This window comes from Pristiophorus japonicus, chromosome 1 (assembly GCF_044704955.1).
Source record: "Pristiophorus japonicus isolate sPriJap1 chromosome 1, sPriJap1.hap1, whole genome shotgun sequence".
Taxonomy (NCBI): Eukaryota; Metazoa; Chordata; class Chondrichthyes; family Pristiophoridae; genus Pristiophorus; species Pristiophorus japonicus.
In genome coordinates, this window is record NC_091977.1 from 68,665,915 (window position 1) to 68,738,003 (window position 72,089).

Consider the following 72,089-nt stretch of genomic DNA (forward strand, 5'->3'; position numbering starts at 1 on the left):
ATTACTAAAGGTGCCTGCATACACTACAACTGGCGACGAGAATACGAGGTCACGAACCACACACTCAGCATGTCGAATCTCAGCAACTTTCAGCAATTTTCCGATGGGGAAGATTGGGACGCACATGTAGAAAGATTGGAACACTTAAGGAGACTGGCTGCACCGTGCGACTTTGGAGACCACCTAAATGAAGCACTAAGGGACTCTAAACCGACGAGAGCACTGTACCGCATAGATACTTCTAAGGGCAGAAACGCTGCCCCGAGTCCCGCAACCCTGAGTCCGCCACATGGGGCAAACTGAATGGCCCCGTGCTGGCGCTGTGGAGGAAACAACAGGACCCACCAATGCCGCTACAAAGACTATGCATGTAAAGAGAAAGGGCACCTTCAAACAATGTGCAGAAAAAGCTGTACTCACCGCGTCTTTGATGAGTTGGCTTATCACCGGGGCTCAGACACAGATGAAGGTGAAGTTGCTCAACCCCTGGAAGAAGAGTATGGAACTCATACCTGCTCCACCGAAAGTTCTCTGTGGGCAATGAAAGTAGACGTCGATGGGGTCCCAGTTTCTATGGAGAGCGACACAGGGGCGAGCCAGTCTGCAATGAGTCAAGAGACCTTTGAAGAAATTTGGATGAATCCCACCAATCGACCACAACGGCATCCTGTCTAAGCGAAGCTGCTCCCAGGCCTCCAGGCGCCGGCAGTTGACTTCGAACATGGATCCATCCCTGCACCCGGAGGTTCCACTGAACAGCTCGACTGCGTGGTGACGACTCCACAGCACCCCAGCGAAATCTCCAGGACTGAGGATCAAAACTCCACTTTCTGGGCTGAGGCAGCACTCCAAAAGAGGAACATCGATGAAAGAAATGGATTCCCGACGTCCAGGGTCAAACCTGTGGAAGAAAAGAGCACCACAGCCTACCTGCAGCAGAGCCAGAAGATGACTGCCACACCACGAAGAGCAGAACCTAAAATCAAAATGGCCGCAGCCATACCATGAAGGAGGAGCGTCACGTGGCACCGAGCAGGCAATCAGATGGGAAAGCTCCCTTAAAGGAGACCGGTAACCAAAGAAATTTAAAGGAACAGTTTCAACTATTTGAGTACAAGGACTTTAAAGCTAAAGATGCAATTAAAGGGTGTAAGTATGACAATGTATGCAATGTAACCATGAATTGTGATGCTGGTTTAACTAATGTGACTAATGAGATGAATGCAGGACTCAGTAAAGTTAAGAACAAGTTTATTATGCTTAACAATAATGATAGAGAATGTGAAATGCCTAATGTAACCATGTCTGTTGAGACCAGGACACCCAAAAGCGATGCAAATGCTGTCATGTATAATGTAGGTTTCAACTATGTGTGATCAGAGCCAAAGTGTCATGTATACTGTTAGGACACTGCCAAAGGACATTGGGTCCTACAGGCACCATGCTGATGCCAATGGAAGCCCCTGTGGGAGACACCCAGGTCTAGCAGGCTACCTGATCATGTAGCCTGGACCTTTGGAACAAATGTGATGCCCCTTGCAGGACACACACACACCCAGTGGGAGCAGACCCACTACAGGGACAAAGGTCAATGGGCAGCCCATCCACCACCAATGGCAACCTGCACCAGACCAGTCCTACAACCCCTGGTCACCAGGGCCAACACCAGGAGCGTGAGGCCAATACCCTCCAGCTTCCCTGGCAAACTCTGGGATGACCTGACCCTCATCCCAATTGGTGGACAAGGAGCCCACCCAGTCCTGTGGCCCTGCCCACCACCCCATAACTACCCACATCACAGTGTATACACACCACCCATTGCTGCCGTGGCTACCCCCCTGAGGGATCCCACAACAGTGACACCCACTTGGTCTGTGTGTGAGGAAGGGGAAACGTATGAGGCCAGCCTCAAGCACAGGGATCAACCCGGCAACCACACAACCCTCACCACAACCTCCCATAGCCTACCACTGATCACCTCCCCAGGTCATGACAATAAGGATATAAAAAATGCTTAGGTGGGGGAGGGAGGGGGGCAGTATTGTTGTATATGCATGCCTGTTACTATGTGATGTTTATAACACTGTTATGCAACACTGAATGTACCCTTACACTGTACACACCTTACCTGTACACCAGAGGGTGCTGCTGGTGGAGACCTAAGGGTTACCTGCACACTGCAGGTAACCCAGTATATAAAGGAGCTCACAGCTTGGTGTCCTCACTCGAGGAGCTGCAAATAAAGGACTACAGGTCTACACACTTTAAGTATCATACCCTGCCTCATGGAGTCATTACTAAAGGTGCCTACATACACTACACTTTTGATGTACTCTTGATTTACGAATTATGTCATGGCAGCCCTGGTGAACCCTTGTGCATATGGGATATTGAAAAGTATTATGTTATGGGTTATTGAAAAATATTGATATATATTGATATGTATGTTTACTATTAATGATCACCGTTAATGTCCTAATAAGTTGTTTAGAAATGTCATTCGCCTTTTTAAGGTCAACCTGAAAAGGTAGTGTCTTTGGAGTCAGTGGAGTCATCCACTCCTCCTGCACCATCAAATACCTCAGAGGAGGAACAAGTGGCGACAGATATTGTGGAGCAAGAGCAGGAGGAGAAGGAGGAGGAAGAGGGCAAAATTATTTTTGTTGGGGGTGGAGGGGGGAAACAACCTGCGGCCATCTCTATTGAGATGGATGAGGCACCGGGACCAAGTGGTGTGCAGGTGGCGACGCCAAGGCGCGAAATTTTGCAAAAGCCGACCACAAGGAGGTTGGGGTGAGCAATCGCCTATCTCGGAGGGGCAGACGGAGTGCTTGATATCCCTGTGCAGGGAGACGGTCGCAATCGGTGGTGACCTTATCCAGGGGTTCGCGGGTTTCTCCACAAACTGGAGCCAGTGCTCCATGAACTGGAACCAGTTTCCAACAACCTGGAGACAGTTCAGCACGAACTTCTCCAACTGGTCTTCCGTGCAAACCCAGGTAGGAAGGGAGACGTTGGAGGCCATATGTGAACAGACCGCCGCAACCAATGCCCTTCAGCATGCATTGCTGGCTGCACACAGCACTGCATCCCAAGGTGTCGTGTCAGCTTGCAGCGAGACCCCGAGCATGCAAGCGAGTACGTTCCTCCTGACTCGGAAGTGGAGTCTCAGGCTTCTACTTCCACTCCTTCACCTCCACCATGGCAGGAAGTCTTGCCGTCCCACACTGCACAACGCGTTCGTGTAGGTCTGCGTAGACCAAAACGGGCGGGTGGGGTAAGAACACAGGGTGGGACAGGACCTGGAGGGAAACGTGGTTGCAGGTAGGGAGGGGTGTGTGTTTTCATTGTTAAATTGTGTTTTGTTGTTTGAAAATTGTTAACATTTTGTTCATGGTTGTTTGGGGTTTGAGGGAAGGGTGGGTTGGGGGGGGGGGGGCATTGCGGTGAGGAGGGAGGGTGATGTTAAATAATTTTTAAAAGGCCGATAAATCCCTGGGACCTGATAATCTGCATCCCAGAGTACTTAAGGAAGTGGCCCTAGAAATAGTGGATGCATTGGTGATCATTTTCCAACAGTCTATCGACTCTGGATCAGTTCCTATGGACTGGAGGGTAGCTAATGTAACAGCACTTTTTTAAAAAGGGGGGGGAGAGAAAATGGGTAATTATACACCGGTTAGCCTGACCTCAGTAGTGGGGAAAATGTTGGAACCAATCATTAAGGATGAAATAGCAGCGTATTTGGGAAGCAGTGACAGGATTGGACCGAGTCAGCATGGATTTATGAAAGGGAAATCATGCTTGACGAATCTTCTGGAATTTTCTGAGGATGTAACTAGCAGAATGGACAAGGGAGAACCAGTGGATGTAGAAACATAGAAACATAGAAAATAGGTGCAGGAGTAGGCCATTCGGCCCTTCTAGCCTGCACCGCCATTCAATGAGTTCATGGCTGAACATTCAACTTCAGTACCCCATTCCTGCTTTCTCGCCATACCCCTTGATCCCCCTAGCAGTAAGGACCTCATCTAACTCCTTTTTGAATATATTTAGTGAATTGGCCTCAACAACTTTCTGTGGTAGAGAATTCCACAGGTTCACCACTCTCTGGGTGAAGAAGTTCCTCCGCATCTCGGTCCTAAATGGCTTACCCCTTATCCTTAGACTGTGAGCCCTGGTTCTGGACTTCCCCAACATTGGGAACATTCTTCCTGCATCTAACCTGTCTAACCCCGTCAGAATTTTATATGTTTCTATGAGGTCCCCTCTCATTCTTCTGAACTCCAGTGAATACAAGCCCAGTTGATCCAGTCTTTCTTGATAGGTCAGTCCCGCCATCCCGGGAATCAGTCTGGTGAACCTTCGCTGCACTCCCTCAATAGCAAGAATGTCCTTCCTCAGGTTAGGAGACCAAAACTGTACACAATACTCCAGGTGTGGCCTCACCAATGCCCTGTACAACTGTAGCAACACCTCCCTGCCCCTGTACTCAAATCCCCTTGCTATGAAGGCCAACATGCCATTTGCTTTCTTAACCGCCTGCTGCACCTGCATGCCAACCTTCAATGACTGATGTACCATGACACCCAGGTCTCTTTGCACCTCCCCTTTTCCTAATCTGTCACCATTCAGATAATAGTCTGTCTCTCTGTTTTTACCACCAAAGTGGATAACCTCACATTTATCCACATTATACTTCATCTGCCATGCATTTGCCCACTCACCTAACCTATCCAAGTCGCTCTGCAGCCTCACAGCATCCTCCTCGCAGCTCACACTGCCACCCAACTTAGTGTCATCCGCAAATTTGGAGATACTACATTTAATCCCCTCATCTAAATCATTAATGTACAGTGTAAACAGCTGGGGCCCCAGCACAGAACCTTGCGGTACCCCACTAGTCACTGCCTGCCATTCTGAAAAGTACCCATTTACTCCTACTCTTTGCTTCCTGTCTGACAACCAGTTCTCAATCCATGTCAGTACACTACCCCCAATCCCATGTGCTCTAACTTTGCACATCAATCTCTTGTGTGGGACCTTGTCGAACGCCTTCTGAAAGTCCAAATATACCACATCAACTGGTTCTCCCTTATCCACTCTACTGGAAACATCCTCAAAAAATTCCAGAAGATTTGTCAAGCATGATTTCCCTTTCACAAATCCATGCTGACTTGGACCTATCATGTCACCTCTTTCCAAATGCACTGCTATGACATCCTTAATAATTGATTCCATCATTTTACCCACTACCGATGTCAGGCTGACCGGTCTATAATTCCCTGTTTTCTCTCTCCCTCCTTTTTTAAAAAGTGGGGTTACATTGGCTACCCTCCACTCCATAGGAACTGATCCAGAGTCAATGGAATGTTGGAAAATGACTGTCAACGCATCCACTATTTCCAAGGCCACCTCCTTAAGTACTCTGGGATGCAGTCCATCAGGCCCTGGGGATTTATCGGCCTTCAATCCCATCAATTTCCCCAACACAATTTCCCGACTAATAAGGATTTCCCTCAGTTCCTCCTCCTTACTAGACCCCCCGACCCCTTTTATAACCGGAAGGTTGTTCGTGTCCTCCTTCGTGAATACCGAACCAAAGTACTTGTTCAATTGGTCCGCCATTTCTTTGTTCCCCGTTATGACTTCCCCTGATTCTGACTGCAGGGGACCTACATTTGTCTTTACTAACCTTTTTCTCTTTACATATCTATAGAAACTTTTGCAATCCGTCTTAATGTTCCCTGCAAGCTTCTTCTCATACTCCATTTTCCCTGCCCTAATCAAACCCTTTGTCCTCCTCTGCTGAGTTCTAAATTTCTCCCAGTCCCCAGGTTCGCTGCTATTTCTGGCCAATTTGTATGCCACTTCCTTGGCTTTAATACTATCCCTGATTTCCCTTGATAGCCACGGTTGAGCCACCTTCCCTTTTTTATTTCTATGCCAGACAGGAATGTACAATTGTTGTAGTTCATCCATGCGGTCTCTAAATGTCTGCCATTGCCCATCCACAGTCAACCCCTTAAGTATCATTCGCCAATCCATCTCAGCCAATTCACGCCTCATACCTTCAAAGTTAGCCTTCTTTAAGTTCTGGACCATGGTCTCTGAATTAACTGTTTCATTCTCCATCCTAATGCAGAATTCCACCATATTATGGTCACTCTTCCCCAAGGGGCCTCGCACAACGAGATTGCTAATTAATCCTTTCTCATTACATAACACCCAGTCTAAGATGGCCTCCCCCCTAGTTGGTTCCTCGACATATTGGTCTAAAAAACCATCCCTTATGCACTCCAGAAAATCCTCCTCCACCGTATTGCTTCCAGTTTGGTTAGCCCAATCTATGTGCATATTAAAGTCACCCATTATAACTGCTGCACCTTTATTGCACGCACCCCTAATTTCCTGTTTGATGCCCTCCCCAACATCACTACTACTGTTTGGAGGTCTGTACACAACTCCCACTAACGTTTTTTGCCCTTTGGTGTTCTGCAGCTCTACCCATATAGATTCCACATCATCCAAGCTAATGTCCTTCCTAACTATTGCCTTAATCTCCTCCTTAACCAGCAATGCTACCCCACCTCCTTTTCCTTTTATTCTATCCTTCCTGAATGTTAAATACCCCTGGATGTTGAGTTCCCAGCCCTGCTCATCCTGGAGCCACGTCTCCGTAATCCCAATCACATCATATTTGTTAACATCTATTTGCACAGTTAATTCATCCACCTTATTGCGGATACTCCTTGCATTAAGACACAAAGCCTTTAGGCTTGTTTTTTTAACACCCTCTGTCCTTTTAGAATTTTGCTGTACAGTGGCCCTTTTTGTTCTTTGCCTTGGGTTTCTCTGCCCTCCACTTTTCCTCATCTCCTTTCTGTCTTTTGTTTTTGCCTCCTTTTTGTTTCCCTCTATCTCCCTGCATTGGTTCCCATCCCCCTGCCATATTAGTTTAACTCCTCCCCAACAGCACTAGCAAACACTCCCCCGAGGACATTGGTTCCGATTCTGCCCAGGTGCAGACCGTCCGGATTGTACTGGTCCCACCTCCCCCAGAACCGGTTCCAATGCCCCAGGAATTTGAATCCCTCCCTGCTGCACCATTGCTCAAGCCACGTATTCATCTGAGCTATCCTGCGATTCCTACTCTGACTAGCACGTGGCACTGGTAGCAATCCCGAGATTACTACTTTTGAGGTCCTACTTTTTAATTTAGCTCCTAGCTCCTTAAATTCATTTCGTAGGAACTCATCCCTTTTTTTACCTATGTCATTGGTACCAACGTGCACCACGACAACTGGCTGTTCTCCCTCCCTTTTTAGAATGTCCTCCACCCGCTCCGAGACATCCTTGACCCTTGCACCAGGGAGGCAACATACCATCCTGGAGTCTCGGTTGCGGCCGCAGAAACACCTATCTATTCCCCTTACAATTGAATCCCCTATCACTATCGCTCTTCCACTCTTTTTCCTGCCCTCCTGTGCAGCAGAGCCAGCCACGGTGCCATGAACTTGGCTGCTGCTGCCCTCCCCTGATGAGTCATCCCCCTCAACAGTACTCAAAGCGGTGTATCTGTTTTGCAGGGGGATGACCACAGGGGACCCCTGCACTACCTTCCTTGCACTACTCTTCCTGCTGGTCTTCCATTCCCTCGCTGGCTGTGGACCCTTCTCCTGCAGTAAGACCAACTCGCTACACATGATACTCACGTCATTCTCAGCATCGTGGATGCTCCAGAGTGAATCCACCTTCAGCTCCAACTCCGCAACGCGGACCATCAGTAGCCGGAGGTGGACACACTTCCCGCACATGTAGTCGTCAGGGACACTGGTGTTGTCCCTGTGTTCCCACATGGTACAGGAGGAGCATATCACGTGACCGAGCTGTCCTGCCATGACTTAACCCTTAGATACACTTAAATTGCCGACAACAATGTTAAAAGTTACTGACTAATAAAGAAAAAGAAAAACTACTCACCAATCAGCAGCCAATCACTTACCACGTTGGCTGTGACGTCACCTTTTGATTTCTTTCTACTTCTTTTTTGCCTTCTCTCCCAGCTGGAGCTGCACCGGTACGCCTCTCTCGACGCTCCCCGGACTGCTGAACCTTTTATAGGCCGCTGCCTCTCTCGACTCCTGCCTCTCTCGACGCTCCCCGGACTGCTGAGCCTTTTATAGGCCGCTGCCTCTCTCGACTCCCGCCTCTCTCGACGCTCCCCGGACTGCTGAGCCTTTTATAGGCCGCTGCCTCTCTCGACTCCCGCCTCTCTCGACGCTCCCCGGACTGCTGAGCCTTTTATAAGCCGCTGCCTCTCTCGGCCGCTGCCTCTCTCGACTCCCGCCTCCCGACTTTCAAAAGGCTTTTGACAAGGTTCCACACAAGAGATTGGTGTGCAAAATCAAAGCGCATGGTATTGGGGGTAATGTACTGACGTGGATAGAGAACTGGTTGGCAGACAGGAAGCAGAGAGTCGGGATAAACGGGTCCTTTTCAGAATGGCAGGCAGTGATTAGTGGAGTGCCGCAGGGCTTAGTGCTAGGACCTCAGCTCTTTATAATACATTAACGATTTAGATGAAGTAATATCTCTAAGTTTGCGGATGACACTTAAAGTGGGTGGCGGTGTGTGCTGTGAGGAGGACGCTAAGAGGCTGCAGGATGACTTGGACAGGTTAGCTGAGTGGGAAAATGCATGGCAGATGCAGTATAATGTGGATAAATGTGACGTTATCCATTTTGGGGGCAAAAACACGAAGGCAGAAATTAACTGATGGCAGCAGTTTAGGAAAAGGGGAGGTGCAACGAGACCTGGGTGTCATGGTTCATCAGTCATTGAAAGTTGGCATACAGGTACAGCAGGTGGTGAAGAAGGCAAATGGTATGTTGGCCTTCATAGCTAGGGGATTTGAGTATAGGAGCAGCGAGGTCTTACTGCAGTTGTACAGGGCCTTAGTGAGGCCTCACCTGGAATATTGTGTTCAGTTTTGGTCTCCTAATCTGAGGAAGGACGTTCTTGCTATTGAGGGAGTGCAGCGAAGGTTCACCAGACTGATTCCAGGGATGGCTGGGCTGTCATATGAGGAGAGACTGGATCAACTGGGCCTTTATTCACTGGAGCTTAGAAGGATGAGAGGGGATCTCATAGAAACGTATAAGATTCTGACGGGACTGGATAGATTAGATGCGGAAAGTATGTTCCCAATGTTAGGGAAGTCCAGAACCAGGGGACATATTCTTAGGATAAGGGGTAGGCCATTTAGGACTGAGATGAGGAGAAACTTCTTCACTCAGAGAGTTATTCACCTATGGAATTCCCTGCCGCAGAGAGTTGTTGATGCCAGTTCATTGGATATATTCAAGAGGGAGTTGGATATGGCCCTTACGGCTAATGGGATCATGGGGTATGGAGAGAAAGCAGGAAAGACGTACTGAGGGAATGATCAGCCATGATCTTATTGAATGGCGGTGCAGGCTCAAAGGGCCGAATGGCCTACTCCTGCACCTATTTTCTATGTTTCTATGCTACATAAGGGTGATGACTGGGTTTGGGGCAAATCTCAAGACTCAGCCTTTGAGAAGGTCAGGAACCTGCTATGTTCAAATAAGTTACTTGTACACTATGACCCATGTAAACATTTAGTGCTAGCTGGTGACGCCTCATCGTACGGGGTCGGCGTGTGTTACAGCAAGCCAATGTATCGGGCAACCTCCAACCAGTTGCATACGTGTCTAGAAGTGTCTAAGGCTGAGAGAGCGTATAGTATGGTTGAGAAAGAGGCGTTGGCATGTGTATATGGGGTTCAGAAAATGCACCAATACCTATTTGGATTTCGGTTTGAGCTTGAAACTGACCACAAGCCGCTCATTTTCCTGTTTTCAGAGAGCAAAGGTATAAACACCAATGCTTCATCCCGCATCCAAAGATGGGCACTAACATTATCCACCTACGATTCTGTTATCCGCCACAGACCAGGCACTGAAAACTGTGCTGATGCTCTCAGCCGGCTACCATTACCCACCACTCGGATTGAAATGGCGCAGCCCGCAGACTTGCCACTGGTCATGGATGTTTTTGAGAGCGAGGGGTCACCCGTCACAGCTCGCCAGATGAGGGCCTGGACCAGCAAGGATCCTGTGCAATCATTAGTAAAGAGTTGCATCCTAAATGGGAACTGGTCGGCAGTTCCCAGGAAAATGCAAGATAAAATTAAGCCATTTCACCAAGCACAGATGAAATGTCCATCCACTCAGATTGTCTCTTATGGGGAAATCACGTGGTTTTGACAAAAAAAGGCAGGGAAATGTTTATACGCAACCTACATAGTACCTACCCAGGCATTGTCATGATGAAGGCAATTGCCAGATCGCATGTTTGGTGGCCCGGCATTGACTCGGACTTGGTGTCATACATGCATCAGTGCAACACTTGCTCGCAACTGAGCAATGCACCAAGGGAGGCTCCACTGAGTCTGTGGTCATGGCCCTCCAAACCGTGGTCCAGGATCCACGTAGATTTTTCTGGCCCCTTTCTAGGAAAGATGTTTTTAGTAGTAGTGGAAGCTTACTCCAAATGGATTGAATGCGTAATCATGTCATCCAGCACAGCCACCATTGAAAGCCTCTGGGCCATGTTTGCCACCCATGGCTTGCCTGACGTCCTTGTCAGCGACAATGGACCGTGTTTCACCAGCTCAGAATTCAACGAGTTCATGACGCGCAATGGCATCAAGCATATTAGGTCTGCTCCGCTTAAGCCCGCATCAAACAGTCAAGCGGAGCGGGCAGTCCAAACAATCAATCAGAGCATGAAACGCGTGACCGACAGATCCCTACAGACTTGCTTGTCTCGCATTCTGCTCAGTTACCGGACGCGACCCCACTCGCTTACCGGGGTTTCCCCGGCAGAATTGTTAATGAAGAGAGCCCTCAAAATTAGGTTCTCCCTAGTCCACCCAGATCTTAATGATCACGTGGAAACCCAGCGACACCGGCAGAACATGTACTATAATCGCGTAGCTGTTTCACATGACATTGATGTTAACGACCCTGTGTTTGTCCTGAATTACGGTCATGGTCCCAAGTGGGTTGCTGGCACTGTTTTGGCCAAGGAAGGGAATAGGGTGTTTATAATCAAACTGTTAAGTGGCCAAACGTGCAGAAAACATTTAGATCAGACCAAATTGCGATTTACTGACAACCAGGGACAACTTGAAGAGGACATTACCATCGACGATCCACCAACACACACCCAACCAGCAATCGACCTCGCTGTCAATCACGAGGATGAACCCATTGTTCCTGACAGTCCGGTTAGACCAGCCGCGGTGCAGTGCAGCAATGCTCCGACAAACTCACACACGCCAGGGTTTGAACTTAGACAATGAACCAGGGAGTGAAGGGCTCCGGATCGCCTCAACTTGTAAATAACGTGTACCAAAGACTTTGAGGGGGAGTGATGTTATGTATGTAACTATGTAACACTTGCCACCAGAGGGTGCGACTGTTGGAGTCCAATGGTCACCTGTACAGACGTGCAGGGCCAGTATAAAAGGTTGGCTGCCATGTTGTTTAGGCACTCTGGAGTTGTAATAAAGAAGACTAAGGTCACATTAAGTTTAGCTCAAAGTACTCAGCCTCGTGGAGTTCTTGTATACTTAACAGTCTGAGCTCAATTGTACCAAACCGCTACAAAGTGGTATTATGGACTGCAGCGGTTCAAGCGGCTCAAGGGCAATTAGCGATGGTCAATAAATGCGCGCAGAGGTCTAGGGGGATTATAGGACTGGAGGAGATTACAGAGATAAGGAGAGGGTGAGCGATTTGAAAACAAGGATCAGAATTTTAAAACTGGAGGGAAATTAGAAAAGGAGGAAGGTTAGCACTATTGACGAGGGACAACTTCTGACAAAGGGTCAAGGACCAGAAACGTTAACTCTGTTTCTCTCCACAGATGCTGCCTGACCCGCTGAGATTTCCAGCATTTTGTTTTTATTTCAGATTCCAGCACCTGCAGTATTTTGCTTGCGTTTTGTGTTGTACTGAAATCGAGGCATTTGCTTAACCTGCTATAATAGGTCCCTTGTCAATATTGCTAACCCTCCTCCTTATACTGTACCTTGTCAATAGTGCTAACCTTCCGCCAGTTTTAAAATTCTCATGCTTGTTTTCAAATCCCTCGCCCCCTTCTTATCTCTGTAATCTCCTTCAACCCTATAATCCCGCTAGACCTCTGCGCTCATTTATTGCTCATTCCTCCTTACCATTGAGCCACTTGAACTGCTGCAATCCATGATATCACTTTGTAGTGGTTTGGTACAATTGAGTGGCTTGCTAAGCCATTTCAGAGCCAAACATATTGTGGGTCTGGAATCACATATCGGCCAGAGCGGGAAAGGAGTAAGAACGGCAGATTTCCTTCCCTAAAGGATAGGTTTTTACGACAATCTGATAGATCATTGGTCGTCATTACTGATACTAGCTTTTTATTTTAGATTTATTAAATTATCTGAATTTAAATTCCACAGCTGCTGTGGGATTTGAACTCACGTCTCTGAATCATTAGTCCAGGCCTACTGGATTTCTAGTCCAGTAGCATAAGAACATAAGAATTAGGAGCAGGAGTAGGCCATTCAGCCCCTCAAGTCTGCTCTGCCATTCAATAAGATCATGGCTGATCTTCTACCTCAACAAAAAAGGGGTGATCACACCACTGGGAGTGAAATATAGACCCCAAAACAGTCAGAGGGAGATAGAAGAACAAAGATGAGGGCAAATTGCTGTGAAGTGCAAAAACTATAGAGCTGTAATAGTGGGGGATTTCAACTACCCTAATATTAACAGGGAAGAAAGGAATGTGTAAATGGTACAGAGGGTGCGGAATTTCAAAATGCATTGAGGAGAATTCTTTAGTCAGTATGTAACAAAGCCCAACAAGGGAGGGGGTGATTCTGGACTTGGTTTTGGGAAATGAAGAGGGGCAGGTGCAAGGGGTATCAGTGGGCGAGCATTTTGGTGCTAGTAATTATAATTCAGTAAGATTTAGGGTAGTTATGGAAAAGGACATAGGTGGACGAGGAAATAAAGTTCTCAATTGGGGTAAAGCCAATTTTGCTGAACTGAGATGGGATTTGCCAAGGTGGTCTGGAAACGGTTACTTGATAAATCAGTGTCAGAGCAGTGGGAGGCATCAAAGGAGGAGATCCTGAGGGTAATGTTCCCTTAAAAAAAGGGGTGGGGCTAACAAATCTAGTCAAGGGACATACAGGGTAACAGAAAGGAAAAAAGGGAAGCTTATGACAGATTCCGAGAACACAACACTGCAGAGACTCTAGAGGAGTATAAGAAGTGCAGGGGTGCAATTAAAAAAGATTTCAGGAAAGCAAAGAGAGAGCATGAAAAAATGTTGGCAAGTAAAATCAGGGAAAACTCAAAGATGTTTTATAAATACATTAAGAGCAAGAGGATAACTAGAGAAAGAGTGGTGTCTATTAAAGATGACAAAGAAAATCTGTGTGTGGAGGCAGAAGATGCGGGTATCATTCTTAATGAATATTAATATGTCCTTACTATACAGTATAAATGCACACGAGGCCCATACTTGAGAGAAGATCACTCTGTGACCAGTAACCTTTATTAGCCAGCACTGAAGTGATGAAGGTGGGTGGAGCTTCCCCTTTTATACCTGAAAGTCCAGGTTAGGAGTGTCTCCCACAAGTTCACCACCTTGTGGTCAATGTTCTCACGGTGTACAACTTAGGTCAGTTTATACATGGATTACAATGACAGTTAAATACATGACATCACCTCCCCCCCCAAAGTCTTATTGGGATCACAGGTTAAGTCTCTCTGGTGGATTACGCTCCCTTGTACAGCGCCTGAGTTGGGGCTCCGGTTGTTGGGCGCTGGCCTGAGTGTCTGCTGTTTGCGGTGCCTCAGGCCTGTCTCGACTGCCCAAAGTGACTGGGCTCTCCTCCGTTTGGTCCCGGTGTTTGGTCACCTGTGGAGGAGTGAACTCAACATCGTGTTCTTCCTCTGCTTCTTCTGTGGGGTTGCTGAACCTCCTTTTTGTTTGATCCACATGTTTGCGGCAGATTTGTCCATTGGTAAGTTTGACTACCAGAATCCTATTCCTCTCTTTGGCAATCACAGTGCCTGCGAGCCATTTAGGCCCTGCAGTGTAGTTGAGGACAAAGACAGGGTCATTGACATCAAGACATTGTGCCCTCGCATTCCCGTCATGGTAGTCACATTGTGACTGGCGCCTGCTCTCAACAATTTCTTTAATGATGGGGTAACCTGGTTTTGAACGTCCTTTTCATTAGCAGCTCTGCAGGTGGGACCCCTGTGAGCGAGTGTGGTCGGGATCTATTGGCCAACAGGAGGCATGATAAGTGGCTTTGTAGGGAACCCCATTGGATTCTGAGCATCCCCTGTTTGATTATTTGCACTACTCGTTCCGCCTGGCCGTTTGAGGCCGGCTTGAACAGTGCCGTTCTGACATGGTTGATACCATTTCCTGCCATGAAGTTCTGGAATTCAATGCTTGTAAAGCACGGGCCATTGTCGCTGACCAAGACGTCCGGTAGACCATGGGCGGTGAACATTGCCCGTAGACTTTCTACCGTGGCAGAGGATGTGCTTGAATTGAGGATGTCACACTCGATCCATTTGGAGTAGGCGTCTACTACAACCAAAAACATTTCTCCCATGAAAGGACCGGCATAGTCCACATGGATGCGTGACCATGGCTTGGCGGGCCAGGGCCAGGGGCTAAGGGGGGCTTCCCTGGGTGCATTGCCCAGCTGGGCACACGTGTTGCACCTGCGAACACAAAGTTCCAGGTCTGCATCTATCCCTGGCCACCAAACGTTTGACCTGGCAATTGCTTTCATCATGACAATGCCCGGGTGCTCATTGTGGAGTTCTCTGATGAACATCTCTCTGCTCATCTGGGGCATGACTACTCGGTTTCCCCATAGTAGGCAATCGGCCTGAATCGAGAGTTCATCCTTGCACCTGTGAAATGGTTTGAATTCCTCAGGGTATGCCCCGTACGTGGCTGGCCAGTCCCCATTCGGGATACATTCTTGACTAAAGACAGTAGCGGGTCTCTATTTGTCCAGACTTTAATCTGACAGGCTGTCAATGGTGAGCCTTCGCTTTCGAAAGCTTCAACAGCCATGACCATGTCAGTAGCATGCTCGGTTGCTCCCTCGGTGGTGACTAGTGAGAGTCTGCTGAGTGCATCGGTGCAGTTTTCAGTGTCTGGTCTGCGCCGAATTGTATAGTCATAGGCGGCTAACGTGAGTGCCCACCTCTGTATGCGGGCCAATGCATTTGCATTTATGGCCTTGTTGTCGGCCAAAAGGGACGTTAGGGGTTTGTGATCTGTCTCCAGCTCAAATTTCCTGCCAAACAGGTACTGCATATACACATGCAAGTGCTTCCTTTTCTACCATCCTGTAGCCCCTTTCTGCCTGGGACAGACCTCTGGAGGCATAAGCTACCGGCTGTAACTGACCGTTGGCATTAACATGCTGCAACACACACCCGACTCCATAGGACGACGCGTCGCACGTTAAAACGAGTTTCTTACATGGGTCATATAGCGTTAACGGATTGTTGGAGCATAACAAATTTCGTGCTCTATCAAAAGCCCTTTCCTGGCTGTCCCCCCAGACCCATTCACGACCTTTGCGTAGGAGCACGTGCTGCGGCTCTAACAGCGTGCTCAATTTGGGAAGAAAATTGCCAAAATAGTTCAGGAGCCCCAGGAACGAATGCAGCTCCGTCGTGTTACCGGGTTGGGTGCTCCCTGGATCGCTTCTGTTTTGGACGCAGTAGGTCTGATCCCGTCTGCTGCTACCCTCATCCCCAAGAATTCTACCTCTGGAGCTAAGAAGACGCACTTCGCCTTTTTCAGTCGCAGCCCTACCCGGTCCAGTCTGCGTAGCACCTCCTCCAGGTTGTGGAGGTGTTCTTCAGTATCACGACCCGTGATGAGGATGTCGTTTTGAAAAACCACTGTCCTTGGAATCGACTTGAGGAGGCTTTCCATATTTCGTTGAAAGATCGCGGCGGCCGAGCGAATCCCAAACGGACATCTGTTGTACTCAAACAACCCCTTGTGTGTCGTGATGGTGGTTAGCTTCTTCGACTCACTCGCCAGCCCCTGGGTCATGTAAGCTGAGGTCAGGTCCAATTTTGAAAAAAGTTTGCCACCGGATAGCGTCGCAAAGAGGTCCTCCGCTCTCGGTAGCGGGTACTGGTCTTGGAGTGACACCCGATTGATGGTGGCCTTGTAATCATCACATATCCTGACCAACCCAGCCGCCTTGAGCACCGGCACAATCGGGCTCGCCCAGTCACTAAATTCGACTAGCGAGATGATGCCTTCCCTCAGCAGGTGGTCCAATTCGCCTTCTATCTTTTCCCGCATCACGTACGGCACCGCTCTGGCCTTGTGGTGTACTGGCCTGGCGTCCGGGTTTATGTGAATCACTATCTTGGTCCCCATGAAAGTGCCAGTGCCGGGTTGAAATAGTGAGTCAAATTTGTCCAGGATCTGTGAGCATGATATTCGCTCTACAGAAAAAATTGCATTGACATCGCCCCATTTCCAGTTCATGACAGCCAGCCAACTCCTCCCCAGCAGTGCGGGACCATCCCCCGGGACAATCCAGAGAGGCAACCTGTTCTCCGAATCTTTGTGGGTCACGAATACCGTGGTGCTGCCTAGAATCGGAATGATCTCCTTTGTATATGTCCGTTGCTGTGCGACAATTGGCAATAATTTTGGCCTCCTGGACGCCCACAACTTGTCGAACTGTTTGATACTCATCAGGGACTGGCGAGCCCCCGTGTCTAGCTCCATTGATACTGGGATGCCATTGAGGAGCACTTTCATCATTATCGGTGGCGGCCTGGTGTATGAACTGTATATGTGCTCCACATGAACTCGCTGAACTTCAGCTTCCAGCGATTTTCCCCAGTGTCCATTTGGCCTCGTAGGGCTTACATCGTCCCCGTCCTCCTCGTACATCAACCTGGCTGCAGGCTTCCTGCACATACACGCCAAGTGACCGCTGACATTGCAGTTTCTGCAGGTATATTGCTGATACCTGCAAGCTCTGGCTGTGTGTTTGCCTCCACACCTCCAACATGAGCCATTGTTGGAAACAAAAGGTCCATTACCAGTCGATCGTCTCTGACTGTCTCAGTAACTGTCCTTAAGCGCACCATTGACAGGTGTTGATGGCCCCATTACTGGCCGCATTTTCCCTTGCGATGGCATGAATCGCCGTTCTGCTGGCCATTGTCTCTGTTGAATTCCCCCTTTGGGTTCGACGACATGGTCGGGCATGTCCGATTGCCCCTGTCTGCCTGGAGAACTGTGTGTCGTGTTAACAATGTTGACTCCTTGTCCATTTGCTGCATTTAAACCAAGATTTTTGTCAAACATCATTCTGGTCTCTTCCTCCCCTGAGATAAATGTCTGGGCCATCAAAGCCACCGTTTCCAGGGTCAAGTCTTTGGTCTCAATCAGTTTCCTGAAAACCCCAGCGTGCCCGATGCCCTCAATAAAAAAGTCTCACAGCATCTCTGCTCTGTATGCATCTGGGAACTTACATAGGCTCACCAGTTGCCGGAGGTCTGCCACAAAGTCTGCATGTAAAACCGTTGTCTCGCCATGTGCATGCTGCTCGCCAATTTAAAGAGTTCCCCGATCAACGTATTGAGCTCTTCAAAAGTCTTGTCCTCCGGCTTCTCTGGCGCTAGAAGGTCCTTCATCAGGGAGTACGTCCTGGATCCACAAACTGTCAGGAGATGAGCCCTGCGTTTGTCGGCCGAATCCTGTCCCAGCCATTCCTTAGTGACAAAACTTTGCTGTAGTCTCTCAATAAAATTGTCCCAATCATCGCCAACACAGTACCTCTCGTCTGTGCTGCTAGTGGCCATGCTCGCGTGGTTTAAATCCCAGTTTCTCGTCGCCAATAATATGTCCTTACTATACAGTATAAATGCACACGAGGCCCATACTTGAGAGAAGGTCACTCTGTGACCAGTAACCTTTATTAGCCAGCACTGAAGTGATGAAGGTAGGTGGAGCTTCCCCTTTTATACCTGAAAGTCCAGGTTAGGAGTGTCTCCCTTGTACAAGTTCACCACCTAGTAGTCAATGTTCTCACGGTGTACAACTTAGGTCAGTTTATACATGGGTTACAATGACAGTTAAATACATGACAAATACTTTGCATCTGTTTTCACAAAAGAGAGGGGCGATGCAGACTGTGCAATGAGGGAGGAGGAGTGTGAAATATTAGATGAGATAAACATAGTGAAGGAGGAAGTATTAAGGGGTTTAGCAGCTTTGAAAGTGGATAAATCCCCAAGCCTGGATGAAATGTATCCCAGGCTGTTAAGAGAAGCATAAGAAGAAATAGCAGAGGCTCTGACCATCATTTTCCAGTCCTCTCTGGCTACAGGTGTGGTGCCAGAGGACTGGAGGTCTGCTAATGTTGTACCTTTGTTTAAAAAGGGAGAAAGGAATAGAACGAGTAATTACAGGCCAGTCAGCCTAACCTCAGTGATGGGAAAATTATGGAAAAAATCCTGAGGGACAGGATAAAATCTTCATTTGGAAAGACATGGATTAATCAAGGACAATCAGCATGGATTTGTTAAGCGAAGGTTGTGTCTGACTAACAATTGAATTTTCGAAGAGGTAACCAGGAGGGTTGATGAGGGCAGTGCCCATGATGTAGTGTATATGGATTTTAGCAAAACTTTTGATAAGGTCTCACATGACAAAAATAAAAGCGCATGGGATCCAGGGCAAAGTGGCAAGTTGGATCCAAAATTGGCTCAGAGGCAGGAAGCAAAGGATAACGGTTGATGGGTGGTTGTATCCAGTGGGGTTCCGCAGGGCTCAGTGCTGGGTCCCTTGCTTTTTCTGGTATATATCAATGACTTGGACTTGAATGTTGGGGGTATGATTAAGAAGTTTGCAGATGACATTAAAATAGGTTGTGTGGTTGATAATGAAGAAGAAAGCTGCGGATTGCAGGAAGATATCAATATACTGGTCAGGTGGGTGGAAGAGTGGAAAATTGATTCAATCCGGATCAGTGTGAGATAATGCATTTGGGGAGGTCTATCTAACAAGGCAAGAGAATACACATAAAATGGAAAAGTGTAGAGAAACAAAGAGACCTTGGAGTGCAGGTCCACAGATCCCTAAAGGTAGCAGGCCAGGTAGTTAAGAAGCCATATGGAATACTTGCCTTTATTAGTCGAGGCATGGAATAAAAGAGCAAGGTTAAGCTTGAACTGTATAAAACACTGGTTAGGCCGCAGCTGGAGTACTGTGTGCAGTTCTGGTCACCACATTACAGGAAAGATGTGATTGCACTGGAAAGAGTGCAGAGGAGATTTACAGGAATGTTGTCTGGACTGGAGAATTTTGGCTATGAGGAAAGATTGGAGATGCTGGGTCTGTTTTCTTTGGAACAGAGGAAGCCGAGGGGAGACCTGATTGAGGTGTATAAAATTATGAGGGGCCTGGATAGAGTGGATAGGAAGGACCTGTTTTCCTTGGCAAAGGGGTCAACAACCAGGCGACATAGATTTAAAGTGATTGGGGGGAGGTTTAGAGGAGATATGAGGGGAAATTTCTTCACCCAGAGGATAGTGGGGGTCTGGAACTCACTGCCTGAAAGGGTGGTGGAGGCAGAAACCCTCACCACATTTATAAAAATACTTGTATGTGCAGTTAAAGTGCCGTAACCTACAGGGCTATGGACCAAGAGCTGAAAAGTGGGATTAGGCTGGTTAGCTCTTGGTCGGCCAGCGTGGACACAATGGGCCGAAATGGCTTCCTTCCGTGCTGTAAATTTCTGTTGCAGTCGGATTCAGGTGAATTCATAATGGGGAACAAAGAAATGGCAGACCAATTGAACAAATACTTCGGTTCTGTCTTCACGAAAGAAGACACAAATAATCTTCCGAATGTATTAGGGGACAGTGGATCTAGTGAGAAGTTGGAACTGAAGGATATCCTTATTAGGCGGGAAATTGTGTTAGGGAAATTGATGGGATTGAAGGCCGATAAATCCCTGGGACCTGATAGTCTGCATCCCAGAGTACTTACCAAAGTGGCCCTAGAAATAGTGGATGCATTGGTGATCATTTTCCAACAGTCTATTGACTCTAGATCAGTTCCTATGGACTGGAGGGTAGCTAAAGTAACACCACTTTTTTAAAAAGAAGGGAGAGAGAAAACGGGTAATTATACACTGGTTAGCCTGACCTCAGTAGTGGGGAAACTGTTCAAATCAATCATTAAGGATGAAATAGCATCGCATTTGGAAAGCAGTGACAAGATCGGTCCAAGTCAGCATGGATTTATGAAAGGGAAATCATGCTTGACGAATCTTCTGGAATTTTTTGAGGATGTAACTAGCAGAGTGGACAAGGGAGAATGAATGGATGTGGTGTATTTGGACTTTTGAAAGGCTTTTGACAAGGTCCCGCACAAGAGATTGGTGTGCAAAATCAAAGCGCATGGTATTGGGGGTAATGTACTGACGTGGATAGAGAACTGGTTGGCAGACAGGAAGCAGAGAGTCAGGATAAACGGGTCCTTTTCAGAATGGCAGGCAGTGACTAGTGGAGTGCCGCAGGGCTCAGTGCTGGGACCCCAGCTCTTTACAATATACAATAACGATTTGGATGAAGGAATTGAGTGCAATATCTCCAAGTTAGCAGATGACACTAAACTGGGTGGTGGTGTGAGCTGTGAGGAGGATGCTAAGAGGCTGCAGGGTAACTTGGACAGATTAGGTGAGTGGGCAAATGCATGGCAGATGCAGTATAATGTGGATAAATGTGAGGTTATCCATTTTGGGGGCAAAAACACGAAGGCAGAATATTAGCTGAATGGCAGCAGATTAGGAAAAGGGGAGGTGCAATGAGACCTGAGTGTCATGGTTCATCAGTCATTGAAGGTTGGCATGTAGATACAGCAGGCGGTGAAGAAGGCAAATGGTATGTTGGCCTTCATAGCTAGGGGATTTGAGTAAAGGAGCAGGGAGGTCTTACTGCAGTTGTACAGGGCCTTAGTGAGACCTCACCTGGAATATTGTGTTCAGTTTTGGTCTCCTAATCTGAGGAAGGTCGTTCTTGCCATTGAGGGAGTGCAGCGAAGGTTTACCAGACTAATTCCAGGGATGGCTGGACTGTCATATGAGGAGAGACTGGATCAACTGGGCCTTTATTCACTGAAGTTTAGAAGGATGCGAGGGGATCTCATAGAAATGTATAAGATTCTGATGGGACAGGACAGGTTAGATGCGGGATGAATGTTCCCGATGTTGGGGAAGTCCAGAATCAGGGGACATAGTCTTAGGATAAGGGGTTGGCCATTTAGGACTGAGATGAGGAGAAACTTCTTCACTCAGAGAGTTGTTAATCTGTGGAATTCCCTGCCGCAGAGAGTTGTTGATGCCAGTTCATTGGATATATTCAAGAGGGAGTTAGATATGGCCCTTACGGTTAAGGGGATCAAGGGGTATGGAGAGAAAACAGGAAAGGGGTACTGAAGGAATGATCAGCCATTTGTGCAGGCTCGAGGTGCCGAATGGCCTACTCCTGCACCTATTTTCTATGTTTCTATGTTTCTATGATTCTAACTCCACTTTCCTGCACTGTCCCCGTATCCCTTGATTCCCTTAATATTCAAAAATCTATCAATTTCCATCTTGAATATACTCAAAGACTGAGCCTCCATAGCCCTCTGGGATAGAGAATTCCAAAGTTTCACCACTCTCCAAGTGAAGAAGTTCCTCCTCATCTCAGTCCTAAATGGCCAATCTCTTATTCTGAGACTGTGACCCCTGGTTTTAGACTCCCTAGTCAGAGAAAACCTCCTCCCTGTATCTACCCTGCCAAGCCCTGTGAGAATGTTGTATGTTTCAATGAGATCATCTCTCATTCTTCTAAACTGTAGAGAAAATAGGCCTAGTCTACTCAACCTCTCCTCATAGGACAATCCCCCCATCCCAGGAATCAGTCTGGTGAACTTTTGTTGCACTTCCTCTATGGCAAGTATATCCTTCCTCAGGTAAGGAGACTAAAACTGTACACAATACTCCTGTGTAGTCTCACCAGGGCCCTATATAATTGCAGTAAGATGTCTTTACTCTTATACTCAATTAATTAAATTATGAATTAATTTATGCATCCTAACGCTAAGATGAATCTTATATTATGAAATATTGTTCATATGCAATGCAAATTTCTAATCGAACATTTAAATCTGTCATTCTTAAATATTTATTACCAAATCCATTAGCTTATGCCATGCCATGTTATCTTATCATTTACAGAAGAAGATAGCTATCAATCGGGCAGAGCAGAGGAGGACGGGCGGCGGCTCTGATATAGACGCTCTCAGAATATGAGGAGCTTGCGGTCGCCTTAGTGGGGCCTGATAGCCGTTCGGTCACGACCCGTGGTGTGGCCGAACCCACCCTCGAGTTTCGTGAATAATGGGAACTGTGCAATGTGCCAAACATTATTAAAGACATCTTAAAAATATATCTTCGTTACGCATGTACTGTCCTGCAATTATAATGCAATATGATATATATTTGTTGTATATGCATGCCTATTTACTGTGTTGTTAGGGGGTCAGCTTCCCTTCTGACCAACTTGAGCGGTTCGAATCGCTCCCACCCCCTTGGGTTCTCGACTCTGGATTTATTTGGGGGGTGTGACAAAGTGCAAAGGACGCTGGTTTAATGCAAAAGAACTTTGATTTTATTACAGTCAAGATATTACAAACTTATAATTACTCTAATAATGTCAAAATATATTCAAACTTATTAAAGAACAATACATTACACACTTAGTGGGGGTTACAATAGCTTATTAAGACTCTAATAGAGAACAACACATTACATTCAAAGGGGGTTACAGTAGGATTACACCTCCCACCTCCCAATACCTAATCCTACCTAGGTTGGACTGCAGGGCAGGCAGGGACTATGCTTACTATTGTGTTCCTAACAGAAATGAGACTGCACACAGGGAGGTTAAAGTAACAGTGACCTCAGTCTTTATTAAGACACTCCAGAGTGAGGTACAGGCCTTAGGGGCCGGCTTATATATAGTGCTCCCAAGGGATGCTGGGATCCCCTGGGACTTCAGGGGATGCACTCCTTGGTGTCGGAATATGTGAGTGCATGTTTTATAGATATACAACATCACTCCCCCCCCAAAGTCAAAGTGAAAACTATTTACAAGGTGAGGCGGTCGCGAGCCTTTCTTTCCCTGATGGAATGCCGCGGTACAAATGTCTGTTCTGGTGTGTTGGCTGTGCCCTCGTTGGGGTGGCGTGTTGTTGGCCCTGCAGGGCTGCTGGGTAAGCCTGGCCCTGCTGGGCTGTTGGACGTGATAGGTTCGATTTCCTAGTCTGGGTGATGTCGTTGATCCTTTGGGTGTGTGTTGTGGGCTCGAACAAGGTGGTGTCTGCTGTGGGTTGTTCAGGGCAGTCTGTGAACCGCAGCCTCGTTTGGTCCAGGTGCTTTCTGTCCATTGTCTAGTTTGACGACAAACACCCTACTCCCTTCTTTAGCTATCACTGTGCCCGCAATCCACTTGGGACCATGTCCATAGTTTAGCACATACACAGGGTCATTCAGAGCAGTTTCCCGTGACACAATGGCGCGACCATCGTTTACATTTTGTTGCTGCCGCCTACTCTCTACCTGATCATGCAGGTTGGGGTGAACCAGCGAGAGTCTGGTTTTAAGTGTCCTTTTCATGAGTAGCTCAGCCGGGGGCACTCCTGTGAGTGAGTGGGGTCTCGTGCGGTAGCTGAGCAGTACTCGGGACAGGCGGGTTTGGAGTGAGCCTTCTGTGACTCGGTTAAGGCACTGTTTGATTGTTTGTACTGCCCGCTCTGCCTGCCCATTGGAGGCTGGTTTAAACGGGGCCGAGGTGACATGTTTGATCCCATTACAGGTCATGAATTCTTTAAATTCGGCACTGGTGAAACATGGCCCGTTGTCACTGACCAGTATGTCAGGCAGGCCGTGCATGGCAAAAATGGCACTCAGGTTTTCAATGGTGGTGGTGGCGGTGCTTCCCTTCATTATTTCCCATTCAATCCATTTTGAAGAAGCATCCACCACCACCAGGAACATTTTACCGAGAAACGGGCCCGCATAGTCGACATGTATCCTTGACCATGGTCTGGAGGGCCAGGACCACAAACTTAGTGGTGCCTCTCTGGGCGCGTTGCTCAACTGAGCACACATGCTGCTTTGCCGTACAGGACTCTAAGTCAGAGTCAATACCGAGCCACCACACGTGGGATCTGGCTATTGCTTTCATCATTACTATACCTGGGTGTGTGCTGTGGAGATCCGAGATGAACGTCTCCCTGCCCTTTTTGGTTAGCACTATGCGGTTACCCCACAACAGGCAGTCTGCCTGAATGGACAGCTTGTCCTTTCGCCGCTGGAACGGCTTGATTAGCTCTTGCATTTCAACGGAGATACTGGCCCAGCTCCCATGCAGTACACAGTTTTTTACTAGGGACTGCAGAGGATCTTGGCTGGTCCAAGTCCTAATCTGGCGGGCCGTGACAGGTGATTTATCATTTTCAAATGCTTTCATGACCATCAACAAGTCTGCGGGCTACGCCACCATCAACAAGTTTGCAGGCTGCGCCATTTCCACCCCCGTGGTGGGCAATGGTAGCCGTCTGAGAGCATCCACACAGTTCTCGGTGCCTGGCCTGTGGCGGATGGTATAGTTATACGCTGATAGCGTGAGTGCCCACCTTTGTATGCAGGCTGAAGCATTAGTATTTATTCCCTTGTTTTCAGCGAACAGGGATATGAGGACTTGTGATCGGTTTCCAGCTTAAATTTGAGGCCAACCAGGTACTGATGCATTTTCTTTACCCCGAACACACACGCTAATGCCTCTCTCTCAATCATGCTGTAGGCTCTCTTGGCCTTAGACAAGCTCCTGGAAGCATAGGCGACAGGTTGCAACTTCCCCGCAATGTTAGCTTGTTGTAATACACACCTGACTCCATACGATGACGCATCACATGCTAACACGAGTCTTTTACACGGGTTATACAATACAAGCAGCTTGTTGGAGCATAAAATGTTTCTGGCTTTCTCAAAAGCAATTACTTGTTTTTTTCCCCATACCCAGTTCTCACCTTTGCGCAATAACACATGGCGGGGCTCTGAGAGGGTGCTTAACCCCGGTAGGAAGTTACCAAAATAGTTGAGGAGTCCCAGGAACAACCGGAGCTCTGTGATGTTCTGTGGCCTGGGCGCGTTCCTGATAGCCTCTGTCTTGGTCTGTGGGCCGAATGCCATCCGCCCCAATCTTTCGCCCCAAAAACTCCACTTCTGTTGCCATGAAGACGCATTTCGACCTCTTCAGCCGCAGCCCTACGTGATCCAGTCGCTGAAGGACCTCCTCCAGGTTTTGTAGGGGTAGAACTGATACCTCGCCATCAGCACCTCTCCCTCGGGTTAAGATGCTCCCGAATCAGTGTACACAGCTCCTCATATGACTTACCTGTGGGTTTTACCGGAGCCAGAAGACCTTCATGAGGCTGTAGGTCGGTGCACCGCAGACCGTGAGGAGGACCGCTCTCTTTTTTGCAGCGCTTCCTTCTCCGTCCAGCTCGTTGGCTACAAAGTACTGGTCTAGCCCTTCGATATAGGCTTCCCAGTCCTCACCCTCTGAGAACTTCTCCAGGATGCCCAGTTTGCTGCATTTTTGAGTTGGATTCGTATACTCTTCGCCAGTTATTGTGTTCCTAACACAGATGAGACTGCACACAAGGAGATTAAAGTAACAGTGACCTCAGTCTTTATTAAGACACTCCAGAGTGAGGAATAGGCATTAGGGGCCGGCTTATATACAGTGCTCCCAAGGGATGCTGGGATCCCTTGGGACTTCAGGGGATGCACTCCCTGGTGGCGAAACATGGGAGTGCATACTTTACAGATACACAACACTTACCAATCCTTTTTGACAGTTAGTGGTAGATCATGGTTTCAGCGAACCCCGAACTTCGGAGAAGACTTTTTGCTGCGCAATCTTCAGTTGGGTTGAGTCCGCTGATGCGGTAAGACGCGTTTTGGATCTGTGGGGTAAGTACCCATTTTCTTTGGTTAGAAATAGGTTTCTACAGTCTTTTAGGTAATGTTTTACCCGTTGGTAGGTGAGGATTAGATTATAGAGTGGAAACTTTTAGATTCTTCAGTTTTTTCCCGTTGGAGTTTTGTTTCGAGTTTGGTCGATCGCGGTGGTTTTCCGTTGGTACCACATTGGTTGTGGTCGGTTGCTGCCGTGATGGGGATGTTTTTCCTTCCTTCGGGACTTCAGGATTTCGAGGCTGGAGAAGTTAGTTTACAACTGTCGTGTTGGTTTCTCTCCTTGTCTTGATGGCATCAGATTGCTCTCGGTTGCATGGCAAAGTGTGTCATCTGAGGTAGTAGCAGCCTTGTAGCTACCTAGCAACCTAACCTCTGTTGAAAACAGGGGCCAGTTATACGGTTTGAGTGATTCTAATCTTGGCGCCAAATGAGTTCAGAATTCTTTGTTTAAAGTTGGCGGGCTTGACTCTTCTTTGTAATATTTTGGTGGGCTTGTTAAAAGTTAATATGTTTTGAGTGGGTTGATGTTCGAAACCTATTTACTGATGGAAATATTAGCTTGGTAATCGCAATGTCCTTTTGTGCTTAGTTTTTCGCATACAGGCTGGATTGGGCCTCTTTGTGATGTATATGCTGAAATGGTTTTCCAGATTCAGGTTGATGGTTAGCTATCTCTGGGTTATTTGTTGTAATGTTAATGTTTCTTGTGGAGAAGGATTCTCGAATACCCATTTCTCCAGACAAGTTAATTTAGTCCCAACACCCAGACAATTCCAATAATCAAGTTGTCTCCTGTTAGTTCTTTAGGCCACCCACAACCTTGGATTTGTCTTTTAAAAGTCCACAATTCGATTAAAGTTTGTAGTTTCTTCCATAAGCATTTTAGGATTTCAAACTTTCTGGTAGATAGTCCCAAATTAAATTTCCTTTTGAATGAGCCCAAACACTGGGGGGGGGGGGTTCTTGTGAACTTTGCACCCTTCAGTGTGATGTTTGTAACATTGTTATGTAACACTGAATATACCCTTACACTGTACACAGCTTACCTGTACACCAGAGGGTGCTGCTGCTGTAAACCTAAGGGTTACCTGCACACTGCAGGTAACCCAGTATATAAAGGAGCTCACAGCTTGGTGTCCTCACTCGAGGAGTTGCAAATAAAGGACTACAGGTCTACACAGTTTAAGTATCATACCCTGCCTTATGGAGCCATTACTAAAGGTGCCTGCATACACTACAACTGGCGACGAGAATACGAGGTCACGAACCACACACTCAGCATGTCGAATCTCAGCAACTTTCAGCAATTTTCCGATGGGGAAGATTGGGACGCACATGTAGAAAGATTGGAACACTTAAGGAGACTGGCTGCACCGTGCGACTTTGGAGACCACCTAAATGAAGCACTAAGGGACTCTAAACCGACGAGAGCACTGTACCGCATAGATACTTCTAAGGGCAGAAACGCTGCCCCGAGTCCCGCAACCCTGAGTCCGCCACATGGGGCAAACTGAATGGCCCCGTGCTGGCGCTGTGGAGGAAACAACAGGACCCACCAATGCCGCTACAAAGACTATGCATGTAAAGAGAAAGGGCACCTTCAAACAATGTGCAGAAAAAGCTGTACTCACCGCGTCTTTGATGAGTTGGCTTATCACCGGGGCTCAGACACAGATGAAGGTGAAGTTGCTCAACCCCTGGAAGAAGAGTATGGAACTCATACCTGCTCCACCGAAAGTTCTCTGTGGGCAATGAAAGTAGACGTCGATGGGGTCCCAGTTTCTATGGAGAGCGACACAGGGGCGAGCCAGTCTGCAATGAGTCAAGAGACCTTTGAAGAAATTTGGATGAATCCCACCAATCGACCACAACGGCATCCTGTCTAAGCGAAGCTGCTCCCAGGCCTCCAGGCGCCGGCAGTTGACTTCGAACATGGATCCATCCCTGCACCCGGAGGTTCCACTGAACAGCTCGACTGCGTGGTGACGACTCCACAGCACCCCAGCGAAATCTCCAGGACTGAGGATCAAAACTCCACTTTCTGGGCTGAGGCAGCACTCCAAAAGAGGAACATCGATGAAAGAAATGGATTCCCGACGTCCAGGGTCAAACCTGTGGAAGAAAAGAGCACCACAGCCTACCTGCAGCAGAGCCAGAAGATGACTGCCACACCACGAAGAGCAGAACCTAAAATCAAAATGGCCGCAGCCATACCATGAAGGAGGAGCGTCACGTGGCACCGAGCAGGCAATCAGATGGGAAAGCTCCCTTAAAGGAGACCGGTAACCAAAGAAATTTAAAGGAACAGTTTCAACTATTTGAGTACAAGGACTTTAAAGCTAAAGATGCAATTAAAGGGTGTAAGTATGACAATGTATGCAATGTAACCATGAATTGTGATGCTGGTTTAACTAATGTGACTAATGAGATGAATGCAGGACTCAGTAAAGTTAAGAACAAGTTTATTATGCTTAACAATAATGATAGAGAATGTGAAATGCCTAATGTAACCATGTCTGTTGAGACCAGGACACCCAAAAGCGATGCAAATGCTGTCATGTATAATGTAGGTTTCAACTATGTGTGATCAGAGCCAAAGTGTCATGTATACTGTTAGGACACTGCCAAAGGACATTGGGTCCTACAGGCACCATGCTGATGCCAATGGAAGCCCCTGTGGGAGACACCCAGGTCTAGCAGGCTACCTGATCATGTAGCCTGGACCTTTGGAACAAATGTGATGCCCCTTGCAGGACACACACACACCCAGTGGGAGCAGACCCACTACAGGGACAAAGGTCAATGGGCAGCCCATCCACCACCAATGGCAACCTGCACCAGACCAGTCCTACAACCCCTGGTCACCAGGGCCAACACCAGGAGCGTGAGGCCAATACCCTCCAGCTTCCCTGGCAAACTCTGGGATGACCTGACCCTCATCCCAATTGGTGGACAAGGAGCCCACCCAGTCCTGTGGCCCTGCCCACCACCCCATAACTACCCACATCACAGTGTATACACACCACCCATTGCTGCCGTGGCTACCCCCCTGAGGGATCCCACAACAGTGACACCCACTTGGTCTGTGTGTGAGGAAGGGGAAACGTATGAGGCCAGCCTCAAGCACAGGGATCAACCCGGCAACCACACAACCCTCACCACAACCTCCCATAGCCTACCACTGATCACCTCCCCAGGTCATGACAATAAGGATATAAAAAATGCTTAGGTGGGGGAGGGAGGGGGGCAGTATTGTTGTATATGCATGCCTGTTACTATGTGATGTTTATAACACTGTTATGCAACACTGAATGTACCCTTACACTGTACACACCTTACCTGTACACCAGAGGGTGCTGCTGGTGGAGACCTAAGGGTTACCTGCACACTGCAGGTAACCCAGTATATAAAGGAGCTCACAGCTTGGTGTCCTCACTCGAGGAGCTGCAAATAAAGGACTACAGGTCTACACACTTTAAGTATCATACCCTGCCTCATGGAGTCATTACTAAAGGTGCCTACATACACTACACTTTTGATGTACTCTTGATTTACGAATTATGTCATGGCAGCCCTGGTGAACCCTTGTGCATATGGGATATTGAAAAGTATTATGTTATGGGTTATTGAAAAATATTGATATATATTGATATGTATGTTTACTATTAATGATCACCGTTAATGTCCTAATAAGTTGTTTAGAAATGTCATTCGCCTTTTTAAGGTCAACCTGAAAAGGTAGTGTCTTTGGAGTCAGTGGAGTCATCCACTCCTCCTGCACCATCAAATACCTCAGAGGAGGAACAAGTGGCGACAGATATTGTGGAGCAAGAGCAGGAGGAGAAGGAGGAGGAAGAGGGCAAAATTATTTTTGTTGGGGGTGGAGGGGGGAAACAACCTGCGGCCATCTCTATTGAGATGGATGAGGCACCGGGACCAAGTGGTGTGCAGGTGGCGACGCCAAGGCGCGAAATTTTGCAAAAGCCGACCACAAGGAGGTTGGGGTGAGCAATCGCCTATCTCGGAGGGGCAGACGGAGTGCTTGATATCCCTGTGCAGGGAGACGGTCGCAATCGGTGGTGACCTTATCCAGGGGTTCGCGGGTTTCTCCACAAACTGGAGCCAGTGCTCCATGAACTGGAACCAGTTTCCAACAACCTGGAGACAGTTCAGCACGAACTTCTCCAACTGGTCTTCCGTGCAAACCCAGGTAGGAAGGGAGACGTTGGAGGCCATATGTGAACAGACCGCCGCAACCAATGCCCTTCAGCATGCATTGCTGGCTGCACACAGCACTGCATCCCAAGGTGTCGTGTCAGCTTGCAGCGAGACCCCGAGCATGCAAGCGAGTACGTTCCTCCTGACTCGGAAGTGGAGTCTCAGGCTTCTACTTCCACTCCTTCACCTCCACCATGGCAGGAAGTCTTGCCGTCCCACACTGCACAACGCGTTCGTGTAGGTCTGCGTAGACCAAAACGGGTGGGTGGGGTAAGAACACAGGGTGGGACAGGACCTGGAGGGAAACGTGGTTGCAGGTAGGGAGGGGTGTGTGTTTTCATTGTTAAATTGTGTTTTGTTGTTTGAAAATTGTTAACATTTTGTTCATGGTTGTTTGGGGTTTGAGGGAAGGGTGGGTTGGGGGGGGGGGCATTGCGGTGAGGAGGGAGGGTGATGTTAAATAATTTTAAAAATTAATTCGTTCGTTGTGTTAATAAAAAAAATTCTTTAATTCAACAAATTTTCTACCTTCTCTCTTAGTTACATTAGTTACATTAAGGATAACATTTTCATATAACATATTTACAGTTGTTCATACTTATTTGTTCAGTCTTTTATTATAGCCGTACTTTATTTAAACTTTACTTAAAGTAAGCATTAATGCCGATGACAGGTCGGTGCAGGCAAGACAACAATGAAACCCCACGCAAATGAAACTTTTGATTAACCCTAACTGTAAATGAAAATTTGAATATCAACAATGATAGTTCATGCAAAGCGTTCATTAATGAGCTGCTGACGTAACAGCTTAGCAGCCGTGTAACTGCCACTGGATACTGGTCTTCGGGAGGCGGATGGTGGTACCGGTGCTAGATCACCAGGCTGATTGCGCTCCCTTAGGTCCTCGCCTGCGTCCTCTTCTGCCTCTTCCTCCTCGCCGACTGGCTCTTCTGTCTCCCCTCCTCCTGGAGGTGGACCTGCAGCCCGATCTGGCATTACTTGTCCTCTCCTTATAGCTAGGTTATGCAGCATGCAACACACCACAATAAACTCAGCGACCTGGTCAAATTGGTACTGTAGGCTGCCTCCAGAACAAACCAGGCATCAGAAGCGCTGCTTTAGGACTCCAATTGTCTTTTCAACGCTATGTGACTTTCATTATAACGCTTCTCTGCTTCAGTGACGGGATTACGCAGAGGGGTCATGAGCCAACTGGCAAGGCCATATCCTTTATCCCCCAGTATCCAACCGTGACCTTCTGGCTGATTGACAAACAGGTCAGGGATAGCACTTTCAAGTAGGATGTGTGCATCATGGATGCTGCCAGGAAATGTAGCATTTACTGTCATGATTGTTTGATTGTGGTCGACAACAAGCTGCACATTTAGGGAGTGGAAAGTCTTTCTGTTACGAAACACCTCCGTGTTCTTAAAGGGTGTTTTCAGGGCAATGTGCGTGCAGTCTATTGCTCCCTGTACCTTGGGGTAATGTGATATCCTGTAGAAACCCAAAGCTCTCGCGGTCTGTGCCTCCCTGGTCATTGGGAAGCTTATGAAGTCCATCCTGCGAGTGTAAAGGGCTTCAGTCACTTGTCGAATGCAGTAGTGTGTAGCGTGCTGAGAGATATGGCAGACGTCGCCAGCTGAAGCCTGAAAAGATCCCGATGCGTAGAAGGCTAGGGCAGCAGTAACCTTCACGTCAATGGACAGTGCAGTTCTGATGGTGCTGGAAGGCTGCAGATCACCCTTGACGAGCTGGCATATCTCATCGATGATCTCCTTCCGGAATCGCAGCCTCCTAAGACAAGTGTTTTCAGACAAGTTCAGGTAAGATTGCTTTTACAAGTACCTTCGTTGGCTGTACGGTCGCCTCCTCTGTCTTCGTCTCCATCTGCACATTACTGTGCCACCTCTTCGATTGATCCTTTCAGTGACCAGTGTGTGAGCAGTTACAAGTAATGGCAGGAAAGCATGGGCCCCATATCACTATCAATAACTACTTTCACTAAATTAAACTAATCTCTCTACTCTCTAATCACTGTACTCTCTACGCTGTATATCAGTCAGTCTAATAGACCCCAACAATATCAGTAAATAATTTCACTATATAAAAGCACTTTTCAAAATAACTATACAATACCTAATATATTATATATACCCTGATCTAATATTCTGAGTAGAATTATCTTTAAATAACTCTCTAAATAACTCACAACTATTTAGCTCCTTCTTTTCTGTTGCCTCCACCCTTCCTCCGATCTTCAAAATGGCGTCCATAGTGCCCATTTCCTTCTGTTAAACCCAGTAAAAGCAGCTATTTCTCAGTGATCTTTTGGGCCTGGCATCAGCCCAGCGAAGTGCATGCTGGGTTCCGAAACTTCGGATCGGCCTTGTGTGGGCGATCATTTCGGCGATGTGAGCCAAAACTTGGGCACCTGTTTTTTCAGCGATGTTTGTTTCCACTTTTTCCTCAAAATGGGCGATAGAGGTCCGTTTTGGGTGATAGATGGGCCTTAGATGGGCAATGTGAAGTGGAAAGTCTAGCCCAAATCCTCTTGTAATAAAGGCCAACATACCATCTGCTTTCTTAATTGCTTGCTGTACCTGCTTGTTAACTTTCAGTGATTTGTGTACAAGGATACCCAGGTCACTCTGAACACCAACATTTCCCAATCTCTCACCATTAAAAAATACACAGCTTTTCCTATTTTCCCTACCAAAGTGTATAACTTCACATTTCTCCACAGTACATTCCATTTGCCATGTCCTTGCCCATTCACTTAGTCTGTCTATATCCCCTTGAAGCCTCTTTGCATCCTCCTCATAACTTGCATTTCCACCTAGCATTGTATCATCAGCAAACCTGGATATATTACATTTGGTCCCCTCTTCCAAATCATTAATATAAATTGTGAAAGCTGGGGCCCAAGCACTGATCCTTGCGGGAACCCCATTAGTTATATCCTGCCAACCGGAAAATGACCCGTTTATTCCTACTCTGTTTTCTGTCCGTTAACCAATCCTCAATCCATTCTAGTATATTATCACCAATCCCATGAGCCCCAATTTTGTTTAATAACCTCGTGTGGCACCTTATCAAATACCTTCTGATAATCCAAATACACCAAATTGACTGTTTTCCCCTTATCTATTCTACTAGTTACAACCTCAAGAAACTCTAACAGATTTATCAAACATGATTTCCCTTTCATAAATCCGTGTTACATAGAAACATAGAAAATAGGTGCAGCAGTAGGTCATTCAGGCCTTCGAGCCTGCACCACTATTCAATATGATCATGGCTGATCATGCAACTTCAGTACCCCATTCCTGCTTTCTCTCCACACCCTTGATCCCTTTAGCAGTAAGGGCCACATCTAACTCCCTTTTGAATATATCTACCGAATTGGCCTCAACAACTTTCTGTAGTAGAGAATTCCCCCTCGGACATTGGTTCCGGTCCAGCCCAGGTGCAGGCCGTCCGGTTTGTACGGGTCCCACCTCCCCCAGAACCGGTTCCAATGTCCCAGGAATTTGAATCCCTCCCTCTTGCATCATGCCTCAAGCCATGTATTCATCTTAACTATCCTGCTATTTTTACTCTGACTAGCACGTCTTGAGATTACTACCTTTGAGGCCCTACTTTTTAATTTAACTCCTAGCTCCCTAAATTCAGCTTGTAGGACCTAATCCCATTTTTTAATCTATATTTTTGGTACCTATATGCACCACGACAACTGGCTGTTCACCCTCCCCCTCCAGAATGCCCTGCAGCGACTCCGAGACATCCTTGACTCAACATATCATCCTGGAGTCTCGATTGCGGCCGCAGAAACACCTATCTATTCCCCTTACAATAGAATCCCCTATCACTATAGCTCTCCCACTCTTTTTCCTGCCCTCCTATGCAGCAGAGCCACCAATGGTGCCCTGAATTTGGCTGTTGCTGCCTTCCCCTGATGAGCCATCTCCCCCAAAAGTATCCAAAGTGTTGACTCTGCCCAATCCTTTTATTATTTTCTAAGTGCCCTGTTACCACGTCCTTAATAATAGATTCTAGCATTTTCCCGACTACTGATATCAGACTAACTGGTCTGTAGTTCCCCATTTTCTCTCTCCCTCCTTTCTTAAAAAGCGGGGTTGCATTAGCTACCTTCCAATCTACGGGAACCATTCTGGAATCAATGGAATTTTGGAAGATTCCATATAGCCACCTCTTTCAAAATCCTAGGATGTAGACCATCAGGTCCAGGGGATTTATCGACTTTCAGTCCCATTAATTTCTCCATTACTATTTTTTTACGAATACTAATTTCTTTCAGTTCCTCATTCTCGGTAGACCCTTGATTCTCCACTATTTCCGGGAGGTTTTTTGTGTCTTCTTCCGTGAAGACAGACACAAAGTATTTGTTTAATTTCTCTGCCATTTCCTTATTCCCCATTATAATTTCTCCTGTCTCAGCCTGTAAGGGATCCACATTTATTTTCGCTAATCTTTTCCTTTTTTACATACCTATAGAAGCTTTTATCATCTGTTTTTATGTTTCTTGCTAGTTTACTCTCGTATTCTATTTTCCCTTTATCAATTTCTTGGTTCTCCTTTGTTGAATTCTAAAATCCTCCCAATCCTCAGGCTTACTGATCTTTTTGGTAACATTATAAGCCTCTTCCTTTGATCGAGTACTATCTTTAACTTCTCTTGTTAGCCACGGTTGGACCACTTTTCCTGTGGGGTTTTTGTGCCTTAAAAGAATGTATATTTGTTGTAAATTATGTATTAATTCTTTAAATGCTAGCCATTGTTTGCCTACCATCATACCTTTTAATGTAATTTCCCAAACTACCTTAGCAAACTCACCCCTCATACCTACATAGTTTACTTTGTTTAGATTTACGACCCTAGTTTCCGATTTAACTAAATCACTTTCAAGCTCAATATAAAATTCTCTTATATTACGGTCACTCTTTCCTAAAGGCCCCTTTACTACAAGGTTATTAATTAACCCTTTCCCATTGCATAATACTAGATCTAAACTAGCCTGTTCCCTAGTTGGTTCCTCAACATACTGATCTAGAAAATCATCTTACATAGAAAATAGGTGCAGGAGTAGGCCATTCGGCCCTTCGAGTCTGCACCACCATTCAATAAGATCATGGCTGATCATTCACCTCAGTACCCCTTTCCTGCTTTCTCTCCATACCTCTTGATTCCTGGATCACGAGCCCAGCGGGGGGCAGAGGTCAAGCCCAGCGAGTGGTGGCGCAGCATTTTAACAGCGGCAGGGCTGTGGCCCAGCATTTAAAGTATAACCACTATGCTACCGTATCCCTGGGATTTATTTATCCCATCCCTTCATAATTTTAATCACCTCAATAAAATCACCTCCCTTGCTAGTTTGCCACAAAAAGTATTACCCCTTTAAGAGAGTATGAGGGGGCAGAGGTGGGAGAGGCATCGCGCCCGTTGCGTCATAGGGGGCGGGGCGGGGCGGGGCGCGCGAGTGAGTGCGCCGTGTGACTGCGGAGAGTTCTAGAAATGTGGGAAGAGTCGAAAGCAGGGCCTGAGGTAGGTTGGCGGCGACCGGGTCTAACGCCGTGGCTGAGGTGAGTCGTCGGCGCCGAATGCTGTGCCAGATGCGGGTTGGCGGCGAGACCGATGCGGTTTCCATGAGGGAGTCGGGAGACATACTCCGTGGCTTGGAGCTCCGGAAACAGGTGGACTGCAGCCGTGAAACCCCACAATCCGATTCGGCAACTGTCGCTTGTCAGGGCCTGTATGAATGATTGAAAGGGCTTTGAACCAATCAAGTACAGATGCTCATAATAGGACGGCAGTGTCCCCCGCCCCCAAAATCGCCACTGTCTCTCAGTCTTTAGGAGCATCACAACACTCCCCCTCCTCAGACCACCTTCATAACACCCCATCCACTGACCCCGCCCCCCTCATCATTATCATCATAGGCAGTCCGTTGAAGCAAGGAGGACTTGCTTCCCCGCCAAAAAGGGATGAGTTCACAGGTGTTTCAATGAAGGACCTAATATTCCAGATCCCGAACTACATCCTGAAAGGTGGAAGATGCCTGAGCTTGGATTTTTTTAACGTGTGGTGGCCGTTGCACACCAGCCACCCCACGGACTTGACACAGCTAGGTCTTGGTCCAGTGGCAAGGATTACCCAAGACTAACTGGAGACCAGCTCTGCTGCACAGACCGAGCATGCACACATTTTGCAGTGTGGGCTGGTCCATGCTGCCCCTGGAACCTTGCCTCTTCTGGGCCCCAGACTCACGCCCCTCCTGGGCCCTCTACGGACTTATCGCTCCTTCGCCCCCTCCTGCTGTGTCTGCCCACACTGCAGTCAGCAACCTGGCTTTGTAGCTGTTGCCCTCCTGCAGCAGCACACACTGCTCCCTGCAATGGGAGCTGCAAACAGAACTGAAACAGTTGAAAAATTTACTCACCAATGCCCAGTCTGAAAATGACCATCTAGCTTCAATCACACTGCAGCTAAAAGAAGTAACAAAAAAGAACTGAGCTGTTGAGAAATCAATTTTTTATTTGCTCGATTGAATAATTTTCTGTGCAATTTTATTTGTCCTATTTTCATTTTGAGCATGCTGCTCCCTCCAATGGCCGCGGACTGCTGATGGTCTTGCAGACTGGGACCGCGCCAATTTCTGGGCCGGGCCACCGCACGCTGCTCCCTCCAATGGCCCTGGCCTGCTGACAATCCCCATCATACCCACTCCATCTCTATACCTCCATCCCCACCACAGAGCTCCACAACATCCCCATCCTCAGACTCCCCCATCCTTAGAGTCCCATCACAACATCTCCATCCACACCACCCCCTACCACAACACCACCCCCCTCCACCACAACACCACACCCCCCCACCACACCACAACACCACACCCCCCCACCACACCACAACACAACACCACCACAACACCACAACACCACACCCCCCCCCACAACACCACACCCCCCCCCACAACACCACACCCCCCCCCACAACACCACACCCCCCCACCACAACACCACACCCCCCCACCACAACACCACACCCCCCCCACAACACCACCCCCCCCCCCACAACACCACCCCCCCCCCACCACAACACCACCCCCCCCCACCACAACACCACACCCCCCCCACCACAACACCACACCCCCCCCACCACAACACCACACCCCCCCCACCACAACACCACACCCCCCCCCCACACCACAACACCACACCCCCCCCACCACAACACCACACCCCCCCCACCACAACACCACACCCCCCCCACCACAACATCCCCCCACCATAACACCACACCCCCCCCCACCACAACATCCCCCCACCATAACACCCCCCCCCCCACCACAACACACACCCCCACCACCACAACACCCCCCCACCCCACCACAACAGTCCCCCACCACAACAGCCCCACCCCACCACAACAGTCCCCCACCACAACAGCGCCTCCCCACGACAACACCCCCCCCCAACAACCAACGCAACACCCCCCCCCCCACCACAACACCCACCACAACACCCCCCCCCCGACCCACCACAACACCCCCCCCACCACAACAACGCCCCCCACCACCACAACACCCCCCCACCCCACCACAACAGTCCCCTACCACAACAGCCCCACCCCACCACAACAGCGCCTCCCCACGACAACACCCCCCCCCCAACAACCAACGCAACACCCCCCCCACCACAACACCCCCCCCACACCCCCCCCCCAACCACCACATCCCCCCCCACCACCACCACAACACCCCCCACAACACCCCCCACACCACCCCCACCATAACACCATCCCCCACCATAACACCATCCCCCACCACAACACCATCCCCCACAACACCCCCCACCATCACAACACCCCCGACCACAATACCACCCGCCCACCACACCCCCCCCCACCACAACACCACCCCCCCCCCACCACAACACCACCCCCCCCCACCACAACACCACCCCCCCCCACCACAACACCACCCCCCCCCACCACAACACCACCCCCCCCCACCACAACACCACCCCCCCCCACCACAACACCACCCCCCCCCACCACAACACCACCACCACAACAACCCCCCGCCCCACCACCACCACCACAACAACCCCCCGCCACCACCACCACCACAACAACCCCCCGCCACCACCACCACAACACCACCACAACAACCCCCCGCCACCACCACCACAATAACCCCCCGCCACCACCACCACAACACCCCCCCCACCACCACCACAACACCCCCACCACAACACCCCCCCCACCACCACCACAACACCCCCCCCCACCACCACCACAACAACCCCCCCCCCACCACAACACCCCCCTCCACCAACACCCCAACACCCACCCACCACAACACCACAACACCTCCCCTCCCCAACAACCCCCCCTCCACCACAACACCCCCCCCACCACAAACCCCCCCCCACAACAAACCCCCCCCACCACAACAGCCCACCCCCACAACAGCCCACCCCCACCACAACCGCCCACCCCCACCACAACCGCCCACCCCCACCACAACCCCCCCCCCAACACAACCCCCCCCCAACACAACCCCCCCCCACCACAACCCCCCCCCAACACAACCCCCCCCCAACACAACCCCCCCCCAACACAACCCTCCCCCAACACAACCCCCCCCCCAACACAACACCCCCCCCCCCCACAACCCCCCCCCACCACAACCCCCCCCCCCACCACAACACCCCCCCCCAACACAACAGCCCCCCCCCAACACAACACCCCCCCACCACAACACCCCCCCCACCCCCACCACAAACCCCCCCCCCCCACCCGCAGAGCCTCCTCACAACATCCCCATCACAGAGCCCCCTCACAACATCCCCATCTACAAAGCTCCATCACAAGCCCCCATGCACAGAACCGCATCACAACCTCACCCGATCCTTAGAGCCGCCCACACCGACCACAGAGTCCCACACCGACCACAGTGTCCTCCATCCCGCCCCCATCCTGCACTACACTTCCAGTTCACCTGCCTATTCCCTTGTATGCTCATATATGCTCCCCATGAGTGCTCATACACCCCAGCCCCCACCAAGTGTAGTAGAGTCCAGGCCGAGCTCTCAGATGTCTGTGCTCCCAGACATCCCCTCATGCTTCTGTACCCTACTGTGGTGTCTCCAAATCCAATATTCCGTTTCCCCTCCCCACTCAGTAGTGATCCTAGACCCCAGTCATTCCCCGCACAGTTTCAAATCCATATGATTTGGCAACTGATAAATGGAACTCATACTGTACTTGGCACCAGCAGTGAGACACAATCTCAGACCAGTATTCAGGATAAATGGTGCATCACTGTGCAGCAGTACTGTGACTCTTGGTGTGCACAGTTTATCAGTGAGTTTCAAACTGTTATTCTGAACGTCTGTTTTTCTCCTTTTGCAGAGAAGTTGATGCCTTTTTTATAACTACGCTGTGTCCCATTTCTTTGTAAGATGGCTTCCTCAAATTCTTTCAACACAACTGTCCTATTCAAACAGGAGAAAGGTTTTGGGTATCGAATTCCTGCACTGCTCCATATCCCAAACACAGATACACTTTTGGCATTTGCTGAGAAGAGATTAGGCTCCAGGGATGAAGATGCTGATGTGTTCATGCTGCGCAGGGGCACGTATAAAAAGGATTTGAGGAATTTTGAGGTAAACTTGAAGTAACATATACAAGAAGCAGAACCCTAAACATTTAGGTCTAGAAATTCGTCTCGTGCGATGGCACAAAACGGGCGTAATCGGATCGTCTGCCAGTGCAACTGAATATCAGGCGCTGCGTACAACGGCCGGCCGCCCCAGACAAATTTCTAGGCTACAACATTTATGTAGTTAGTAAGAAATTAGTTAACACTTGCACTTTTTTGATTGAGCTTTATTAAAACTATAATAGGCATTCCAACAGCTTCTATCCTGGATTCCTCATCCGATGACTGGGGTGCAATCCCAGTTTTCAATTGGGATTTGCCTTTAGGTTTTAACTAGAGATTACGTTTTACAGTTGTAAGAGAAAAATTTGGCATTAGGGGTACCAGCGGGACAAGGGTTAAAGTGCTGGTTCCTGCACTGACCCATAAGGAGGTAAAAGGCCTCTCTTTGGCCTTGTACATTCCAGTACCAAGGCTCCAGAAGTTATTAATTCAATAATATTCCAACAGGATATGATGTGAGAACCTAAACAGACATTGATAAGACCTTACGAAGAGGCTCGAGGCAGACTCACGGGCATCAAGGAGAATCAACAAATTCTGACCTAATGAAGTCATTCTAGTCACGGCCTAAGGTGGTCTCGAGGGTCTTGGCCTGTCAATCCAAAGTAGCACTAATAAGGTAGTCCAATTAGAGAAGTAGCACTGATAAGGCAGTCCAATTAGAGATCTAGGGAGGTCTTACCCGGGAATGGAGGGGTTTTTGAAATGTATAAAAGTTGTATGATTGTGCTGTTCGGGGAGCATCTCCACTCACGGGCGGCTGTGATGAGAGGTGTTCCCGGACGTTCGTAATTAAAGATCGTTGTACCTTGCCACCCATCTCTGTCTGCTAACTTCGAGAACTGCTACGCGGGTTGGGATGAGCTCAGGGAGCCTGCTCGTGGGAGGAGAAGCCTTCCCATTCGGGCTGTATTGGGACTATCCTTGCTACTCGCTGCTGCTTCTCTAATTGGACTTCTCTAATTTCCCTTACACAGTCACAGGTTAGTTGGGGAAGAAGGGAAGGGAGATTTCCTTTCTGCATTGCAGACTGGGTCAAAACATGAAAGAAACCCATTAACACGGAGTGAAAATGCCATTTGTACACAATCCTGATCTATATAGGATGTGATTTTAATGAATGAATGATATTATGTCTCAGCTATTTGTTGTCATCTTACACTGTCAACTTAACTTTCCTTTCAGTAAAAACCTCCTTGATTTTTATGGCTTGGGTATCTCCTATTATAGGACCAGCTTTCTGTGGGTATCTCATTCAGGACCCTGCATGATAAAATATTCATCTCTTCAGTGTAACACATATGAATGCTCTTCCTTGGTTGCTATACTATATCAAATACTCCTGTGTTGCTGTTAAAATGTCCAGGTCTATGATTTAGAGCATGTAGAACTATACACATTCTCTCTAGCAATGTAGCGAGCCATCACCGACACTGTCAATACATGAGTATTGGAAGTTGAGGAAGAGTGCTTGAGTGTTAATATATTAATCAGGTGCAATTATTGTATTTATGCTATTTTTCTTGTAAACAATTCCATCATCTTTAGCCTGACATCCCTGCTGGTGGGGACAGATGGTTGCCCTAATATCCCAAACTGCTGAGAATGCCCCTTTTAGTATTTGCTATTTTAATAATTATGAAGAATCAATCTCAGTCAAGAAAGAAAATGCATATTATACAGCAATATTCTGACTGATGTGTGAGCATACTCAGGCATATGACAGTGTGACGGGGCTCAGCTATTCTCATGCTGAACATCCTCAGGTGGATAACATCATGTGACTGATATTGGTAAACTAGACAGTTCTTTGTATTGTAAAAACTTACTGGAGTTCAGGAACTTCTCAACACTTGGTTTGTACCATTGATTTAATGCACTAGAAATAGAGAAAAAAAGTGGGTAAATAGCAAAAGGGATACTTAATGCAGAGGTCAGTATTTTTTTTATTCATTCACGGGACGTGAGCGTTGCTGGCAAGGCCAGCATTTATCCCTGATTGCCCTTGAGAAGGTGTAAGCCGCCACCTCGAACCGCTGCAGCCCATGTCGTGAAGGTACTCCCACAGTGGTTAGATAGGGAGTTCCAGGATTTTGACCCGGCGACAATGAAGGAACGGGGATATATTTCCAAATCAGGATGGTGTGTGAATTGGAGGGGAACGTGGTGGTGTTCCCAAGTGCTTGCTGCACTTATCCTAGGTGGTAGAGGTCACGAGTTTGGGAGATGCTGTCGAAGAACAGCTTAGAAGAGGTTGAAGGAGATCTGGCAGTGATGAACCATGTGCCGTCTTGTGGACCAGCAATCAGCAAAACACACAGAATTCTGTGCTATGTTGTAAGATCAGTAGAGTATAAGGGTATTTGGACGTACTTTGAGACATTTTCAGTTCTTTTCACTGAGGCACTAAGGAAACACCAAAATGGTGCAAGGAAGGGTTGAGGCTGATTTGCAGTGTCTGAGGACTGAATTATGAGGACAGGTTAGAAAAAACAATACTCCAGCTTTAAAAGGAGGGAAATGAGAAGGGACCATGCAACGTTATATAATTGGATTGGAGAAGGCCAATGCTGAGCACTATTTCAGGTTAAACCATGACCGCAGAATAAGGGTCATGGCTATAAAGTGGTAAAAGGCAAATTCAGTTCTGAAGTCAGAGATCACCTCTTCAGCAGAAGGGTGATTAACGCCTGCAGTGGATTCTGAGGAGTTGCGGCAAAAATTCTGCAATCAGTCAAGGATCAATTGATCCTGTAATGGAGGACCATAGGTTTCTATGGAAAGATGAATTAGATGGGCCAAGTGGCATCCCCCATCTATACTTTACTTCATGTATTGAAAGTGGAAAGATCACAATTTGTTCTCAGAATTTCAAAGCTGTTGTGAAATTAATTCAGTTCCTCCTGATTATCTCTTGGTTTCATTTTTTCAGTGGGAGGGTGTAACAAGTATCCAGTCTGCACGACTAAACAATCACCGATCCATGAATCCTTGCCCTGTCTATGACAAAGATACTGGCACTGTCTTCCTCTTCTTCATTGTCGTCTTTGGAAATACACCTGAGCTACACCAAATCAGAACTGGGAAAAACGTCACACGACTTTGCTTTGTCACCAGCAAGGACAAAGGGCAGAATTGGAGCAATCCTACCGATCTGACAGATTGTACCATAGGTCAGTGCATTAACAAGTGGGCAACATTTGCTGTGGGGCCAGGCCATGGCATTCAGCTCCGGTCTGGAAGTCTTATTATCCCTGCCCATGCTTACGAGAAACAGTCAGATGGCCGAGTCATATCACGGGTTTTCACTTTCTTCAGTGATGATCATGGAGAGAGCTGGAATTTTGGGGACTTTGTTTCCAGCGAGGAGTGTGGGGAATGTCAGATGGTGTCGTTGGATCAAGCCGACGGATCCTGTGTTCTGTACTGCAACGCTCGGAGCATTAAGCATGGTGAGAAACAATATCGGGTGCAGGCTTTCAGCACGGATGGTGGGCATACCTTTACAGAAGGGCATCTGGTGAAAAAGCTAGTTGAACCCCCAAATGGTTGCCATGGCAGTATTACCCACTTTCCAGCATCAAAAATTTCACATGTCAGTATCTACCCTGTAATTGAAGAGTATCACTGTCAGCAGGAGAAAGATGCCTCAAAATCAGCAGAAGATTTTGAGATTATACTGTTCTCACACACTACAAACTTTAAATCACGCAGAGATTTAGGAATTTATCTTAGTACTTGTCCAGGTAATCCTCATACCTGGACAAAGCCTTGGATCATTTATTCTGGTCCTAGTGCCTACTCCGAACTGGCTTTTGTTGAATTTCCTGGGAAAGAAATTCCTATTGTTACTTGTTTGTTTGAATGTGGCTCCAAATATGAGTGTGAACAAATCTCATTCAGTGTATTCCAAGTTGATGAGGTTATTAAGAACATTCTAAAGAAGACGACAGATTAAATCTAAGAAAATGTGATTTTTTAGTGTAATAAAGGAAATCCACATGCAGACAAAATCATGGTTTGACGACACATTTTTCCGCTTCACAGCTTGTATATTGATCATCCGCAAAAGCTTATGTTGCATGATAGCTATAACAATGCAATTTTCGTGTGGTTGTTAACTTTGAATAGAAAATATCTACCTTTATTGAGTTTGTTTGCAGATATAGTTGGTGAGGCAACAATGTTATCAAATGCCAGTCAATCGCTGCACACTTTTCAAACCTGATAAGTCACTTCACAATGTTTACTGTTACAATTTGAACTTTCTTCCTGTTATGTATGTAAACATTGTAACTGTGTAAGACTTGCCACCAGAGGGCGTAACTGTTGGAGGCCCAAGGGTCACCTGCACACCTCGTGCAAGGGAGTATAAAAGGTTGTCTGCCATGCTGCTTAGGCACTCTGGAGTTGTATTAAAGAGACTAAGGTCACATCAGTTTTAGCTCACAGTACTTGGTCTTGTGGAGTTCTTCCATACTTAACAATTGGCGATGAGTAACAGATTACGAACTTCACGCAGTCATGGCTGCCGTTGGTATTTTAGAGAGATTTGTAGGTGGTGATGATTGGGCGTCTCGACCAGTACTTCATGGCCAACGAGCTGGAAGGGGACGATATAGCGATCAAATGCAGGGCGATTCTCTTCACCGTGTGTGGGCCCGCAATATACGGCCTCATCAAGAATCTGCTAGCACCGGAGAAACCAGCGGAGAAGACATATACAGAGTTGTGTACACTGGTTTGGGAACACCTCAAGCCGAAGGAGAGCGTCTTAATGACCAGGTATCGCTTCTACACGCACCACCGCTCCGAGGGCCAGGACGTGGCGAGTTATGTCGCTGACCTGAGACGCTTTGCGGGAACTTAAAAATTTGCTGGATTTTAGGGGAAAATGCTGCGGGACTTTTTTGTGCTTGGCAGAGGCCACGAGGTCATTCTTCGCAAGCTGCTGTCCGCCAAATCCCTAGACCTGAGTAAGGCCATCACGATAGCCCAGGCATTCATATCCACAATCGAGAATACCAGACAGATAACTTCCCAGCATCGAAGCTCACCGGTAAGTACTGTGCATAAAATAACGTAGCCAGCAGCCAGAACTGCATATGGCACGGCCTACATGTCTGCAGCTGCAAGACCTAGGATGACTCAGAGTCCACCATTGGGCATGAATGCAAATCCATTAGCACCATGTTGGCGCTGCGGGGGTAATCATCGAGCCCATCAATGTCGATTCGAGTACTCCGTGTGCAAAGGCTGCGAAACAATGGGGCACCTCCAGCGAATGTGCAAGAGTGCTGCGACTCACCACATGGCAGAGTCGGCAGAGGATAATCGATCCAGCGCAGATCACGCAGAACAAACGAGAGGCAACTAAACCCAAGGAAGAAGTGTATGGGTACACACCTTCACCACCAAGAGCCCTCCTATTATGCTGAAAGTCAAATTGAACGGTATTCCGGTATCAATGGAGTTGGACATGGGGGCAAGTCAGTCAATTATGAGCCAGAAGGCTTTTGAGAAACTGTGGGGTAACAAGGAACAAAGGCCCAAACTGAGCCCGATTCAGACAAAGCTGCGCATCTACGCTAAAAAGCTCATACCAGTCATTGGCAGTTAAGGTATCGTATGATGGAGCTGTGCATGACTTACCACTGGATTGTACCAGGCGATGGCCCAACGCTATTCGGCAGAAGCTGGCTGGGAAAGATTCGATGGAACTGGGACGACATCAAAGCACTATCGGGTGATGCCTCGTGCGCCCAAGTGCTGAGCAAGTTTCCATTGCTATTTGAACCAGGCATCGGCAACTTCACAGGTGCCAAGTGCAGATCCATCTAGTCCCCGATGCAAGGCCCGTTCATCTCAAGGCTCGAGCAGTTCCGTATATGATGAGGGAGAAAGTCGAGATCGAACTGGACAGACTTCAATGAGAGGGAATCATATTACCAGTTGAGTTCAACGAGTGGGCCAGTCCGATTATGCCAGTGTTGAAAAGCGATGGTACGGTCAGAATCTGCGGAGATTACAAGGTACAAGAGTCTCACTACAGGACCAGTATCCGCTACCCAAGGCGGATGACCTGTTCGCAACATTAGCAGGGGGGGAAGTCGCTCACCAAGTTGGACCTAACCTCCATCTACATGACACAGGAGCTGGCTGAATCTTCGAAAAGATTGACACGCACAAAGGATTGTTTATATACCACAGGTGCCCTTTTGGGATTCGCTCGGCTGCTGCCATCTTCCAGAGGAACATGGAGAGTCTGCTGAAATCGGTTCCACACACCGTTGTGTTTCAAGACGACATCCTGATCACCGGTCGTGACACCACCGAACACCTGCACAACCTGGAAGAGGTTCGAAGTCGACTAGACAGAGTAGGACTCAGGCTGAAACGCTCCAAGTGTGTTTTCCTGGCGCCAGAGGTCGAATTTTTGGGGAGAAAGATTGCGGCAGACGGCATCAGACCCACGGACTCAAAGAAAGAGGTGATCAAGATTGCACCCAGACCATAGAATGTGACGGAGCATCGTTCGTTCCTGGGACGGCTCAACTATTTTGGTAACTTTCTATCCAGGTTGAGCACTTTGCTGGAACTGTTGCACATGTTGCTACGCAAGGGTGATGACTGGGTTTGGGGCAAATCTCAAGAGACAGCCTTTGAGAAGGCCAGAAATCTACTTTGTTCCAATAAGTTACTGTACTGTATGACCCGTGTAAATGATTAGTCCTAGCTTGTGATGTATCTTCGTACGAGGTCGGCTGTGTGTTACCAATGTATCGGGCAAAATTCAACCGGTCGCATCGCGTATAGAAGTCTGTCTAAGGCTGAAAGAGTCTACAGTATGGTCGTGAAAGAGGTGTTAGCATGTGTATATGGGGTTAAGAAAATGCACCAATATCTATTTGGACCGGTTTGAGCTTGAAATCGACCACAAACCACTCATTTCACTGTTTCAGAAAGCAAAGGTATAAACTTTTAACATTGTTGTTGCCAATTTAAGTGTATCTAAGGGTTAAGTCATGGCAGGGGAGCTCGGTCACGTGATATGCTCCTATACCATGTGGGAACTCAGGGACACTTCCGGTGTCCCTGACGACTACGTGTGCGGGAAGTGTATCCGCCTCCAGCTCCTGACGGACCGCGTTGCGGAATTGGAGCTGAGGGTGGGTTCACTCTGGAGCATCCACGATGCTGAGAATGATGTGAGTAGCACGTGTAGCGAGTTGGTCATACCGCAGGTGAAGGGTCCACAGCCAGCTAGGGAATGGAAGACCAGCAGGAAGAGTAGTGCAAGGAAGGTAGTGCAGGGGTCCCCTGTGGTCATCCCCCTGCAAAACAGATACACTGCTTTGAGTACTGTTGAGGGGGATGACTCATCAGGGGAGGGCAGCAGCAGCCAAGTTCATGGCACCGTGGCTGGCTCTGTTGCACAGGAGGGCAGGGAAAAGAGTGGGAGAGCGATAGTTATAGGGGATTCAATTGTAAGGGGAATAGATAGGCGTTTCTGCGGCCGCAACCGAGACTCCAGGATGGTATGTTGCCTCCTGGTGCAAGGGTCAAGGATGTCTCTGAGCGGGTGCAGGACATTCTAAAAAGGGAAGGAGAACAGCCAGTTGTCGTGGTGCACATTGGTACCAACGACATAGGTAAAAAAAAAAGGGATGAGGTCCTACGAAACGAATTTAAGGAACTGGGAGCGAAATTAAAAAGTAGGACCTCAAAAGTAGTAATCTCGGGATTGCTACCAGTGCCACGTGCTAGTCATAGTAGGAATCACAGGATAGCGCAGATGAATACGTGGCTTGAGCAGTGGTGCAGCAGAGAGGGATTCAAATTCCTGGGGCATAGGAACCGGTTCTGGGGGAGGTGGGACCAGTACAAACCGGACGGTCTGCACCTGGGCAGGACCGGAACCAATGTCCTAGGGGGAGTGTTTGCTAGTGCTGTTGAGGAGGAGTTAAACTAATATGGCAGGGTGATGGGAACCAATGCAGGGAGACAGAGGGAAACAAAAAGGAGACAAAAGCAAAAGACAGAAAGGAGATGAGGAAAAGTGGAGGGCAGAGAAACCCAAGGCAAAGAACAAAAAGTGCCACTGTACAGCAAAATTCTAAAAGGACAAAGGGTGTTAAAAAAACAAGTCTGAAGGCTTTGTGTCTTAATGCAAGGAGTATCCGTAATAAGGTGGATGAATTAACAAATATGATGTGATTGGGATTACAGAGACGTGGCTCCAGCATGATCAGGGCTGGGAACTCAACATCTAGGGGTATTCAACATTCAGGAAGGATAGAATAAAAGGAAAAGGAGGTGGGGTAGCATTGCTGGTTAAAGAGGAGATTAATGCAATAGTTAGGAAGGACATTAGCTTGGATGATGTGGAATCTATATGGGTAGAGCTGCAGAACACCAAAGGGCAAAAAACGTTAGTGGGAGTTGTGTACAGACCTCCAAACAGTAGTAGTGATGTTGGGGAGGGCATCAAACAGGAAATTAGGGGTGCATGCAATAAAGGTGCAGCAGTTATAATGGGTGACTTTAATATGGACATAGATGCACATAACCAAACTGGAAGCAATACGGTGGAGGAGGATTTCCTGGAGTGCATAAGGGATGGTTTTCTAGACCAATATGTCGAGGAACCAACTAGGGGGGAGGCCATCTTAGACTGGGCGTTGTGTAATGAGAGAGGATTAATTAGCAATCTCGTTGTGCGAGGCCCCTTGGGGAAGAGTGACCATAATATGGTGGAATTCTGCATTAGGATGGAGAATGAAACAGTTAATTCAGAGATCATGGTCCAGAACTTAAAGAAGGGTAACTTTGAAGGTATGAGGCGTGAATTGGCTAGGATAGATTGGCGAATGATACTTAAGGGGTTGACTGTGGATGGGCAATGGCAGACATTTAGAGACTGCATGGATGAACTACAACAATTGTACATTCCTGTCTGGCGTAAAAATAAAAAAGGGAAGGTGGCTCAACCATGGCTATCAAGGGAAATCAGGGATAGTATTAAAGCCAAGGAAGTGGCATACAAATTGGCCAGAAATAGCAGCGAACCCGGGGACTGGGAGAAATTTAGAACTCAGCAGAGGAGGACAAAGGGTTTGATTAGGGCAGGGAAAATGGAGTACGAGAAGAAGCTTGCAGGGAACATTATGACGGATTGCAAAAGTTTCTATAGATATGTAAAAAGAAAAAGGTTAGTAAAGACAAACGTAGGTCCCCTGCAGTCAGAATCAGGGGAAGTCATAATGGGGAACAAAGAAATGGCAGACCAATTGAACAAGTACTTTGGTTCGGTATTCACTAAGGAGGACACAAACAACCTTCCGGATATAAAAGGGGTCAGAGGGTCTAGTAAGGAGAAGGAACTGAGGGAAATCCTTATTAGTCGGGAAATTGTGTTGGGAAATTGATGGGATTGAAGGCCAATAAATCTCCAGGGCCTGATTGACTGCATCCCAGAGTACTTAAGGAGGTGGCCTTGGAAATAGCGGATGCATTGACAGTCATTTTCCAACATTCCATAGACTGTGGATCAGTTCCTATCGAGTGGAGAGTAGCCAATGTAACCCCACTTTTTAAAAAAGGAGGGAGAGAGAAAACAGGGAATTATAGACCGGTCAGCCTGACCTCAGTAGTGGGTAAAATGATGGAATCAATTATTAAGGATGTCATAGCAGCGCATTTGGAAAGAGGTGACATGATAGGTCCAAGTCAGCATGGATTTGTGAAAGGGAAATCATGCTTGACAAATCTTCTGGAATTTTTTGTTTCCAGTCGAGTGAACAAGGGAGAACCAGTTGGATGTGGTATATTTGGACTTTCAGAAGGCTTTCGACAAGGTCCCACACAAGAGATTAATGTGCAAAGTTAAAGCACATGGGATTGGGGGTAGTGTGCTGACATGGATTGAGAACTGGTTGTCAGACAGGAAACAAAGAGTAGGAGTAAATGGGTACTTTTCAGAATGGCAGGCAGTGACTAGTGGGGTACCGCAAGGTTCTGTGCTGGGGCCCCAGCTGTTTACACTGTACATTAATGATTTAGACGAGGAGATTAAATGTAGTATCTCCAAATTTGCGGATGACACTAAGTTGGGTGGCAGTGTGAGCTGTGAGGAGGATGCTATGAGGCTGCAGAGTGACTTGGATAGGTTAGGTGAGTGGGCAAATACATGGCAGATGAAGTATAATGTGGATAAATGTGAGGTTATCCACTTTGGTGGTAAAAACAGAGACAGACTATTATCTGAATGGTGACAGATTAGGAAAAGGAGAGGTGCAACGAGACCTGGGTGTCATGGTACATCAGTCATTGAAGGTTGGCATGCAGGTACAGCAGGCGGTTAAGAAAGCAAATGGCATGTTGGCCTTCATAGCGAGGGGATTTGAGTACAGGGGCAGGGAGGTGTTGCTACAGTTGTACAGGGCCTTGGTGAGGCCACACCTGCAGTATTGTGTACAGTTTTGGTCTCCTAACTTGAGGAAGGACATTCTTGCTATTGAGGGAGTGCAGCGAAGGTTCACCAGACTGATTCCCGGGATGGCGGGACTGACCTATCAAGAAAGACTGGATCAACTGGGCTTGTATTCACTGGAGTTCAGAAGAATGAGAGGGGACCTCAGACAGGTTAGATGCAGGAAGAATGTTTTTAGTTGTAGTGGACGCATTCAATCCAGGTAATCATGTCATCCAGCACGTCCACTGCCATCATTGAAAGCCTCCGGGCTATGTTAGTCATCCATGGCTTGTCTGACATCCTTGTCAGTGACAATGGACCGTGTTTCACCAGCCCGGAATTCATGAGTTTATGACCCGCAATGGCATCAAGCATGTCAGGTCTGCCCCGTCTAAGCCCGCATTCAATGGTCAAGCAGAACAGGCAGTTCAAACTATCGAGCAGAGTTTGAAACGCGTGACGGAAGGCTTCTTGCGGACCTGCTCATCGCTGGTTCTGCTCAGCTACCGGACGCGACCCCACTCACTCACTGGGGTTCTCCCTGCAGAATTGTTAATGAAGAGAGCACTCAAAACCAGGCTCTCCCTAGTCCACCCGGATCTAAATGAACATGTGGAAACCCGGCGTCACCGGCAAAACATGTACCAGGATCGCGCGGCTGTTTCACGTGACATTGATGTTAACGACCCTGTGTTTGTCCTGAATTACGGTCATGATCCTAAATGGGTTGCTGGCACTGTCTTGGTCAAGAAGGAAAATAGAGTGTTTAGTCAAACATACAGAAAGCATTTGGATCAGACCAAACTGCGGTTCACTGACAACCAGGAACAACCTGAAGAGGACATCATCATCGTCGATCCACCAACACACACCCAACCAGCAATCGACCTCGCTGTCAATCAAGAAGATGAACCCACCATTCCCAACAGTTCTGTCAGACCAGTCGCATCGCAGTGCAGTAATGGTCCGACCAACTCACCCATGCCAGAGTTTGAACTCAGACGATTAACCAGGGAGCGTAGGGCCCCGGATTGTCTCAACTTGTAAATAATTTGTATCAAAGACTTTGGGGAGAGATGTTATGTATGTAAACATTGTAACTGTGTAAGACTTGCCACCAGAGGGCGCAACTGTTGGAGGCCCAAGGGTCACCTGCAAGGGAGTATAAAAGGTTGTCTGCCATACTGCCTAGGCACTCTGGAGTTGTATTAAAGAGACTAAGGTCACATCAGTTTTAACTCACAGTACTCAGTCTTGTGGAGTTCTTCCATACTTAACTCTCCCAGCACTTTGTAAGTTGTGCTCACAACAGAGTCATCTTCCATATGCAGTCCAGGTCTCCTGTGAACCAAAACCAACACCCTTAGTGGGATTGTGCCTTGGACTATGTCTTTCTTACCTATGGTATGTAGCACCAGAGATCACGTGGGTTGCCCACCATGTTATCCTGTTTACTCCAAAAGGTGGCAAATATCACACTGTCAAACTGCTATTTTCATATTAAAAGTAAAGTTAATACACAGAATCAGCAAGTTACTGATAATACAAATACCTAGAAACGAAATCAGTCCATAAGAGATGAAAGCACCCTTATAACTATTTCTTATACAGTTCATTATGTGTGAAAGTTTTTGCATGAACAGTTGTAGCCCTTCAGGATGCAGTGGTTGAATATAGATGATGCAAACTGCCTGACTACTGCACACAGCCCAGCTGTCTAATAGACTATGTTATTTATGTGATGAATTCTGTACGTCCAGACTTAAAATATAAACCGTAACATAATTTGCTAACCACGACACATTAGATAGCTGGAGACGAGCTGAGACATAGTTAAAAGAACATGCATAAATAATATTTTTCCTTTTAGCTGAGCAACATCAGGGGAGAACAACTAATAATAAATAGTGGATTTGAGTGATTACAATGAAAACAATCTCACCTTCAGGTTGATAAGATATTTTCTCAATCACTTCCACCAACTGTTTATTGTCTATGTAATATACATTAGGCGGTGGGGGGGGGGGGTTACATTAAACCATGTGACTATTATTCTGTAGCACTGATGTCACAGTTGTTTCTCAATGAATTTAGTATCAGCTAATGGCCAGTAGCATTGTTCTAATTTTGTGGAGACCAGAGTCTGTCTAAATTATAAATAACAAATTCAAGGCAAAGAAGCAACTCCTAAAATTGATGACTGGACAATTAAAATAAAACTTAGAAAAAGACAGAAGTGAGTGAGTTTAGTGAGCAGTACAGTGATATATAGCAACAGCTTAAAAAGAATATTACAAATGCAGAACTAGGCAAAGAAACCAAGCTTTCTCCCATTATCATTACAGAAGTGAAGTAGTCAAAGTGGAGGGTAGAATACTAAAAGATTAAAATGGAAGTGAAATTGAGGGAAAAGAAAAGATAATGGCCCATAATTTGCTGTGGCAGGCCATCTGACGGGGTCTGACGTTAGTTAGACTTGCTCTTGCACGTTTAGGTTTTACATTTTTTTGTGTGGCAAGTTGCTGAAAGTGAGAGCTGATAACCGGGCAGCTGTGACCTGAGTGAACAAGGCAAGCAACGGTGCATCTTAGCCAATGAGACTGAAGGATTGTGAAATTAACAGCTCAAGGATGTTTAAATTACAATGGGTGAATTCAATGTCAGATAAGGTACAGAAAGAGAAATAAAGGGAGGGAAAGAAAGATTGGATTAAGCGAGAGAGAGAGGAAAAAATGTAAATAAAAATTAATTAAAAATTTACATTTATAAAATCTCCATTTTAAAACCTGAAGGAATATGACTTCAATAATAATTAATTTTCAGTCCCAGAGAGAGAGGTTGACTGGCTGTAATTAACTTATCACGTTGTTAAAAGGTTACTTAGAATGAAATGGGCAAGACTTAACTTCCTGTGTTGAGTTTAGTTCGTAACTGCCACTCAAAGACAGCAACTTCATGCATTTCAATGGTGAGGCAGACAGCGAGATGCTGTTTTTGGGAAGCTAACGGCAGAGCAGCGTAACTTGGACAGCAACTTTTGCCTCAAGTTTGCCCTTAAATAACGGCAACATCATTAACCTCCCCATTATTTTGACAGCAAATTATGGCCTAACAAAAACACAAAATTAATATTTTCTATATTGCATTAATATGTTGTACAACTATTGCAGTATATCGAATATTTGAAAGGATTTATAGGTAATTGCAGCAGATATTGAACAAGTTGAAGACTGAAGATAAATCTCCTGAGCCTTATGCTATTTATCCAAAGAAATAATTTACGGGGCACTGGCAAACATGAGAGGATCACTGGATTTTAGTGAGGTACCTGTACTGTCAGTTTGGAAGTGAGCAACTATAGGCCGATTAGCCTAACTTCAGACTTAGACAAAGTAATGAAACCAATTCCATTTAGTAAACTGGAGAAGTACCTATATAGAAATGACACTGCAAGAAACAATCTATAATGTTGTAGAAGGTGACATCCATCCTTGAGCTTGAGGACATTACATATAAAGGAGTTAAATTTCCTGTCATATAGTTTAAGTGGACTTTCAGAAAATGTTGACAAAGTACCACATGAAAGCTTTGGGAATCTAGAATGGAGTATTGAACTCGACAAAGGATAGGACACAAGGGGTGCTAGTGAGAGGTGTATTTTGACAAACTGGTTGTGCCTTGATCCTATTACACAAATGACCTGGATTATGAAGCCAACTGCAAGATTAATTGATAACACTAAACTAAGCAATGCAGTAAAAGCTAAGGATGCAGCTAGGTATTTGCAAAGGGATCATATATTTGGATCAATTTGGCAGACATAAGGCAGCTGAAAATTAATACTAACAAATGCAAAGTGTTGCACATTGAATGAATAACGCATGACATAAATGGAAAATTATAGTGTAGAATTAGTACTTACATTAGAAGAGGACTTGCGCCTGGAAATGTCCAGACAGTGGTGAAACAAATTTTAAAAGTAACAGGGTGCTGGGATATGTAGCCAGAACAGTGGCAATATAAGTTTGCTGAGGCTAAACAATACACAAAGTAAACTACATTTTCAGTAGTGTGCACAGGTTTAGTCTTCAAGCTACAAAAGGAATCATAGAAGGGTTCCAGTGCGGAAGAAGGCTATTCGGCCCGTTGAACCTGTGCCGACTCTCAGCAGGTCCCACTCCCCTGCCCTTTCCCCGTACCAATGCACTTATTTTCTTTCATATACTTATCCAGCACTCTTTTGAAAGATAAGATTGAGTCTGCCTCCACCACCCATTCAGGCAGTTCATTCCAGAACCATTCGCTGCATAAAAACGTTTTTTTTTACATCAACTTTGATTCTTTTCCCAATCACCTTAAATCTGTGTCCTCTGGTTCTCGACCGTTCTGCCAATGGAAGCAGTTTCTCTCTACTCTGCCCAGACCCCTCATGATTTTGAACACCTCTATCAAATTTCCTCTCAATCTCTGTTCTGAGGAGAACAACCCCAGCTTCTCCAGTCTATCAACATAACTGAAGTCCCTCATTTCTGTAATCATTTTCGTAAGTCTTTTCTGCACCTTACATAAGAAATAGGAGCAGAAGTAGGCCATTTGGCCCCTCGAGACTGCTCCGCCATTTATTAAGATCGTGGCTGATCGGATCATGGACTCAGCTTCACTTCCCTACCGCTCCCCATAACCCTTTGTTCCCTTAGCGCTCAAAAATCTGTCTATCTCCGCCTTAAATATATTTAATGACCCAGCCTCCACAGCTCTCTGCAGCAGAGAATTCCACAGATTTACAACCTTCTGAGAGAAGAAATTCCTCCTCATCTCAATTTTAAATGGCCGGCCCCTTATTCTGAGACTATGCCTCCAAGTTTTAGTTTCCCCTATGAGTGAAAATATGCTCTCTGCATCCACCTTGCCGAGCCCCCTCGTTATCTTATATGTTTCGATAAGATCACCTCTTGTTCTTCTGAACTCCAATGAGTATAGGCATAACCTACTCAACCTATCTTAATAAGTCAACCCCCTCATTTCCGAAATCAACCTAGTGAACCTTCTCTGAACAACCTCCAATGCAAGTATATCCTTCCTTAAATACAGAGACCAAAACTGTTCGCAGTATTCCAGGTGTGGCCTCACCAATACCCTGTACAGTTGTAGGAGGACTTCTCTGCTTTCATACTCCATCCCTCTTGCAATAAAGGCCAACATTCCATTTGCCTTCCTGATTACTTCCTGTACCTGCATACTAATTTTTTGTGTTTCATGCACAAGGACCCCAGGTCCCTCTGCACTGCAGTACTTTGCAGGTTTTCTCCATTTAAATTATAATTTGCTCTTCTATTTTTTCTGCCAAAGTGGATAACCTCACATTTTCCCACATTATATTCCATCTGCCAACTTTTTACCCACTCACTTAGCCTGTCTATATCCCTTTGCAGATTTTTTGTGTACTCACAATTTGCTTTCCCACCCATCTTTGTATCATCAGCAAACTTGGCTACATTACACTCGGTCCCTTCATCTAAATCATTAATATAGATTGTAAATAGTTGAGGCCCCAGTACTGATCCCTGCTGCACCCCACTAGTTATTGTTTGCCAACTGGAAAATGACCCATTTATCCTGACTCTCTGTTTTCTGTTAGTAGCCAATCTGCTATCCATGCTTAATATATTACCCTCAACCCCATGAACATATCTTGTGCAGTAATCTTTTATGTGGCACCTTATCGAATGCCTTCTGGAAATCCAAATACACTACATCCACTGGTTCCCCCTTATCCACCCTGCTCGTTACATCCTCAAAGAACTCCAGCAAATTTGTCAAACATGATTTCCCTTTCATAAAACCATGTTGACTCTGCTTGATTGGATTATGCTTTTCCAAATGTCCTGCTACTGCTTCCTTAATAATGGACTCCAACATTTTCCCAACAACAGATGGTAGGCTAACCTGGTCTATAGTTGCTTGCTTTTCTGTCTGCCTCCTTTTTAAATAAGGACGTTACATTTGCGGTTTTCCAATCCGCTGGGACCTTCCCAGAATCTAGGGAATTTTGGTTGATTACATACAACCAATGCATCCACTATCTTTGCAGCCACTTCTTTTAAGACCCTAGGATGCAAGCCATCAGATCCAGAGACTTGTCTGCCTTTAGTCCCATTATTTTACCAAGTACTAGTCCCTTTAGCCACTTGATTATCCACTATTGGGATGTTTTTAGTGTCTTCTATCGTGAAGACCGATACAAAATATTGGTTCAAAGTCTCTGCCATTTCCCTGTTCCCCATTATTAATTCCCCAGTATCATTTTCTAATAGACCAACATAGAAACATAGAAAATAGGTGCAGGAGTACACCATTCGGCCCTTCGAGCCTGCACTGCCATTCAATAAGATCATGGCTCATCATTCCCTCAGTACCCCTTTCCTGCTTTCTCTCCATACCCCTTGATCCCCTTATCCGTAAGGGCTATATCTAACTCCCTCTTGAATATATCCAATGAACTGGCATCAACAACTCTCTGCGGCAGGGAATTCCATAGGTTAACAACTCTCTGAATGAAGAAGTTTCTCCTCATCTCAGTCCTAAATGGTCTACCCCGTATCCTAAGACTATTTCCCCTGGTTCCGGACTTCCCCAACATTGGGAACATACTTCCCGCATCTAACCGAAGTCCCGGCAGAATCTTATACGTTTCTATGAGATCCCCTCTCATCCTTCTAAACTCCAGTGAATAAAGGACCAGTTTCCAGTCTCTCCTCATATGACAGTCCAGCCATCCCTGGAGTCAGTCTGGTGAATCTTCGCTGCACTCCCTCCATAGCAAGAACATCCTTCCTCAGATTAGGAGACCAAAACTGAACACAATATTCCAGGTGACGCCTCACTAAGGCCCTGTACAACTGCAGTAAGACCTCCCTGCTCCTATACTCAAATCCCCTAGCTATGAAGGCCAACATACCATTTGCCTTCTTCACCGCCTGCTGTACATGCATGCCCACTTTCAGTGACTGATGAACCATGACACCCAGGTCTCGTTGCACCTCCCCTTTTCCTAATCTGCTGCCATTCAGATAATATTCTGCCTTCGTGTTTTTGGCCCCAAAATGTGTAACCTCACATTTATCCATATTCTACTGCGTCTGCCATGCATTTGCCCACTCATCTAACCTGTCCAAGTCACCCTGCAGCCTTTTAGCGTGCTCCTCACAGCTCACACTGCCACCCAGTTTAGTGTCATCCACAAACTTGGAGATATTACACTCAATTCCTTCATCTAAATCGTTAATGTATATTGTAAAGAGCTGGGGTCCCAGCACTGAGCCCTGCGGCACTTCACTAGTCACTGCCTGCCATTCTGAAAAGGATCAGTTTATCCCGACTCTCTGATTCCTGTCTGCCAACCAGTTCTCTATCCATGTCAGTACATTACTCCCCAATACCATGCACTTTGATTTTGCACAGCAATCTCTTGTGTGGGACCTTGTCAAAAGCCTTATGAAAGTCCAAAGACACCACATCCACTGGTTCTCCACTCTGCTAGTTACATCCTCAAAAAATTCCAGAAGATTCGTCAAGCATAATTTCGCTTTCATAAATCCATGCTGACTTGGTCCGATCCTGTCACTGCTTTCCAAATGCGCTGCTATTTCATCCTTAATGATTGATTCCAACATTTTCCCCACTACTGATGTCAGGCTAACCGGTGTATAATTACCCATTTTCTCTCCCTTTTTAAAATAGTGCTGTTACATTAGCTACCCTCCAGTCCATAGCAACTGATCCAGAGTTGATAGACTGTTGGAAAATGATCACCCATGCATCCGCTATTTCTAGGGCCACTTCCTTAAGTACTCTGGGATGCAGACGATCAGACCCCGGGGATTTATCGGCCTTCAATCCCATCAATTTCCCTAACACAATTTCCCGCCTAATAAGGATATCCTTCAGTTCCTCCTTCTCACTAGACCCACTGTCCCCTACTACATTCGGAAGGTTATTTGAGTCTTCCTTTGTGAAGACAGAACTGAAGTATTTGTTCAATTGGTCTGCCATTTCTTTGTTCCCCATTATAAATTCACCTGAATCCGACTGCAAGGGACGTATGTTTGTCTTCACTAATCTTTTTCTCTTCACATATTTATAGAAGCTTTTGCAGTCAGTTTTTATGTTCCCTGCAAGCTTCCTCTCGTACTCTATTTTCCCCCTCCTAATTAAACCCTTAGTCCTCCTCTGCTGAATTCTAAATTTCTCCCAGTCCTCAGGTTTGTTGCTTTTTCTAGCCAATTTATATGCCTCTTCCTTGGCTTTAACACTATCCTTAATTTCCCTTGTTAGCCATGGTTGAGCCACCTTACCCGTTTTATTTTTACTCCAGACAAGTAAGTATAATTGCTGAAGTTCATCCATGTGATCTTTAAATGTTTGCCATTGCTTATCCACCGTCAACCCTTTAAGTATCCTTTGCCAGTCTTTTCTACCCAATTCACACCTCATACCATCGAAGTTCCCTTTCCTTAAGTTCAGGACCCTAGTTTCCGAATTAACTGTGTCACTCTCTATCTTAATAAAGAATTTTACCATATTATGGTCACTCTTTCCCAAGGGGCCTCGCACAACAAGATTACTAATTAGTCCCTTCTCATTACACATCACCCAGTCTAGGATGACCAACTCTCTAGTTGGTTCCTCGACATACTGATCTAGAAAACCATCCCTAATACACTCCAGGAAATCCTCCTCCACCGCATTGCTACCAGTTTGGTTAGCCCAATCAATATGTAGATTAAAGTTGCCCATGATAACTGCTGTACCTTTATTGCACACATCCCTTATTTCTTGTTTGATGCTGTCCCCAGCCCCACTACTACTGTTTGGTGGTCTGTACACAACTCCCACTAACGTTTTCGGCCCTTTGGAATTCCGCAGCTCCACCCATACCGATTCCACATCATCCAAGCTAATGTCCCTCCTTACTATTGGATTAATTTCCTCTCTAACCAGCAATGCCACCCTCCTCCTTTTTCTCTCTGCCTATCCTTCCTAAATGTTGAATACACCTGGATATTGAGTTCCCAGCGTTGGTCACCCTGGAGCCATGTCTCCATGATGCCAATTACATCATACCCGTTAACTGCTGTCTGCGCAGTTAATTTGTCCACCTTATTCCGAATACTCTTCGCATTGAGGCACAGAGCCTTCAAGCTTGTCTTTTTAACACACTTTACCCCTTTAGAATTTTTCTGTAATGTGATTTTTGCCTTGGGTTTCTCTGCCCTCCACTTTTACTATTCTTCTTCCTATCTTTTGCTTCTGCCTCCATTTTATTTCCCTCTGTCTCCCTGCATAGGTTTCCATCTCCCTGTCACGTTAGTTTAACTCCTCCCCAACAGCACTAACAAATACTCCCCCTAGGACATTGGTTCCGGTCCTGCCCAGGTGCAGACCGTCCGGTTTGTACAGGTCCCACCTCCCCCAGAACCGGTTCCAGTGTCGCAGGAATTTGAACCCCTCTCTCTTGCACCACTCCTCAAGCCACGTATTCATCTGAGCTATCCTGCGATTCCTACTCTGATTAGCACGTGGCACTGGTAGCACTCCTGAGATTACCAACTTTGAGGTCCTACTTTTTAATTTAGCTCCTAGCTCCCTAAATTCGTCTCGTAGGACCTCATACCTTTTTTTACCTATATCGTTGGTACCAATGTGCACCACGACAACTGGCTGTCACCCTCCCTTTTCAGAATGTCCTGCACCCGCTCAGAGACATTCTTGACCCTTGCACCAGGGAGGCAACATGCCATCCTGGAGTCTCGGTTGCGGCCGCAGAAACGCGTATCTATTCCCCTTACAATCGAATCCCCTATCACTATAGCTCTGCCACTCTATTTCCTGCCCTCCTGTGCAACAGAACCACCCACAGTGCCATGAACTTGGCTGCTGCTGCTCTCCCCTGATGAGTCATCCCCCTCAACAGTACCCAAAGCGGTGTATCTGTTTTGCAGGGGGATGACCGCAGGGGACCCCTGCACTACCTTCCTTGCACTGCTCTTCTTGCTGGTCACCCATTTACTATCTGGCTGTGTACCGTTTACCTGCGGTAAGACCAACTCACTAAACGTGCTATTCATGTCATTCTCAGCATCGTGGATGCTCCAGAGTTCATCCACCTGCAGCTCCAGTGCCGCAATGCGGTCCGTCAGGAGCTGGAGGCAGATGCATTTCCCACACACGTAGTCGTCAGGGACACCATAGGTGCCCTGACTTCCCACATAATACAGGAGGAGCATAACACGTGTCCAAGCTCTCCTGCCATGACTTAACCCTTAGATAAACTTAATTTGGCAACAACAATGCTAAATGTTACTTACTGATAGAGAAAAGAAAAAAGAAAAGCTACTCACCAATCACCAGCCAATTACTTACCCCCTTGGCTGTGACGTCACCTTTCAATTTCTTTCTACTTTTTTGCCTTCTCTCCCTGCTGCAGCTGCACCGGCTGGCCTCTCACCAACACTGGGCCTTTTTATCGGCCTCCCCACGCTGCCTCTCGCCGACTCACGAACTCCCGCTGCCTCTCGCTGACTCACCAACACTGGGCCTTTTTATAGGCCTCCCCGTGCTGCCTCTCACCGACTCACGAACTCCCGCTGCCTCTCGCTGACTCACCAACACTGGGCCTTTTTATAGGCCTCCCCGTGCTGCCTCTCACCGACTCACGAACTCCCGCTGCCTCTCTTTAGCCACTCTTTTCCTTTTTATGTACCTGTAGAAACTCTTTTAATATCTGTTTTTCAATTTTGTGATAGTTTACTTTCATAATCTATCTCCCCTCTCTTTTTTTAGTCGTTCTTTGCTGGCTTTGAAAAGTTTCCCAATTCTCTGGCCTTCCATTAGTCTGTGCCACTTTTTATGCCCTTTTCAATTTGATACCCTTATCCCTTATTTCCTTAGTTAGCCACAGATGGTTATCCCTTCTCTTACAGTCCTTCCATCTCATTGGAATATATTTCTGTTAAGAGTTATGAAATATCTCCTTAAATGTTTGCCACTGCTCATCAACCGTTTCACACTTTAGTCGATTTTCCCAGTCCACTTTAACTACCTTCTCTAAAGCCTTCACATCCTTTCTAAAATGTGGTGCGAGAATTGGACACAGTACTCCAGTTGGAGCCGAACCAGTGTTTTATACAGGTTCATCATAATTTCCACACTTTTGTGCTCAATGCCCCTAATTATGAAGCAGATGATCACATAAGGCTTTTTAACTGCTTTCTCAACCTTCCCTGCCACCTTCAACGATTTGTGCACACATCTCTCTGGTCTCTCTGTTCGTGCACCCCCTTTAGGATTGTACCATTTAGGTTATATGTCCTCTCATTCTTTTTACCAAAATGTATCACTTCACACTTTTCTGCGTTAAATTTAATCTGCCACGTGTCCGCCCATTTCACCAGCCTGTCTATGTCTTCCTGAATTCTATCACCATCCTCCTCACTATTCACTATACTTCCATGTTTTGAGTCATCTGCAAATTTTGAAATTGTGCCCTGTACATCCACGTCCAAGTCATTAATATATATCAAGAAAAGCAGTGATCCTAGAACCAACTCCTGAGGAACACTGCTGTATACCTTCCTACAGTCCGAAAAACAACCAGTCACCACTACTCTCTTTCCTGTTACTTGGCCAATTTCATATCCATGCTGCCACTGTCCCTTTTATTTCATGGCCTTCAACTTTGCTCGCATTTTGTCGAATGCCTTTTGGAAATTCATGTACACTACGTCAACTGCATTACCCTCATCAACCCTCTCTGTTACCTCATCAAAAAACTCGATCAAATTGGTTAAACACGTTTTGCCTTTAACAAATCCATGCTGGCTTTCCTTAATTAATCCACACCTATCCAAGTGACTGTTAGATTTATCCCTGATCACAGTTTCTAAAAGCTTCCCCACTACAGAGGTTAAACTGACTGACCTGTAGTCGCTGGGTTTATCTTTACATCCTTTTTTGAGCAATGGTGTAACATTTGCAATTCTCCAGTTCTCTGGCACCACCCCTGTATCTATGGAAATTGGAACATTGTGGCCAGTACCTCTGCGATTTCCACCCTCGATTGCCTCACCATCCTAGGATGCATCCCATCCTCTCCTGGTGATTTATCTACTTTAAGTACAGCCAGCCTTTCTAATACCTCTTCTTTATCAATATGTATCCTATCAAGTGTCTCCACTACCACCTCCTTATTATGTCAATGGCAGTGTCCTCTTTCTTGGTAAAGACAGATGAAAAGTATTCATTTAGTACCTCTGCGTTCATGCATAGGTCTCCTGTTTGGTCTCTAATCGACCTCACCCTTCCCCTTACTACCCTTTTACCATTTATATGCCTATAAAATACTTTTGGATTATGTTTTATGTTGGCTGTCATTCTATTCTCATACCCTCTCTTTGCCACTCTTATTTTCTTTTTTACTTCTCCTCTGACCTTTCTATATATAGCCTGTATTTGCAACCTAACATCTGTCATATGCACTCTTTTTCTGTTTCATCATATTCTAGAACATAAGAACATAAGAAATAGGAGCAGGAGTAAGCCATGTGGCCCCCTCGAATTTGCTCCGCCATTTAATACGATCATGGCTGATCTGATCATGGACTCGGGTCCACTTTCCTGCCCGCTCCCCATAACCCCTTATTCCCTTATCGGTTAAGAAACTGTCTATCTCTGTCTTAAATTTATTTAATGTCCCAGCTTCCTCAGCTCTCTGAGGCAGCAAATTCCACAGATTTACAACTCTCTGAAATAAGAAATTCCTCCTCATCTCAGTTTTAAATGGGCGGCCCCTTATTCTAAGATTATGCCCCATTGTTCTAGTCTCCCCTATCAGTGGAAACAACCTCTCTGCATCCACCTTGTCAAGCCCCCTCGTAATCTTATGCATTTCGATAAGATCACCTCTCATTCTTCTGAATTCCAATGAATAACCCTAACCCAACCTTTCATCATAAGTCAACCCCCTCATCTCCAGAATCAACCTAGTGAACCTTCTCTGAACTGCCTCCAAAGCAAGTATATCCTTTCGTAAATATGGAAACCAAAACTCTACGCAGTATTCCAGGTGTGGCCTCACCAATACCCTGTATAACTGTAGCAAGGCTTCCCTGCTTTTATACTCCATCCCCTTTGCAATAAAGGCCAAGATTCCATTGGCCTTCCTGATCACTTGCTGTACCTGCATACTATCCTTTTGTGTTTCATGCACAAGTACCCCCAGATTCCGCTGAACTGCAGCATTTTGCAATTTTTCTCCATTTAATTCATAACTTGCTCTTTGATTTTTTTCTGCCAAAGTGCATAACTTCACACTTTGCAACATTATACTCCATCTGCCACATTTTTGCCCACTCACTCAGCCTGTCTATATCCTTTTGCAGATTTTTTGTGTCCTACTCACACACTGCTTTTCCTCCCATCTTTGTATCGTCAGCAAACTTGGCTATGTTTCACTTGGTCCTTTCTTCCAAGTCATTAATATAGATTGTAGATAGTTGGGGTCCCAGCACTGATCCCTGCGGCACCCCGCTAATTACTGATTGCCAACCCAAGAATGAACCATATATCCCGACACTCTTTTTTGTTAGTTAGCCAATCCTCTATCCTTGCTAATAAATATTACCCCCAACCCCGTGAACTTTTATCTTGTGCAGTAAACTTTTATGTAGCACCTTTTTCAAATGCCTTCTGGAAGTCCAAATATACCACATCCACTGGTTCCCCTTTATCCACCCTGCTCATTAGATCCTCAAAGAATTCCAGCAAATTTGTCCAACATGAATTTCCCCTTCGTAAATCCATGCTGACTCTGCCTGACCGAATTATGCTTTTCCAAATGTCCTGCTATTGCTTCTTTAATAATGGACTCCAACATTTTCCCAACCACAGATGTTAGGCTAACTGGTCTATAGTTTCCTGCTTTTTGTCTGCCTCCTTTTTTAAATAGAGGGTGTTACATTTGCAGTTTTCCAATCTGCTGCGATCTCCCCAGAATCCAGGGAATTTTGGTAAATTACAACCAATGCATCCACAATCCCTGAAGATCCTAGGATGCAAGCCATCAGATCCAGGGGATTTATCCGCTTTTGATCCCATTATCTTACTGAGTGTGCCACCTCCTTCGAGATTGTGAGTGTGTTAAGTTCCTCACCCCCTATAACCCCTTGACTATCCACTGTTGGGATATTGTTAGTGTCCTCTACCACAAAGACTGATACAAAATATTTGTTTAGAGTTTCTGCCATCTCCATGTTCCCCATTACTAATTCCCTGGTCTCGTCCTTGAAGGGACCAACATTTTCTTTAGCCACTCTTTTTCCTTTTTATATACCTTTAGAAACTCTTGCTATCTGTTTTTATATTTCGTGCTAGTTTACTTTCATAGTCTATCTTCCCTTTCTTAATCGTGTTGTTAGTCATTCTTTGCTGGCTTTTAAAAGCTTTCCAATCTTCTGTCCTCCCATTAGTTTTGGCCACTTTGTATGCTCTTGTTTTTAATTGGATACTGTGGTGTATCTAGCACACAAATCACTGACTCCACACGGTCTGGTGTAAGTCTAACTGCTGTGACCTTCATCCTTTATTGTTCAGCTCCAGAGTGCCTCTCAGGTGTGGTGGTCAGCCTTATATAGTGCCAGTTCTAGGTACTTCCAGGTTTCCCACCGCAGCGCCCTCTGTGGTGTGGCATAGTGCTTACATTACATTTAAGGTACCAGGACGATACACACATCATTACATAACATCACCTTCCCCCCCCCACCAGGACGCAGGGCGACGATGCATACATCAATACATAACATCACACTTGTCCAATGGAAGGCAGGTAGGCATAGACAGTGCATTAGTATGGTACATATTATCTGGTACATTAACTAGTTATTGACTGGTAACGGATCCCTGATTTCCTTGTTAGCCCTTATCATTAATTGTACTTCATATCCATTATTTTACACAAATATAGTGGCCATTCAGCATTAAAAAATTACTTATTATAAATTCGCCATCTCACATTAACATAGCTCATTTTAGACTCGCTCTGCCTTACAGAAGTCCTTTGTGGGGACCACCTCTTGGTAAGGCCCTTTTAAGACCCCTGGGTGCATTTCCTTTTTAAGGTGCCATCTTTGATGCAGGAGGATTCCACGAGGCTTCTCCTTGGGCGCCGCCATCTTTGTTGTTCTGCTGCTCTGAACACGTTGCCGCTGCCATCTTGCTCTCCGCCACTCCGGATGCCCTCCGCCGCCACCTGACTTGCCGCCTCTCCTGCGGCCGTCATCGTCGCTTCTCCGGCGACCACCGTAGCCGCCTCCCCTGCGGCCGTCGTGGCCTCTCCAGCGGCCGCACTAGCTGCCTCCGTAGCAGCCTCCCATGCGGCCCCCATGGCCGCCGACCTCCAGCTGCTGCCGCCGCCCAACGCTAACAGCTCCTCGGCGGGACCCGCCCAATGGCACCTTCCTCTGCAGGGCCCGCCCGACGGCAACTTCCTCGGCGGGGCTCTTCCGATCCGCCGACCATCCTGGATCCCTTGCACCCCGCCGGCTCCCCCCCCCCCCCCCCCCCCCCACTAGGCCTGCCTCTGCAGGGCTGCTTGCCTGTGGGGGCTGAGGCTGCAGGAACTCTGTGGCTTGAGGTCCAGGCCTGGGGCTTGCCTGTGGGGGGGATTGAGGCTGCAGCTCCAGCTCGGTCGGCGCTGCTCTCTGGGGACCCGGGGCACAGCAGCACCCCGGGGAGCAGCAGCCTATGGAGTGATGAAGTCTTCCCAGCTCCCACGGACTGTCCCCATCCACCTCCGGCCGAGGAGTGTCGGCCCATCGCCTGCAACGACCCACAAAGGTAAACCGTGCATTCGTCCCCATGGGATACCTGCACCATCGCTCTGCCAAGAACAGGTATTAGTTCCCTGGTGTAGGTACGCAGCTTCGCCGTGACCGGGACCAGCTTGGGTCATGCAGCTGGGTTAGTCCACAGTTTATCAAAAGTTCTCCGACTCATCAATGACTGACCCGAGCCCGTGTTCATTTCCATACTCACAGGGACTCCGTTGATTTTTACTTCCCTTATTACTGGGGGCGAATCGTCGGTACACGTGTGCAGTCCAAACACCTCATCTTCTTTTACCTGCTCCTCGCTGAACAGTAGATCATCCCCTATCTCCTCAGCCACGTGGTGAGTTCGATTTCTTTTACACATACGCTGAAGGTGGCCTTTAACGTGGCAGGTATTGCACGTGTACTCCGCAAACCTGCACCGGTGAGCCTCATGGCTTCCTCCACAACGCCAGCATGGTGCTGCTTGATTGGCCCCCCTCAGCGGACTCTGAGTTCCAGAACTCTGAGGTCCGTGCACTCTGCTCCGGACAGAGCCACGTTCTGCAGTTTTGTCCGTGTGGGCGCTATCCTGTGGACAGTGGCTGCTGGGTTCGAGACTGTGGGGATTATTTGCTTGGTGCTGCAAGTCGAGGTCATATGTGCCCGGCTGATGGCGATGGCCTTTGTCAGAGTGACTGTGGGTTCCATGGCTAACAGCTTGTGAAGGAGACCCTCGTGGCCAATCCCCATAACGAAAACGTCCCGCAAAGCCTCGTCAAGGTGTGCGCCAAAATCACACGCGCCGCGAGTCTCCTGAGGTCCGCAGCATATTTGGTGATATCCTGGCCCTCAGGTCTGCAGTGATGGTAAAATTTGTATCTGGCCGTGAGGATGCTCTCCTTCGATTTCAACTGGTCACGAATGAGTTCAGTCAGCTCCTCGTATGACTTGTCCCTGGCGCTCCCGGGTGCCAGCAAATCCCTGACGAGACAGTAAACCTCATCTCCACAACTGGAGAGCAATATCGCCTTACGCTTATCTCTCATTGCGTCCGTGTCCTCCGTCAGGTCGTTTGCTGTGAAGTAGTACTCGAGCCTTTCCGTAAAGGCTTCCCAATCATTGCCCACGGTAAAATCCTTTAGCGAGCCCAGAGTAGCCATGGTTGCATGGAGTTCGTCCGCTTCCTAGTCGCTAATGCGGTGTATCTAGCACACAAATCACTGACTCCACACAGTCTGGTGTAAGTCTAACTGCTGTGACCTTCGTCCTTTATTGTTCAGCTCCAGAGTGCCTCTCAGGTGTGGTGGTCAGCCTTTTATAGTGCCTGTTCTAGGTACTTCCAGGTTTCCCACCACAGCGCCCTCTGTGATATGGCATAGTGCTTACATTACATTTAAGGTACCAGGACGATACACACATCATTACATAACAGATACCGTCCTTTATTTCTTTAGTTAGCCACGGCTGGCTATCTTTTCATTTACACCCTTTCCTCCTCACTGGAATATACTTTTCTTGAGAGTTGTGAAATATTTCCTTAAATGTACGCCACTGTTCATGAACCGTCCTTCATTTTAATCTATTTTCCAAGTCCAACTCTGCCCTCATACTTTCATAGTTTTCTTTATTTAAGCTTAGTACACTGGTTTGAGATCCAACTTTCTCACCCTCCATCTGAATTTGAAATTCAACTATGCTATGATCACTCATTCCAAGGGGATTCTTTACTAGGAGATTGTTTATTAATCCTGTCTCATTACACAGGACCAGATCTAAGATAGCCAGACCCCTGGTTTTTCCATTACATACTGCTCAAGGCACCCGTCCCTTATGCACTCTATGAATTCTTCCTCAAGGCTACCCTGACCAATTTGATTTGTCAAATCAATATGGAGGTTAAAATCACCCATGATTATTGCTGTTCCCTTTTTAACCAGCCCCCACTATTTCCTGATTTATACTCCGACCAATAGAGTCGCTACTGTTAGAGGGCATATAGACTATGCCCACCAGTGAGTTTTTCCCTTATTATTGCTTATCTCCACCCAAACTGTTTCAACATCCTGATCATTTGAACCAATATTGTTTCTCACTATTGCAGTGATTCCATCCTTTATCAATAGAGCTATCCCACCTCCTTTTTCTTTCTGTCTATCCTTCCGGATTGTCAAATACCCCGGAATATTTAATTCCCAGTCTCTATCTGTTTTATCATCCAGGGAGCCCTGACTTTAGTTGCTCTGCCTGTCTCCTAATGGGAATGTACCTCAACTGTACCTTAACTATTTCCTCTTTAAAGGCAGACCATTACTCCATTACATTTTTGCCTGTCAGTCTTTGATTCCAGTTTACCCAGGCCAGATCCATTCTCGGCCCATTGAAATTGGCCTTACCCCAGTTAAATATTTTTACTCTAGATTGCTCCCTGTCCTTTTCCATAGCTAATCTAAATGTTATGATACTGTGATCACTGTTCCCTAAATGTTCACCTACTGACACTTGCTTCACTTGACCTACCTCATTTCCCAGAACCAGATCCAGAAATGCCTCCTCCCTCATCGGGCCGGAAATATACTGATCAAGAAAGTTCTCCTGAACACACTAAAGAAATTCTTCCCCTTCACACTAGTTCACACAGGTTGATTCCTGAGGTGAAGTGGTTGACTTATGAAGAAATGTTGAGCAGGTTAGAGTTTAGAAGCATGAGAGGTGATCTTATTGAAACATATAAGATACTGAGGAGGTTCGACAAGGTAGATGCAAAGAGGATGTTTCCACTCGTGGGGGAATCTAGTACTAGGGGGCATAATTTAAGAATAAGGGGTTGCCCAATTAGAATTGAAATGAGGAATTTCTTCTCTCTGAGGGTCGTAAATCTGTGGAATTCTCTGCCACAGAGAGCTGTGGAGGCTGGGTCATTGAATATACTTAAGGTGGAGATAGATAGATATTTGAACGATAAAGGAGTGAAGGGTTATGGGGAGTGGGCAGGGAAACATAGAAATTAGGTGCAGGAGCAGGCCATTTGGCCCTTCGAGTCTGCACCACCATTCAATAAGATTATGGCTGATCATTCAACCTCAGTACCCCTTTCCTGCTTTCTCTCCATACCCCTTGATCCCTTAAGCCGTAAGGGCCATATCTAACTCTCTTTTGAATATTTTTAATGAACTGGCCTCAACAACTTTCTGCGATAGAGAATTCCACAGGTTAACCACTCTCTGAGTGAAGAAGTTTCTTGTCATCTCGGTCCTAAATGGCTTACCCCTTATCCTTAGACTGTGACCCCTGATTCTGGAACTCCGGAGCAACGGGAACATTCTTCCTGCCACTAACATGTCCAATCCCTTCAGAATTTTATATATTTCTATGAGATTCCCTCTCATTCTTCTAAACTCCAGTGGATACAAGCCCAGTTGATCCAGTCTCCTCATGTGTCAGTCCTGCCATCCCGGGAATCAATCTGGTGAACCTTCGCTGCACTCCCTCAATAGCAAGAACGTCCTTCCGCAGATTAGGGGACCAAAATGGAACACAATATTCCAGGTGTCGCCTCACCAAGGCTCTGTACAACTGCAGTAAGACCTCCCTGCTCCTATACTCAAATCCTCTAGCTATGAAGGCCAACATGCCATTTGCCTTCTTCACCGCCTGCTGTACCTGCATGCCAAACTTCAATGACTGATGTGCCATGACACCCAGATCTCGTTGCACCTCCCCTTTTCCTAATCTGTCACCATTCAGATAATATTCTGCCGCCTTGTTTTTGCCACCAAAGTGGATAACCTCACATTTATCCACATTATACTGCATCTGCCATGCATTTGCCCACTCGCATAACCTGTTCAAGTCACCCTGCAGTCTCTTAGCATCCTCCACATAGCTCACACCACCACCCAGCTTAGTGTCATCTGCAAACTTGGAGATATTACATTCAATTCCTTCATCTAAATCATTGATGTATATTGTAAATAGCTGGGGTCCCAGCATTTAACCTTGCGGTACCCCACTAGTCATTGCCTACCATTCTGAAAAGGACCCATTTATTCCAACTCTCTACTTGCTGTCTGCCAATCAGTTCTCTATCCACGTCAATACATTATCCCCAATACCATGTGCTTTAATTTTGCACACTAATCTCTTGTGTGGGACCATGTCAAAAGCCTTTTGAAAGTCCAAATACACCACATCCACTGGTTCTCCTTTGTCCACTCTACTAGTTACATCCTCAAACAATTCTAGAAGATTTGCCAAGCATGATTTCCCTTTCATAAATCCATGCTGACTTGGACCGATCCTGTCACTGCTTTCCAAATGCGCTGCTATTTCACCTTTAATAATTGATTCCAACATTTTCCCCACTACTGATGACAGGCTAACCAGTCTATAATTCCCTGTTTTCTCTCCCTCCTTTTTTAAAAAGTGGTGTTACATTAGCTACCCTCCAGTCCATAGGAACTGATCCAGAGTCAATAGACTGTTGGAAAATGATCACCAATGCATCCACTGTTTCTAGGGCCACTTCCTTAAGTACTCTGGGATTCAGCCTATCAGGCCTTGGGGATTTATCAGCCTTCAATCCCATCAATTTCCCGAACACAATTTCCTGACTAATAAGGATTTCCTTCAGTTCCTCCTTTTTGCTACACCCTCGAACCCCTAATATTTCCGAAAGGTTATTTGTGTGTCTTTTGGTCTGCCATTTCTTTGTTCCCCATTATAAAATCACCTGATTCTGTCTGCAAAGGACATACGTTGGTCTTCACTACTCTTTTTCTCTTCACATATCTATAGAAGCTTTTGCAGTCAGTTTTTATGTTCCCTGCAAGCTTCCTCTCATACTTTATTTTCCCCCTCCTAATTAGACCCTTTGTCCTCCTCTGCTGAATTCTAAATTTCTCCCAGTCCTCAGGTTTGCTGCTTTCTCTCGCCAATTTATAGGCCTCTTCCTTGGATTTAACATTTTCCCTAATTTTCCTTGTTAGCCACGGTTGAGCTACCTTCGCCTTTTTATTTTTACTCCAGACAGGGATGTACAATTGTTGAAGTTCATCCATGTAATCTATAAAATGTCTGCCATTGCCTATCCACTGCCAACCCTTTCAGTATCATTTGCCAGTCTATGCTAGCCAATTCATGTCTCATACCATCGAAGTTACCTTTCCTTAAGTTCAGGACCCTAGTCTCTGAATTAACTGTGTCACTCTCCATCTCAATAAAGAATTCTACCATATTATGGTCACTCTTCCCCAGGGGGCTTCACACAACAAGATTGCTAATTAGTCCTCTCTTATTACACAACACCCAATCTAGGATGGCCAGCTCTCTAGTTGGCTCCTCGACATATTGGTCTAGAAAGCCATCCCTAATACACTCCAGGAAATCCTCCTCCACCGCATTGCTACCAACTTGGCGAACCCAATTTATATGTAGATTAAAGTTGCCCATGATAACTGCTGTACTTTTTATTGCATGCATCCCTAATTTCTTGTTTAATGCCATCCCCAATCTCACTACTACTGTTTGGTGGTCTGTACACAACTACCACTAGCATTTTCTGCTGTTTGCTATTCAGCA

At 46.7% G+C, this 72,089-nt stretch overlaps 1 protein-coding gene across 5 annotated transcripts; it reads left to right on the top strand.

Annotated features, from left to right (window-relative positions):
- Positions 1 to 35,904: 35,904 nt before the first annotated feature.
- On the top strand, positions 35,905 to 44,626 carry LOC139281315 (sialidase-2-like). Of its 5 annotated transcripts, none has more exons than XM_070901565.1 (3): positions 35,905 to 35,986; positions 39,860 to 40,113; positions 43,105 to 44,626. In XM_070901565.1, exons 2-3 carry the CDS (start codon positions 39,910 to 39,912, stop codon positions 44,128 to 44,130), a joined length of 1,230 nt encoding a protein of 409 aa, XP_070757666.1. In that variant the 5' UTR covers positions 35,905 to 35,986; positions 39,860 to 39,909; the 3' UTR covers positions 44,131 to 44,626. The 5 variants fall into 5 exon arrangements, with proteins under 5 accessions (XP_070757666.1, XP_070757725.1, XP_070757599.1 ...); XM_070901624.1 differs by having other exon boundaries at positions 35,917 to 36,024; XM_070901498.1 differs by having other exon boundaries at positions 35,938 to 35,986; positions 39,910 to 40,113.
- The last annotated feature ends 27,463 nt before the right edge of the window (positions 44,627 to 72,089 follow it).

What these genes read in the sequence shown, in the direction of transcription:
- LOC139281315 (XM_070901498.1), top strand. Translation starts at nt 35,957, where the DNA reads ATGTGGGAAGAGTCGAAAGCAGGGCCTGAG. An exon ending in AGTCGAAAGCAGGGCCTGAG is followed by an intron (nt 35,987 to 39,909) that starts GTAGGTTGGCGG and finishes TTTCTTTGTAAG; the next exon opens with ATGGCTTCCTCAAATTCTTT. An exon ending in AGGATTTGAGGAATTTTGAG is followed by an intron (nt 40,114 to 43,104) that starts GTAAACTTGAAG and finishes TCATTTTTTCAG; the next exon opens with TGGGAGGGTGTAACAAGTAT.